Raw genomic sequence first — 72089 nt, forward strand, 5'->3', positions numbered from 1 at the left:
GTGAGGCAACAACCCGACGAGCCTCTGAAGGCTTACCTGAGCAGGTTCGCGAATGTCGCTGCTCGGGCTAGAGACGCAGATGACAGCTCCAAGCTCATGGCGTTGAGAACTGGAATCCTCGTCGGAGGGGGACTCTAGAATGAGATACAACGGAAGGGAGTCAACTCCGTAAATGAATTCCTGAATAGGTCCCAGGGGTGGATCAACTTGGAGGAGGCTCAAGCCTAAGCTACAGGAACCAACCAGGTCCCTAAGCAGTCTGCTGGAGTGGGAACGGAGGTCGTGACAGCGACCCAGAACGTTACACAGAATAACCAGTTTGGTGGAGGCAAGAGAAAGGGGAACGGCGAGGGCAACCAGCACAGCCCAAAGAAGAATAAGTCCGTGGAAAAATTTTAGCCGGTCTACGTGACTTATACGGAGCTCACCCACTCTAGGGAGAACATCTTCCTAGCAAACTTTGCTCGCCTCCCCTGGAAGAAGCCGAAACCGTTAAAGCACCAGAAGGGGAAGCGAGACCCCTCCAAGTTTTGTCGTTTCCACAACGACGTTGGCGACAATACCGATGACTGCAGACACCTGAAGGATGAGATCAAGACTTTCATCCGAGCTGGACCTTTGGCTCAGTATGTGGGCAACAGAGTTCCCACAACCCGTCCGGCTCCGGAAGTCCTGGTCACTCAGCCCGGGTCTCGGGTAGATCAGGACGTCCCTCCTCCAGTGGTAGGGGTAGAGATCTCCACAATCTCTGGAGGTCCTCATTTGGCTGGCACGAGCAGAGGTGCCCAATAGAGGTACGTCAACGAACTTAAGGCTCATAATGGAGTCCCCGAGCAGCATCTACCAAAGCAGCAGTGATTGGAAAGGCAACCAATCATTTTTACTGAAGAAGATGCCAGCCACGTTCAGTTCCCTCATAACGACCCTCTAGTCGTAACAGTGCAGCTCACTAATCGAAGGGTTAGGAGAGTGCTGATCGATAATGGGAGCTCGGTAAACCTTTTATTCCGGTCCACGCTGGAGAAGATGGGTTTGTCTGTCGCCGAGCTGAAGGCGACCTCCATGATGCTTTATGGTTTCTCTGGAGAAGGATCAGCGACTATAGGGACGATTGAGCTGGTGATCACCTTAGGAGAAGGACCTCGGACAGTCTTAAAACTCCTTGAATTCATGGTCATCAACTGTCCCGCCACATACAATGCCATTTTGGGTCGACCTACACTTATAGCTTTTGAAGCCATCACCTCCGTCCACCACCTCGCGCTGAAATTCCCTTCTTCCACAGGGATATGCACAGTCCGTGGCGATCAGCTTGCTGCCAGGGAATGCTACAGCATTTCCATGAAGGGAAAATTGAAAGTCGGGCAGTTAACAATGGCCATCTAAGGTGGAGAAGAGGAATCTCAGGAACCTTTGCCTAATCCTGAGATTGAAAACCCTCAGAGCGCCGAAGGGGAAAATATCGTCCTAAGTGAGGATATTGACCCCCGAATAGGCGAGGATAAGTTCGAGCTCCAAGCTATTGAAGAGCTCGAGGAAGTACATACATCGATCCACAAAATCCCTCACGGATGGTTAAACTCGGAAAAAACCTCTGTGGCAAGAGGAAGGCGGAGCTGATCAAATTCCTGCAGGAGAACCTGGATGTGTTCGCATGGTCACACGAGGATATGGTGGGAATCAGTCCAAATGTCATCATGCACACCCTTCATTTGGATAAGAGTGTTCCCGCAAAGTCCCAGAAACAGAGGCGCCTGGGAACAACTCGAGCTGAAGCCCTAGAAGAAGAAGTAGCCCGGCTCAAGAAATGCGGCTTTATCTGTGAAGCCAAGTTTCCGATTTGGGTCGCCAATCCTGTGCTGGTCCCAAAGCCCAACGGGAAATGGCGGACCTGCATCTACTTCTCCGATCTGAATAAAGCCTGCCCCAAAGATTGTTTTCCCTTGCCAAGGATCGACCAATTGGTGGACGCCACAGCGGGGCACGAGCTCATGTCCTTTATGGACGCATACTCAGGCTATAATCAGATCGCCATGAATCCGGCAGACCAGGAGCACACTAGCTTCATGACCCCAACTAACGTCTATTGTTACAAGGTCATGCCGTTTGGACTGAAGAACGGCGGTGCTACATACCAGAGATTGGTGAATAGGATGTTCGCCAACCAGATCGGGAAGAACATGGAAGTATACGTGGACGACATGCTGGTCAAGTCGAAGACTGCCGATAACCATGTTTCCGACCTGGAGGAATGCTTCAAGATACTAAGGGAGTACGACATGAGGCTTAACCCACAGAAGTGCACTTTTGGGGTCGCGTTTGCAAAATTCCTGGGTTTCATTGTCAACACTAGAGGAATCGAGGCAAACCCCGATAAGATCAAGTCACTGCTCGAGCTTCCCTCACCTAGATTGCGAAAGGACGTCCAAGGTCTGACAGGAAGGGTGGCAGCCCTTAATCGATTTATTTCTAAATCCACCGACAAGTGCCTGCCATTCTACAACCTGCTCCGGGGAAATAAGAAGTTCGAATGGTCAGAGGAGTGTGAAAGTGCCTTCCTTGACCTAAAAGAACATGTGGCCGAGCCGCTCGTATTGTCCAAACCAACGGCAGGGGAACCCCTTTTCCTTTACCTAGCTATCACAAAAGATGCAGGTAGTGCCGTATTGGTCCGAGAAGAAGACCAGGTTCAAAAACCAATCTATTACATCAGCAAGAGACTTCTCAGGGCCGAGTCCCGATACCTGTTGATGGAAAAGATGGCATTCTTTCTTATCACGGCCTCCCGAAAGCTCAGGCCGTATTTCCAATCCCACTCAATACACATCATAACTGATCAACCTTTAAGGCGGGTTTTGCAAAAACCTGAAGCATCGAGACGCCTGTTGAAGTGGGCTATCGAGCTCAGTCAGTTCGAGATTTTGTACACCCCACGAACTGCAATAAAAAGCCAGGCCCTGGCCGATTTTGTGGCAGAATGCACAGGATTCAGAGAAGATTCTGTGGAAGATTCACCCCAGGTCCCCTCGGCCCAGACGTCTTGGAAGATCTTCGTGGATGGCTCATCCAATGAGAACGGTTACAGGGCTGGAATCATTTTGATATCCCCAGAAGGGCATAGATTCCACTCGGCACTGAGATTCAGATTCAAGGCATCCAACAATGAGGCTGAATACGAAGCTTTGCTGGCCGGGCTAAGGATAGCCCATGAGCTAAAGGGCAGCTCTGTTCAATGCTTCAGCGATTCCCAGCTCATGGTAAACCAGGTGCTAGGTGAATATCAGGCACGAGGGACCAAGATGGCTACTTACCTGGCCAAGGTGAAAGTTGAGTTGTCAGCATTCGAACGGGGCTCAATCGAGCAGATACCTCGAGAGTAGAACGCTAACACAGACGCCCTCGCCAAGCTCGCTTCCTCCGGGGAGACGGAGGCTTTGTGGTTAGTACCGGTAGAGTTCTTGGAGAAACCAAGTATAGAAGAGGTCGGGGCGGAGGTCGAGATGATCGACGCCAGACTGACCTGAATGACCCCCATCCTCGAGTATCTCACTGAAGGAAAGTTACCCGAGGGGCGTAATGGCGCACGGCGGGTACTGTACCAGGCTCCAAGGTATACGATGGTAGACAGGGTGCTATACCGGCGTGGGCACTCCCTACCCCTCCTACAATGTGTTCTGCCAAGTGAAGCAAAGACCATCTTGCAGGAAGTGCACGAGGGTTTTTGCGGGGACCACACTGGGGGGCAAAGCTTGGCCCTGAAGATCTTAAGGCAAGGATATTACTGACCCACTCTGTCAAAGGACTCAGTCTCGCACATCAAGAAATGTGACAAGTGCCAGTGATTCACCACAGTTGCCTGAGTTCCCCCAGTCGAGCTGAAGATGATCTCGTCCCCGTGGCCATTCGCGGTCTGGGGAATCGACCTGGTTGTCGCCCTCCCTACTGGAAAGGGCGGGGTCCGCTACGCTGTGGTGGCTATCGAAAACTTCACAAAGTGGGCTGAGGCAGAACCTTTGGCAACAATCACTTCCAAGAAAGTCCTCGACTTCGTGGTCAAAAGCATTATCTGCCGGTTCGGGCTGCCAAAGAAAATCGTATCAGACAATGGGACTCAGTTCGACAGAGACCTCTTCACCGAATTATGTGAAAGGTACGACATTGAAAAAAGTTTCTCCTTCGTGGCCAACCCCCAGGCTAATGGGCAGGTCGAAGCTGTCAATAAGACGTTAAAGGCGAGCCTTAAAAAGAGGCTGGACGAGCCAAGGGGGTCTTGCTAGAACAGCTCCCCAAGGTACTGTGGGCATACCGGACCTCACATCGGACTCCTACAGGTCACACTCCTTTCTCCCTGGCTTTTGGGAGTGAGGCAGTCCTTCCTGTCAAGATAAAGGTATCTTCGCATAGAGTCCAGGCGTATGACCAGGACCGCAACCACGAACTACTTTGCGCATCCCTCGACCTGATTGATGAAAGACGAGAAGATTTGCAGCTCTAGCTCGCGCATTACCAGCAAAAAATCACTCGTTACTTCAACTCAAAGGTCAAAAAACACGCCTTTAGCATTGGCGACCTGGTCCTCAGAAGAGTCGTCTTAGCCGGTAAGGATCCCAAAGATGGAGTATTGGGACCGAATTGGAAAGGGCCATATCAAATAATCGAGGTCATAAAGGAAGAAACCTACAAGTTAGCTCGGCTTAATGGAGAAGCGGTCCCACGAACTTGGAATGCCATCCATTTGAAGAAATATTATCAGTAACACCCTTGTAAGGCTTATTCAGAAAGGCCATTTTTTGTTTATCAAGCAATCAAAATTAAATATTATTTCATTATTGTGTATATCTGCGAAGGTAATCTCAAGTAACCACGAAATACCCTTTCCTAATTACTTGGGGGGGCATATGGTGCTTGGATATAACCAGGTCGCCTTAAAGGCTTAGAAGTTGATTCAAATCGATTGATCGGTGTTTTTCTTAAAAAACACGAGATATTGATAAAGGATTAATGCGAACTAAGTCCTATCCTGGATATAACCAGGTCCTAAAAACTTAGAAGTTGATTCAAATTGTTTGATCGGTGTTTTTCTTAAAAAGCACAAGATATTAATCAAGAATTAACACGAACTAAGTTTTCAAATTAACGTCCTAGATATAACCAGGTCCTAAAAACTTAGAAGTTGATTCAAATTGGTTGATCGGTGTTTTTCTTAAAAAGCACAAGATATTAATCAAGAATTAACACGAACTAAGTTTTCAAATTAACGTCCTGGATATAACCAGGTCCTAAAAACTTAGAAGTTGATTCAAATTGATTGGTCGGTGTTTTTCTTAAAAAGCACGAGATATTAATCAAGAATTAAACGCAAACTAAGTTTTCAAAGCAATGTCCGGGATGCAACCATGACTTATCTTAGAAGTTGGCTCAAAACTGATTATGTTTTTTCCTAAAAAAGCATAGAATATCAATCGCAGCACCAACAAAAACTAAGACCATTGCCAAAACGCATAAAGGTAAAATGATGCAAATCAATTAAAAGAAAAAAGTTGGTAAAACCAATTGTCTTGGGGTTATAAAATCTCATACAAAGTTACAAAAAGTATATATACTAAGGATAAAAGGAAAAGAAGTCCTAGGCCCAGCCAGGCTGCTCCGATGAGGTCACCACCTCGTCCTCCTACTCGGCGGCTGCGGAGTTATCCCCGGTTTTGGAGGGCGCCTCGTGCTAAAGGCGAGCTTTGAATTTCTCCAAGAAGCTCTCCATGCATCCGCCCCCATGAAGGAGAAGTCACGATCTGGGTTATAGACCCAGCAATGGTACAGCATAGCCTCCATGGAGGAGCTGGAGGCTGCCCTCTCCGTCGCCAGGGCGGCTTTGGCCTCCTCGGCCTCGGATTTTGCGGCGTCCAGTGCGGCTCGAGCAGCCCTGGCCTCCTCGAGCTTAGTCCTCGCAGCAGCTAGCGCGACCTTGGTAGCCTTGGCCTCCTGCAGCCTAGGCCGGGATGAGTCTGGCTCGGCCTGCACGGTTGCCAGGGCATCCTTAGCCTCCTGCGCCTCTTTCTTGGCAGTCTCAAGGGCAGCCAGGATAGTCTGGAGTTCCCCCCTCATGTCATCGAGCCTGGCCCGAGATCGGGATATGCTCCGGTGGAGAGCCAGGGCACCCTGCAAAAAGCTTAAAAGATGATAAGGAAACTGCCTTAGATAAAAAATAATAAACATATGATGCATAACGAGCAGGGAATACCAAAGGCGAGGTCAACTTACCGTAAGAGCCATCCCCAGCAAAGACTCCATCACATTCTCCAGGCTCCTTGTCTCGATTGCCCTCAGGTCCCTCTCGGTGGCATTGTAGTAATGGTCCACGGTGTAGCTCGCCGTCTCGTAGACCGTTCCCCGAAAGACGTCAGGGATCTTCTCTAGAGCCCGGGGGTTATGGCCGCCAAGGTCCTAGGGGCACCTCCATATCCCGAGCTGGGTCGGGAACTTGCGGGGGAGGAGGAGGCATCTGTTGGGGTTTTATGCCCTAATTAAAACCCAAATTCTTTGTAATCTCATTTTATTATCAATAAAAGAATAGAAATCATTTTTTGACTTGGTCAATCACTTTGCTCACATGTTTTATTTTCATGATTATTTATTTAATATAAACTTCTATTAAATCCCGAGCATATAGCTAATCTTATTTATAGTGACGTAATCACAGTGGAATATAAATATGATTATATGTTCAAAAATAAGTTAGTCCTAAGATTAGTCAGTGCACCGGATTTACACTGACTTGCCAATCTACGATATGATCTACTTACACATTACAGTGTTATGTTCTTTCCAGAACATTAGCAAAGTAGATAAGATCGGATGTATTTGTTACATCGGACAAGACCGATATTGACATTTGATAAGATAAGTAAACATACCGTTATTATCTATTCTAGTCATATCATATAGTTGACCATAGGTCAATTCAATCTCAATTCTGAGTAGTTAGTATTCTAATTGATTGTATTATTTGAGTTCTTTGACTTGTTCGTTACCAGCTTACCCTACGGACTAGCCCATACTTACATCTTGGGAACTCGGTAGTATAATTGAGTGGGAGTGTTAATCATAGATATGAACATCTATAGCTTCTGATGAAGAAGTGAAACGATGGTTTCCTTTTAGTTTGGTTCAAGGTGTTAAATGATAGAGATCTCATTTCAGTAATTAAATTAGTTTACTGAAATATCATTTACAAGGAACTAAGTGTTTTAAGGATAAAATACAATGAGGGGTAAAACGGTATTTTAGTCCTATCTCATTGTAGACCGTCTATAGAGGATTGAGTGACAATTATGGTTGTAACAATGGATAATTAATAGCGTATCTATATTTGTTATAGAGCGTTCTATGAATTCAAGAGTGCAATTCCAAGTCTATAGTGGAGTCACGAGGAATTAATAAGTTAGTAAATTTATTTGTTAGATTTATGATAACTTATTGGAGCTTGATTTCATAGGCCCATGGTCCCCATTGTACCTTGAATAAAATCATCTAGATAGTCTCAATTAATTGATTTAATCATCAATTAGAATTATCAAAGTTGACCAGGTCAATTTTGGATAGTTTCACAGAGTTGTGTAATTTTGAGAAGAAAAGAGAAATTATGGCAGATTTATTAATTAAGATAAATTGGTATCTAAATTAATAAATAAATTTAAATCAAGGTTCAAATTATAAATAATTAATTTGATAAAGGATTTAAATAATTATTTAATTAATTAAATCAATAGAAAATAATACAGGCCTTGATTTTAAGTCCAATGGGCTTATAATCAAATGGGAAATTTCACGGGCCTATAGCCCATGATAATTTCGACCTAGGGCTTCAAAATGGCTGTTATTTTATTGATTTTTTAATTAAATTAAATGGCCTAATTGAGTCTATAAAAGGAGTGCTTATAGAGAAGTCAAAACAAGGGTTTTTGATAAGTCAGATTTTCTGATAGTTTTATATTCTCTCTAAACACAAGTCCTTTTCTAAGCCACTTTCTTATTTTCTCTTCTTCTCTCTATATCTATCTCATGTGTTGAGAATTGCCCACACTAGTCTAGGTGGTTCTAAGGATACATTGGAAGATCGTGAAGAAAATAGAAGATCGGTTCAGTTTCTTGATAATACTCTGCGACAGAGAGGATACAAGAGTTAGAGAAACTGAAGGAAGGACTCTTAATTCCGCTGCGTATACTGTAAGTATTATATTATTTGTTTCTCTTTGAATTCAATTTTAGAAACATGTTTTAGGCTATCTCGTATTAATTTGTTTAATATTAGATATACATGAAAATAAATAAAGATCTTGTATAAGTTTTTCCAACAACTGGCCTCAGAGCCTTTGGTAATCTTTATTTTCATGCATGAACATGTTTAAAATTGGATTATATGATATGTTTGAATAATTGGATGGTTTTTCATGTTTTTATGAACATATTGATTTTATGTGAATTTTAGCAATTTTTAGGTTATTTTGTTGTATTTTCTATGCTCTTAATTTTTATATATGCTTTATTTTGTGTAAAACATGGTAAAAATTAATTAGAAAATGGTTTTGGTTTGAAAAATTGCTTAGAAAAATTTTTGGAAAATTTTTGGCCTGGCTGCCCATGCGCGCGTGCACGCCCGCGCGCACGCCCCCGCGCGCGCACACCAGCCACCATCGATGAACAGTACCCCGTGAACAGTGCCACGGGTACTATTCATCCATTTTTAATTTTTTTTTTGAAAAATAAATAAAATTAAAATTGTGAAAATTTATTATGTATAATCAAAACTAAAAAATATCTTTTTTGTTTTATCATTTAATTTTTTTAAAATAAAGATATTTTTGTTAGTTGATTTTAATAATTAGATATTTTCTACAAAGAATCAAATTCAAATTTAAAATTAGACTAACAACTTAATTTTAAATCTTTTAATATATTAAAATATTAGAATTATGATATCAGATATTTAAGATATTTTTATTTAAATTCTTGATATTTTTATTAAATCTTTAATTGAAAATATAAATATCTTTTTATTCTATAGTTTTTAATATTTAAATTATTTAAAATTTAATATATTGTTAGTTAGATATTTTTATGGATATTTGAATTTGTTTAACTATTTGAAATATTTTAGGCTTGTTATAACTATTTGTATTTTATTTTTTTAAATGGTTAAAATATTAGATAATGGTTGTAACAACACAAGATATTTTTGGAAAATAGTTTAGATATTGATTTTAAAATTTAAAATTGGTTAAATTTTGAAAAATATCATGTTTTTCAGCCAATTAATAAAATATTTTTTTAAATGGGATTTAAATTAACTTTGGTTAATTGTTGATAAATCCTATTTAAATTAAATTAATATTTTTTTTTTCAAATTAACCTAAAACCAAGTTGATTGTTGATAAATGAAATTTAAATTAACTATTGTTAATTGTTGATAAATTTCATTTAAATTGACTTATTTTTTGTAAAAATTTAATTAATTTGAATTTTTTTTTATAAATTCTAGATAATTAATTGTGGTATTTTTGCAAATGAAATAAATTGTGGTATTTTTGCATAAATTCATAGAATTGCTCATATAGTAACATGATTAGGCCCATCCAATTATAACATGTCTGTTTGCACTATATGTGGTATTTTTGCAATTGGGCTTAGATGCATATAGTGGCCCATATGTTTGTTAGATATATGGTATTTTGCCAAATAAAATATTCATAAAATGATAGGTTTTATTTGGGCCCATTAGAAAATGTAAAGTTTAAATTCCTCTCTTGTGGGTGATTCCACTTGTGAAGGCCCATTTGCTTTGCATGACTATAGTGGGCCTAATCAATTAATAACAATTAATAAAACGAAGGTTTAAATTCCTGTCTTTTGGACCTTGTATGGAAGATAGGGGGCCTTTGTAGTGGGAACGACATACTGGACCCAGCCCTCCTCCATACAAGCCCAATTGTTAAGGCCCATTTACCTGAGTTGGACTTAATTGTATAGGTTCATTATATTAGTTAAACCTAAATATTGATTAGCAACAAATTAATTCTAAATTAATTGAATTTGTTTCAATGTGACACTTTAGAATTAATAAGAAATTATAGGACTTTGGTTTTAAAAATTTTAATCTGTTTAATTTTTTTTTGAAAACCATAGTCATTAATTTTCTAAAAATAAATAATAAAAATACTATTTTTAATTTTATAATGAGCTTATTTTAAGAATTTTATTCGATCTCCACCGTTGGTTTAACATAGTCAATAGCTTAATGGGGCCTCGAGGCGCTTTGATTCGTCCCCCTACGGAAGGTGTTCATTAGTTATTTTGACAAGGTTAGATTTCGAAAAATAGATAATTATAGGTCAAATTCTACTAGACTCACCCCTACGGTGACTACTAGGACTAAATCTATGATTATTGAAACCGTGGGTCTAGCTCATAAAATAAGAAATTTTGTTTTCTTATTTTGATCGAATAGTAGGTTGTTAATAATGGTGTCCATTATTAAATGAGTTTACAACTCTATTTAACTAGTGGTATTTTTGACTCTCGCCAACCGGGACAAGGATATCATAGATTAGTTAAAAACCTAAAGAAATAGAGATATGATTGTTTTTGGTATTTTTTCTCATATCTTCATATTTTTGGTATATGTTGTGCTATTTCTTGAAATTTGTGTGATTAGAAGTTTTATTGAGCAAATGTGATTGATTTCTACTTTATTGATAATTTGTAGTTTTAAGTTAAGTAGTGTCTACTCCCATCCTTTCTCAACTTTCGATGGAGAAACTCACCGGAGAAAACTTCCATAATTGGAAGCAAAATATGAACATAAAGTTGATTGGTGACAACTCCGAGTTCGTCATGATTGAGGAATCCCTAGAACGGGCATCGTCTCCGCACGTTCTTGATAGCATCGTAAATGCTTGGATAACACCGTCTCCACACGAACGTGATGGAACCGTGAATTCTCGGATGGCACCGTGTCTGCACGTTCGTGATCAACTCAACTATGGTCTGACGCAACTCATGAACGAGCTTCAGATTATTGAACCTATCATGGGTGGACCTAGTAAAGGAGGTGAAAATAAGACCACTGATGTTGCTGCTCATCTAGCTAAGGCTGAAGCTAACCAAGCTTCGTCTTCAAAAGCTGGAAACAAGAGGAAAGGTGGACAAATAAACAACCCCAAGCCTGCAAAGGCTGCAAAGACGAGTGCACAACCACGTGCACAGACGCCTAAGGGGAAGAACATGAAAAACAAGAAAGGTAAAGATAAATGTTTTCACTACAAAGAGAAGGGGCATTGGAAACGAGATTGCCCCAAGTTTCTAGCAGCTAAAAACAAAGGTAATGATTATAGTTCATTTATATTGGAAACATGTGTTTTAGAGAATGATAACTCCGTTTGGATTATTGATTCTGGATCTACTAACCATGTTTGTAACTCTTTACAGCTTCTTGAATCGTGGGAGAAAGTGAACGAAGGCGGCTTAAAGCTTAGAGTTGGGAACGGAGCGTTCATTGCGGTCCAAGCTAGAGGAAGAGCTCGTCTGAAGTTCGGAAATAAATTTTTAATTTTAAAAGATGTATTTTTTATTCCGGATTTTAGTAGAAATTTAATTTCAGTTTCCATGTTGCAATTAGAAGGATTTGTTATGACTTTCACAAGTTTTAATATATCTATTTCTTTCAATGGATCACAATTGTGTATTGCATGTTTGGAAAACGGGATTTATATTCTGTGACCTAATGAACCCCTCGCTCTTAACAATGATTTATTCAAAGTAGCTAAACCTAGGACCAATAAACGTCAAAAGACCGATAACAATAATATGACGTATTTATGGCACTTGAGACTAGGTCACATTAGCTATGATAGGATTCAAAGACTTACAAAGGACGGACCTTTGAGGGAACTCACCTTAGGTGAATTACCTGTCTGTGAATCTTGTCTAGAAGGCAAACTGACCAAGCGTCCATTCTCTGCAAAGGGTGATAGGGCCAAAGAACCATTTGGTCTTGTGCATTCAGATGTTTGTGGACCTTTGAATATACAAGCCAGGGGTGGTTTTGAGTATTTCGTCACTTTCATTGATGATTACTCTAGATACTCATGTCTTTACCTAATGCATAGGAAATCAGAAACATTTTCAAAGTTTCAAGAATTCCTAGCAATGGCTCAGAACCAATTAGGTAAAAGGTTAAAGATCTTGCGATCTGATAGGGGTGGAGAATATTTGGATATGCAGTTCCAAGATCATTTAACTGAACTTGGGATTTTATCACAACTTACTGCCCTAGGTACTCCGCAAAAAAAATGGTGTAGCGGAACGCCGAAACAGAACTTTATTGGAAATGGTTAGATGCATGCTTAGTTACTAAACTCTACCAACTTCGTTCTGGGGATATGCAATTGAAACCGCAAATGACATTCTCAATGTCGTGCCGTCAAAATCAATCCCCAAAATACCTTTAGAACGCTGGAATGGTCGTGAACCTAGTTTATGCCATTATAGAATCTGGGGGTGTCCCGCTCACGTCCTGAGGAAAAAGGAGGGAAAGCTAGAACCGCGAACTGAAGTTTGCATGTTTGTTGGCTATCCTAAAGGTACTCGGGGTGGACTTTTCTACAGTCATTCAGAAAAGAAAGTGTTTACTTCTACAAATGCTACTTTTCTGGAAAATGACTATGTCGAGAACTTTAAACCTCGCAGCAAAGTAGTTTTTAGAGGAGATGGTTAAAGAATTGACTCCAACCAATGTTCCATCGTCATCAACGCGTGTTGATGATGAAATTCCCACTCTTCATGTACAATCGACGCAAGTCGATTTTGATAACTCTACAAAATAGAGTTATTTTACCACTTTTTTGTGTGTTAATTGTTGCTTAGTTCTTGAGTTTTTAATTGATTTATTAAGTTTTTAAGTAATTTTGAATTTATTATGTTTATTTTAATTTTATAGATTTTTGTGTATTTTTATTGTTATATTATTGTAAAATGTTATAGTTTAAATTATTTAAAATTATTATTATTAAGTTAGTGGTAAAAAATGTTGTATTATTGAACTTAAATGTAAAATATAAATTAAGTTATAATTAATATTTTTCAAAGAATTAAATTGATTTATTTTATAGTTGAAAATATTGTATTATGATTTATTTTATATTTATTTTGTAGGGAATGTATGCACTTCAAAAGAAAGAAAAATAAAGAGAAAAGTGGCATTTTCAAATGAAAGAAAGGAACAAAATGATATTATTAAAATACCACATCTCCAAGCTGCTGCCCATCAAAGACCAGCCCATATGGGCCTCTTGCTCACCATCCGTACCTCCCATCTCCTCCTAGGCGTTACCATCATGCCTCAGCATTCATCAACTTGCCACCTCGCCAACCACTCCACTCTTCAACATATATCATCATGCCATCCCATTTACTCCCAGCCGTACGGACAAGCATCACCATTCAGCCAGCTCCAAGCAGTCCCAGGCCCACGGTTCAGCTCTTCAACACAAAGCAGCCCCAAGCCTCTTCAGGCCCAACACCAATTTGCACCCCATTCAGCAGGCCCATCTGCCTTTTGACCAGCCCAAAGAAAAAAAACTAGTATTTTTCTGAATTAGTCAAAATCACCAAATAGTCAAAAATAACATTTTTCTTCCCAATGTCTTTCTTCTTTCACTCAAATATCAATTCACTCTTCCTTATTTTTCTTACCTAAATAAACATTCCTAATTTATTTTTTTACCCTAGCTTTTCACTAATCTTTTACCCAACCAAACATTTCATCTTTCCAATACTCTTACACTTACTCTATTTATCCTACCACTTCCCAACACAATTAAATTAATCAATTTATTTATTTTAATTTGATTAATTTAATTTCCATATTTTGCCTATAAATAGAGTATTGTAAGACCATTTGGGGAGCTCTTCTTCTTCATATTTTTCAACCTCTTCTACACATTTTTCTCTTCTTTTCACTAGTTTCTCTCTACCATTTTCATCTTTTGAAGAGCATGTCAAGTATGTTATTTTGTAATTTTTATCTAGTTATGAGCTTCTAATCTTTTTCAAAGGTTATTAAGATGATGATGAAGCAAAATGTAACTAGATAGTATTTTTTATTGTATGTTGATTTCCCATTTGTGTAACATTGTTTATGGATTTTTCTATCAATGATATGCATTTTTCATCTATTATTGAGTGTTAAAGCATATTACACTTAGTTCTTCATTATGCAAAAAAAATATGATATTCTTTGATTAAATGTTTTTCATTAAATTGTTCACATCTAATTCTTAGAGCATAAGTATCATATTTTGCCTAAACATAATCTCTTTGATTTTTTGTAGTTTCATTAGGTTGTAACACAACTAATGCTTAGAAATTATATCTTATATAAGTGAAGAAAAATCCTACCTTTTTGAAAGAGTAACTTGTGCTTGAATAGAAAATATATTTTGAAAAAATATATAGTGTGATTTATTTCAACTATATTAAAACTTGGGAATCAATATACTTATAAATACTATTGAATTTGCATTTTGTGGATTCTAACATCTTAATAATCTTATTTTTTATATATCATTTGAAAACAATTTTTCTATTTAATCTTAAATATTTTTATTACTTGTCTTTTATTTTTTTTTAAAACAAAATCTCATCAAATATTTGGAACTATGTTAGAATATTATTGCTTTGTTTGAAATAGTTTCTTTTGATGTTAGTCAACTCCCATGGGTTCGACCTCGTACTTACATGAACATTATATTCCGAAACGATTCGTGCACTTGCGAGTTTAATTATTAAAACACCCTCTTTTGGGATCAACAGATTTAAATGAAGAAAGTACCACTGTTCCTGAGCAAACAGTCACGGAGCCTCGTCGTAGTGGGAGGGTTTCTAGAAACCCAGTTCGCTATGGTTTGGATGGTGAAACCAATATGGTTGTTGGTGACACTAGTGATGATGATCCATTATCTTTCAAACAGGCAATGGCTAGCCCTGAAAAGGAACTATGGCTTGAAGCCATGAAACAGGAAATGGAGTCTATGTACTCAAATTCCGTCTGGGATCTTGTGGAAGCACCTAGTGACTTTAGGGCCATTGGGTGCAAGTGGATCTACAAGAAGAAACGAGGTGTTGATGGAAATATCGAGACTTATAAAGCTCGATTAGTGGCAAAGGGTTATACCCAAAGAGAAGGCGTGGACTATGAGGAAACTTTTAGTCCGGTAGCCATGCTCAAATCCATTCGCATCCTCCTATCCATAGCAGCCGCTCTTGACTATGAGATTTGGCAAATGGATGTCAAGACAGCTTTTCTTAATGGAAAGCTTGACGAGGTCATCTATATGGATCAGCCAGAAGGATTTAAAGTATCTGGACAAGAAGGAAAAGTTTGTAAGTTAAATAGGTCCATCTATGGACTTAAGCAAGCTTCTCGTTCCTGGAATCTTAGGTTTGATGAAATAATCAAAACCTATGGCTTTGAACAAAATATTGATGAGCCCTGTGTTTACCAACTGAAGGCAAATCAAATAGTGGTATTCTTGGTTCTTTATGTAGATGATATCTTACTCATTGGAAACAATGTTAAGAAATTATCAGATGTGAAGAATTGGTTGAGCACTCAATTCCAGATGAAGGATTTGGGTGAAGCAAGTTATGTTCTAGGTATCCAGATCATCAGGGATAGAAAGAACAGACTCTTAGCTCTATCTCAAGCAGCTTACATAGATAAAGTGCTTGAACGTTTCTCAATGACAAATTCCAAGAAAGGGCGTCTAACGTCCCGCCATGGAATTCATCTTTCAAAGAAGCAGTCTCCCCAGACTCCTGAAGAGGAAGATGCAATGAGAAAAGTTCCTTACGCATCTGCAGTTGGAAGTCTGATGTATGCCATGTTGTGTACTAGACCAGATATCTGCTATGCAGTGGGAGTAGTGAGCAGGTATCAGTCAAACCCAGGACCGGAACATTGGATAGCAGTTAAGCATATCCTGAAGTATTTGAGACGGACTAGGGATTATATGTTAGTCTACAAGGGTGGTGTTCTGAACCCTGTAGGCTACACCGATTCAGATTTTCAGACTGATGTCGATGACAGGAAGTCTACTTCTGGAATGGTGTTTACTCTTGGGGGTGGAGCTGTGATTTGGAGAAGCGTAAAGCAGTCTGCAATCTCAGATTCCACCATGGAGGCTGAGTACATAGCCGCGTCAGAAGCAGTTAAGGAAATAGTCTGGCTAAAGAAGTTCTATTCGGATCTTGGTGTTATTCCAGAAATGGATAAACCGCTTGTGTTGTTTTGTGACAATACAGGAGCGATAGCCAACTCAAAAGAACCTCGAAGTCACAAGAGGAGTAAGCATATAGAAATGAAGTATCACATTATTCGAGAATATGTGGCTAGGGGAGATGTGAAGGTTATGAAGATTGCAACTGAAGACAATCTTGCGGATCCGTTTACAAAGACACTACCAGAAGCTACATTTGATAAGCATATCAAGGAGATGGGATTAGTAGAATTAAGGCATTAGTTTCAATTAGTGCAAGTGGGAGTTTGTTGGGGTTTTATGCCCTAATTAAAACCCAAATTCTTTGTAATCTCATTTTATTATCAATAAAAGAATAGAAATCATTTTTTGACTTGGTCAATCACTTTGCTCACATGTTTTATTTTCATGATTATTTATTTAATATAAACTTCTATTAAATCCCGAGCATATAGCTAATCTTATTTATAGTGACGTAATCACAGTGGAATATAAATATGATTATATGTTCAAAAATAAGTTAGTCCTAAGATTAGTCAGTGCACCGGATTTACACTGACTTGCCAATCTATGATATGATCTACTTACACATTACAGTGTTATGTTCTTTCCAGAACATTAGCAAAGTAGATAAGATCGGATGTATTTGTTACATCGGACAGGACCGATATTGACATTTGATAAGATAAGTAAACATACCGTTATTATCTATTCTAGTCATATCATATAGTTGACCATAGGTCAATTCAATCTCAATTCTGAGTGGTTAGTATTCTAATTGATTGTATTATTTGAGTTCTTTGACTTGTTCGTTACCAGCTTACCCTACGGACTAGCCCATACTTACATCTTGGGAACTCGGTAGTATAATTGAGTGGGAGTGTTAATCATAGATATGAACATCTATAGCTTCTGATGAAGAAGTGAAACGATGGTTTCCTTTTAGTTTGGTTCAATGTGTTAAATGATAGAGATCTCATTTCAGTAATTAAATTAGTTTACTGAAATATCATTTACAAGGAACTAAGTGTTTTAAGGATAAAATACAATGAGGGGTAAAACGGTATTTTAGTCCTATCTCATTGTAGACCGTCTATAGAGGATTGAGTGACAATTATGGTTGTAACAATGGATAATTAATAGCGTATCTATATTTGTTATAGAGCGTTCTATGAATTCAAGAGTGCAATTCCAAGTCTATAGTGGAGTCACGAGGAATTAATAAGTTAGTAAATTTATTTGTTAGATTTATGATAACTTATTGGAGCTTGATTTCATAGGCCCATGGTCCCCATTGTACCTTGGATAAAATCATCTAGATAGTCTCAATTAATTGATTTAATCATCAATTAGAATTATCAAAGTTGACCAGGTCAATTTTGGATAGTTTCACAGAGTTGTGTAATTTTGAGAAGAAAAGTGAAATTATGGCAGATTTATTAATTAAGATAAATTGGTATCTAAATTAATAAATAAATTTAAATCAAGGTTCAAATTATAAATAATTAATTTGATAAAGGATTTAAATAATTATTTAATTAATTAAATCAATAGAAAATAATACAGGCCTTGATTTTAAGTCCAATGGGCTTATAATCAAATGGGAAATTTCACGGACCTATAGCCCATGATAATTTCGACCTAGGGCTTCAAAATGGCTGTTATTTTATTGATTTTTTAATTAAATTAAATGGCCTAATTGAGTCTATAAAAGGAGTGCTTATAGAGAAGTCAAAACAAGGGTTTTTGATAAGTCAGATTTTCTGATAGTTTTATATTATCTCTAAACACAAGTCCTTTTCTAAGCCACTTTCTTATTTTCTCTTCTTCTCTCTATATCTATCTCATGTGTTGAGAATTGCCCACACTAGTCTAGGTGGTTCTAAGGATACATTGGAAGATCGTGAAGAAAATAGAAGATCGGTTCAGTTTCTTGATAATACTCTGCGACAGAGAGGATACAAGAGTTAGAGAAACTGAAGGAAGGACTCTTAATTCCGCTGCGTATACTGTAAGTATTATATTATTTGTTTCTCTTTGAATTCAATTTTAGAAACATATTTTAGGCTATCTCGTATTAATTTGTTTAATATTAGATATACATGAAAATAAATAAAGATCCTGTATAAGTTTTTCCAACAGCATCATCATAGCAGTAGAAGGTGGAGGCAGTTTCCCCGGAGCTGTCGGAGCCTGGAAGAGGTTTTGGGTCCGAATCTAGCTCGGAACTAGACTCTCCTGCATATTGCCTAAGGCCCAGAGCTACTATACCCTCCCGAAGGGAAGGCCACAACCAAATATTGGTCCCATACTCCTCGAAAAAGACCGACCTAAAAGCTATAGTGTTATCTATGACTACAGTGCCCCTAGGGCGACTACTTTCGTAATCCAGCACGAGCTGGTCGACGCACTGGAGTAAGGTTATATCGCGGTCTGGGTCATTTCGATGACGTTGAACGGGCTAGTTGGGTTTGAACCTAGCTAACCGAGGATCTGCGGTGGCCCTATCTAAGTCCCTAAACATATAAGGATTACCTTGCCCAGAGGAACCGGCGGCTGCTCCAGACTGAACCCTCTCCTCGTCTGTTTCTTGGGCGACCTCCAGCTCCCGCTTCCGCCTCACGAGGGGCACCTCATCCTCCTCGTCCTCTCCTTCCCCCACAGCCTCCTCCTCGGGGATGGATGCTATCTCGCGGGCTGGAGGGAGGCCTCGAGGTCTCCTCAAGGCCAAAGTCTGGCCGGGAGAGATCAGCTTGCACGCCAGCATCATCTCGTTTGACACGAGCTGGCGATAGTCCTTTTCGCTGGGGGACAGCCCCGCCAAGGTCTCGTATTGACCCCCGAGGGTCACAGACTTGGTCGTCCTCACGAAAATGGCTGCATGATTGTTTCTAAGTCAGGAAAAAATGAGGGGAACTATTCAATGGTCAACTCACGGGCTAAGAGTAAAAGATACTTATGAGGACGGTTGAAGTAATGAAGTTCGCAGTTGTGAAACCCCTTGGACATAAAGAACTGGTCTTTGAAGTCGTTGGGGTGGCTGGGCAGCTCGATGACCGCAGCCGTGTTTGAGAAACGGGTTAAGTAGTAGAACCCGTCGCCTCGCCCCCGCTACTCCGGGCTGGCCTTGAGGCAGAAAAAATATAAGATATCCGCCGGGGTGGGGACCTCCCATTCCTGCTTCAGGAATAAATATTTCAACCCCGCTAACAAATGGTAGGAGTTAGGGGGGAGCTGAAAAGGAGCCAACTTCACGTAGTTGAGGAAGTCAGCAAAATATTGGTCCAGCGAGAGGAAGGCCCCAGCCTTGAAGTGCTCGTCGCTCCAGGCCGCGTATTCTTCGTCGAGCGGCATGTAGCTCTGCTCACCTTCTAGGGGAGGTCGGGCGATCAGGGCGCCCCTCCCAATCTCGATATTGTGGGAAAGGAATATTTTATTCACTTTCCCCTGTTCGGTGATCTTCGAGACGATCCTCTCGGCCTCAAAGAAGGTGTCGGGCGCCACCTCGAGCTCCTGCTCCACGGCTGACCCGAAAACGGGGATTGGAGAGTCTGTCACGACCTTCTTTCCTTTGGATTGTTGAGAAGACGAGCTGCCAGTGGTCTTCTTAGGGGCGTTCTTCCTAGGTCCCATCGGGTCGCCTAGCGAACAAAAGAAGAAAATTTTAGAAAAGGCGACCTAAGCATAAGAAAGAATCTGGAGCGAAGTGTTTCCTTTGCACGGGCTGAGGTAATCTCAGCCCGTGGAGAGTGAGACCACGCGGTTCTATGAACACGCGCCTGTGCTCCCAATGGATCCCCGATTACTCAGAATTCGTGTGTTAGGAGGGTCAGGATAAAAGTTTGCCTTGGAAGGAAAGTTTCAGTAGGCAAACAGTGCAAAAACCGCCTGTGAAGCGTGTCCCATAAGCTACCCGGTTTTGCACCCAAAAGGCTGGATATTTCAAACAGGCATACCAAAAATCCTACCCAGAAAATTTTCCCGGAAAGCGTACCCTATGAGCCATGCTCCTAAAGGGTTTTTTTCTACGATCGATGCCTTAAAATAAAAACCTGCGCCTATCATACCCACAAAAAACCAGCAGAATGTTGCATGCGGCTACAGGAACAGTTTACTTAAGCTACAGTGAAGAGGAAATTTAAAGCATGCATGAGCAGAAAACTTACAGAGTGTTTTGCTGTGGGGGGAATGAAGGGGTCGTCTGGGTTGGAGCCTCGTCGGAATAGCTGGTGCCAAAGCCTCCAAGGAGCTCTTGCACCTGAACTTCTGGAACGCTGGGAACAGTAACCGGGAGAAAAAGAGGGTTTTTTGAGAATGAGAAGGAAGAAGAAGATGGGAAATTTAGAAAATTTTCAAATAAATGGGTGGCCCATGCGTAAGGTGGCCACCCTTTTTATATACGTAGGAGGCCAAGTGAGGAGGGACGTTGGATTGCCCAGATGTGGGATACGAGGCTCTCTACTCGAAAGGCAAAGCGACGGTCGAGTATAGGCTAGGCCATTTAATGCGGTTCTCGGAAGACGTACCGTCACCAACCACGATGCTCCATGTATTCGGCGCCTACGTAATGGGCGGAATGTGGAGAGTCCATGAGGAAGCCTAAAAGCCGCCACTGTGGCCCCAGATGACGTCATGTTCCACGAGTAGAGGCTTGGGGGGAAAATGTACGCCCTAATTTTCCATGGGCTATTAGCGAGCTGAGATATGGCATAATTATATCTCAGCTACATGAATAATAGATGGCCGGAGCTGCTGTTATCAGGTCCTACCTCTTTAGCTCGAGGTAGCCAAGAGTTTATTAAGATTACTAAGGAGACGAGTCGGGGGTATGAAGACCGCGGGTTAAGAAAGCATCCAGCTCGAGGTGCGAGCTTGAGTTGGAGGCTGTGGCTCTTTATAAAGTCAACCACGCAATGTAAACGTGCATATATCAGACATCACGTGTCTGATATATCCCTGAATTCTCGGACACGCAGCATAAACGTGCATGTTCAGGCACCCACGACTGGGTTGGGCCGTGTGGCCCATTATCCCCCTTACCTATTGATTAGATCGCACTTCATTTGTCAGGTTTTAGGAATTAATCATGAATGTCACAAAAGTGACATGATGGGTCAGAAGGTCACGGGATGACCCCCTTGCCAACCCCCAGGTGTCCTCTCCTATAAATATGGAGACCCTGGGAGTTGCAAAGGGTTAGATTCTATTGTGTAACGAAATACCCTGTAAAGAATACCAGAAATATAGCAATAATATTGGTTGGTGGAGTAGAAGGATTTTAACCTTTGAACCACCTAAAAACGTATTCGTATCATCAGTTCATTTTAAGATCATTCATCTATTTCGGTTCATTACTTAGCACTAATCTCATTCACTTATTTTCTTAATTACCTGTTGGCGAAGAACCGCGTCAACAAATTGTAATATTCAAAGTTGTGTGTTTAGGCATATCCCCAACATAAATTATGATTATTTAATTATAACATATTTCAATTCTCACTTATCAGATCTCGAATGAAAGTCATAAATTATATAAATGGTGATCAAGCACTCATGAGCATTAAATACAAATAAAATAATTTAGAATAGAGATAAAGAAGAAAATTATAAAATCCTCATAGAAAATAATGGAAATTTAAGCGACTACATTAAAAACCCTAGACAAAAGATTTAGTTCATATTCATAAATTAAACCATTAATGATATATTGAATTCCATAAGAGAAATATAGAAGAAATAATATAAGATATGAGATTAAGTTTAGTTTTTCTTCTCTGGTTCTCCTTTGCCTCAATGAGTCTCTAGGGTTTCAAAAATTGACCTAAAATGTTCTAATAAGATGTATTTATAATGCCCCCAACCTTTGGGTGATAAAATACCAAAAATACCCATCAGTAACATGATTTTTCTCCCTAGTCATCGTTAGGCGCGACCGTGGTGGATGAAACCTTCACCTCGTAAAACTTTGCAGCAACTAGCAATATTATTTTAACCATAACTCTTTCAATATAACTCGAAATTTGATGATTCAAGAAACTATGGAAAGCTAAGAGAAAAATCTACAACTTTTTATTTCTATGTCTTTTTTCCATAAAGTGAAGAAGTCATGGTCAAAATTTGGCTTTCAAACTTGCATTACAGATTACCACTTGTGTTCTTAATGCCTTTAATAACCTTTAGCTTGCAATAAAAGTAAAATCCCTTAATGGCATTCCATAAGTGATTTGGAAGAGAAGCATTTGTCGGGGCTAATTCTAAAACTTAAATTTATAAGGGGCAGTAGCCAGATCAAGAGACCAATCGGGTTATTAAGAAGCTGGTTAAAACTGTAAAACAGAACTTCAGTGTATTGATAAAGTCTTTTGAATATCTCTCAAAGCAGTCATCCATTTCTAAGAAGGAGGAACAACATGAATGGGGAAATAGATAAGTTTGTTCGGGAGATTGAGAGGGAGAATGAGATAGAAAGATAAAGATAGGCAGAGAAATAAATATGAATCAATACATATATGTCCCTTTATCCACGTGGGATATTTGATGCCCCTTTCTATGAGTTAGACATCAAATATATATATATATATATATATATATATATAAATATAGGATACAAATACTTAATGAAATAAATATATTCTTTTCTTGATGAATAAGATAGCTCAGACATTTTATCTTAGTGATAGGTCATACTTATTTCTCAGCGGTCCACTTTTGTTATTTTGTTCTCCAAGATTTAAGTATAGACTTTCGTCTATCTTGCTATCTTGTTATTCCAAGATGGAGTGTTTGACTTCCTTCTATCTTGTTCTTCCGAGATGGAATGTGGTTTCCTGTCTTGCTCTTCCAAGATGGAGTATTTGACTTCCATCTATCTTGCTATCTTGTTGGCTTCCTATTTTGCTATCTTGCTTTTCCAAGATGGAGGGTTGGCTTTCTATTTTGCTATCCTATTCTTCCAAGATGAAGTGTTGGCTTCAGTCTGCTCAGCCATGCCTCCTAGAGGTATTCGCGGTGCGGATGGTGCGATTTTTTGCCAATTTATCAAACCGCATCACATATGCAGTTTGAGTAATTTTTCAAACCGCACTCATACTACATAGACCTCAAATCACACCACTCCACAATTTTCCAAACTACACCCACACCACATAGACCCCAAATCACAACACAAAAATACAGTACAGTATAAGTGGTTTACATCTTTCTCCAAATAATTTAACAATTTTCAACTTGAAATCTTATAAACATACTCATTCAAAAATAGGAGATTATCATAAATAATATATACATTCATGGTCAACAAAATAAAAATCAATCCATAAATTATTCATAATTTATCCAATAGCTTATCAAACATCCCAACAACCAACATCTAACTCGAAAGTCAGCAAGTGTTACCATAAATATATACATAATTATATGTATAACTCACAACTCAAAAAACAATACATCATCAATAATGTAAGCTAAACATTTTAATGCAAAATTTACAAATATATATATAATGAGGGGAATTCTCCAATAGGGGTTTCATTTTAAGCTCTACCAGTAGGACTCTCAGTGTTCTCAACCCAGGAACAGTTTTCGGCGCGACTTTTTTTTTATGACCGTGTATATTGTAGCTATTTAGAGCATCTTGCAAATTTTCTGAAAATTCCGAATAGTTTACAGTACCGAAAATTAGGTTCAAACATATTGTTGCACGCGTGACTAATTTTTTTTATGCGCGTGGAAAACAACATGTTTGAACCTAGTTTTCGATACTGTAAACTATTCAGAATTTTCTGAAAGTTTGCAAGATGTTTTAAATATCTACAATATACACGGTCATAAAAAAAAGTCACGCCGAAAACTGTTTACGGGTCGAGAAACACTAAAAGTCCTACCGGTAGCGCTTAAAGTGAAGCCCCTATAAAAAAAATTGTACTATATATATATAGTAACAATAAAGTATAAACTAAGATATATATAATTTTGTGAGAATTAAATTGATATTTTTCTAATAGTGCGGTGCAATATAAATCACATTTGTGAAATTTCAAACCACACACCACATGGTTTAGAAAAAAAAAATACAATCTGCAACTGTACCTAAACCATGTATTTTGGTACTATGCGATTTGATGAACACCCTTCAAATTGCCTCCTAGTTGGTTTTTTTTTTTGTTGCCGAGGTACATCTAGATTTGATTTATAGGTAGTTACAATTTATCCTTCGGGTTGAAGCTCATAAAATGACCCAAATGGAGATAAATGTTTGAATTTATGCTATTTACCTATCAAACCTTTAGATTTCTACTATACTTTTCTTATTTTACCTTTTCTTTTTTATCCCAACAACATTCTTATTCTTTTCTTCCTTAGATTCAATGTTGATCCAATTTTTTATTTACTCATGTGATATGGCGGTTTGTTCCGTTTTATTTTCCCATTGAAGCCAAACCTAAATTTGTGCTTGAGAGATAAATGTCCATACACTCTCACCAAGTTTTCCCATTTTTATTTTGGTAAACTTTTGAACGAGAATTATTACGAATATAAATAATTCTCATCCATCTTAGATAAACATACCATAGATTCCATATGCATGTATTGTTCCAGCATTGCCACCCTAAATTAAATCAAATTAATATTTTAATTTCATTTTTATATATTTTTAAATGGTAAAATGTTTGTTAGAAATGTGATAATATGTTCGGAATAAAAACAGTACCGTTCAAATTTAGTTTTAGCTCAAATATTGTACTACTTATTGATTTAATTAGCTCAAAGCTGCCTCATCATTCTCTCTCTCCTCTATAAAAAAACCATCATTGTTTTTTTTAGTTTTTTTATTATTCTTTGGCATCATTATTTATTATAACATATCTGAATAACTACCATTCTAAAGCTTTTTATTTTTTATAATTTAATTGGAAACATTCTCAAAATAATCACTACTTAGGAAAAAAAATAGAAATAATAATGAAAGGCGATCTAAGTGGTTGGTTTCCTGTCACTAATTTACAATCCAAAATCCACAGTATTTATTACTTATTTATTTGCCCCAGAAAACCAAACAGTGCCTTTTTATTTTTTTTTGCATAATAAAAATATATGGTGAAGGCGAAGCTAGCTACCTGCTTATCTCTCCTTATTTTCTGAACAAAATGGTCCCACCAAAACCATTATTAACCCTTTCAAAAAATAAAATATAACAAAATACCATTATTAACCCATCTTTCCTATTTTCCATCCCCAGGGGACCCAACTTACTCTAAAAAGATCTCCATTTTTTATTTTCCAATTTTAATAAAAAGTTCCTGAATTTTTTTTTTCCCTTCAAGATCAAAAGTACCTTCTTTTATTTTTTTATTTTTAAAAATTATGCTCCAAAAAAAAAAGTTGACTTTTCCCATTAAGAATACTCACATGTGACTTGCCCTTTTCACTATTTCCTCATTAAACCATTATAGATAATTATATCATTATTATTGTTTAGAAAAACAAAAACTTAACTATTGCATTAAACTGCCTTACATATGCATTAGATTTTCCTATTGAAAAACACTATCATTCTTCCACCATAATCAATAACCACAAAACCTTTTTTCCTCACGTGCTTAAAAGTACGGAATCACGTGCCCCATTTCTTTCAGTGTTTTACTATTTTACCATTTTTGTTTTACCCAAAAAAAAATGCCAGCTAGCTAAGACTGAGGAGGCTGCACTGGTGCACACGGGTCGGATTTTCGGGTTTCGGGCTCATCGGGTTCGGGTTTTGCGGGTTTCGGGTTAAGAAAAATGGTACCGAAACCGATCCGAAATTTTCGGGTTTTTTCGGGTTCGGGTTCGGGTTCACTCGGGTTCGGGTGTAATTTCGGGTTTTCTGGGCCATTTGTGATTTTGGGCCGAAAATCACAGATTTGCAAAAATGCCATTTTTTTACACTTTTTTTTCAAAAATACCATTTTTTTTCAAATATACCATTTTTTTTAGATTTCAGGTTTGATTTTGGGTTGGGCTGAGCCTATTGGGTTTTGGGCCGAAAAGCTAAAATTTGCAAAAATACCATTTTTTACACTTTTTTTCAAAAATACCATTTTTTCGGATTTCGGGTTTGAACCCGAACCCGAGGCTAACAAATTTTCAAACCCGAACCCGACCCGACTTTTGTCGGGTTCGGGTCGGATTTCACCCGATTTTGACGGGTTTTCCCAAAAAATGGGTTTTCGGGCTGCGGGTCGGGCGGGTTTGCGGGTTTTTCGGATTTTTCGGGTCAAATGTTCACCCCTACACTGTACTCCATTTTGTTGCCATTTCAGTGGGCGGTGCTTTCCACGCGCCGAGTAGGGAGTTGGGTCAATCAAACAATAATGTCGCTCTCTCTCTCGTGTTAAGTGAGAAAAAACAGTTTCATACTTCGTAACATGTCTGAGACTCTAAGGAGGATCATCTTATAATGTGTTTAGACACAACGCTCTCTCACAAAGACACATCTTCGCACGTGCCACTCTTTCTCTTTTCTCTCTTCTTGTCTTAGTTTCTGTTTTTTCTTCTACTACTACTATACATAGCATTACTACTACTGCTGTTCTTCTCTGTTCCCTGCTTCCCTCTCTTCAGGCCCTGTTAGAGAGAGAAAGAGTGGGAAACTTTCAGAGAGAAAAAATTGCTTAGAGAGAGAGAGGGGGGAGTTGGGCTTTTGTTGTTCTACTCATTGGTCTTGATGAAAGGGGAAGCAAAGATGGTGTTTAAGTCCAAAATGAAATGGGTTGGTCTGGTTGGGCTTGTTCTCTCTGCTATTTCTCTCTTTGTTCACATCTTATTGGCTAGATTTACAGATGGGGGTATTTCAGAGTACCAGTCCACTATCACAATCTTCTCTAGACGATCCATTGGTGAAGATTTTTCCAAAACTGTGAGTTTTGACCATTCCACTCCATGAAAGATCTCTTTTTTTTTTCTTCATCTTTAAATTCTCATGTTTTTATTCATATGCTTGACTTTTTGTCCTTTCCCTCTGCTTTGGAAGCTTCCAAGGCTTTTTTGTTTCTGGGTTTTCGTTACCATGTTGATATATTATGTGGTCAAGATTTGTTTTTGCTCCAACAATGGAAAAATGTGGCGTTTTAGCCATCTGGGTTTTGAAAATATCGAATTTTAGTACTTTTTTTGGTTCGATCTTAAGAAATTATATGTGACTACTGTTGAATTCAGTACGTGGATCATACTATTTCAATAGACTCAAGTGTGTACTTTTCTTCTTGTCCCTATAGAGCATTTATTAATATCTTTTTTCTTTTGATTTCTAATGTGTGTGGTGCAGAGTCGATTGTATAAAAGGCTATGGGGACCAGTGAGGCGTCTTGAATCTTTGCACCCTGATGCTAATCCCAGAAGATACTATGCTGGTTAGATCTCACGTGTTTCTTATTGGTGACATTTGAAATAAAATTCAATTAATGATTTTTTGGAAGCTTGTGTTTGAAAATTCTTGGTTACATTATTGGTACACTCTAAAACTAATGCTAGTTAAAAAGTTTGAAGTTAAAAACTTGTTCAATGGGTTAAACTGGGGCAATAAAGATTCTAAATTTTGGACCTTTCATTTTGGGGATCTATGTATATACAATACTAACCTCTCTTATCTAAGTTTACTGGAAAGTTAGCAGTATATGGGACTTTAATTTTAAAATGACTGAATTTGGAGGTCTGCAACTTTTTTTCTCTATTGAACCTTAGAATGTTTTGGTTTTGTTAGAATGTAAAGGAAAAACCAGTGTAGGCCCACCTCCATTTAGTTTAAGCTTCAAGGATTAATGATGATTTAACATGGTATCAACTGTTTGCAATCTTATTCCATATGCTTTATTGTATAGTATACATGTTTACTTTTAAGTTACTTTTCTTAATGCAGTTTTTTTTATTTTTTTATTTTGGTATGTATAACAGATCCATCTTCACGTACAAATAGATTTATCTTTGTCAGGATACAAGGGGGTTTCCACGAGATCAGGAATGCGGTAAGAACGTCATGTTTAAATTGAATATGATTTGTATGGTCAGTGGTCACTGCTGCTTTTATGGTTTATTAATAGTTCCATACCTTTTTTGCTTCTAACAGATATCTGATGTGGTAGTCGTTGCTCGATTTCTTAACGTGACCTTAGTAATTCCTGAGATTCTATCGGCCACAAGTAGTAAAGGAATCAGGTTGCTATTTTTTGGACAATCAAATACAAAATTAAGTTTATTTTAGTGATGTTCTTCATCAATTTATCATATCCTATGTTTTATGAAGTTCTCAGTTCAAGAGTTTTGCATACCTCTACAATGAGGACCAATTCATGGCTGCATTAGCAAAAGACGTTGTAGTTGTTAAGACACTTCCTAAACATCTTAAAGGAGAAAGGAGAAAAAAGAAAATTCCAGTTTTCAAAGTGCCTTTTGCTGCTTCACCATATTATTATCAGCACCATGTTCTTCCTATGCTAAAGAAGCACCTAGTGGTTGAACTCGTTGTGTCTGAAGGTGGATGTTTGCAGGTAATGACAACTATCTTGCTGTCTATATTGGTTGGTTTCTCCCTGATAGAGATGATTCGTTTTCTTTTTCTATTTCTTTTTTAATATGAGGATGAGACATCGACCAAATTGAGCTGCATTAAAAAATAATTCTCAAATAAAACATTCAAAAACTTTTTCGGTTTTCAATGACCAAAGAAAAATGTTCATTGACAACTTCTAAGGCTTCAAAATAGAGGTCTTGCTGCGCATCCTACTTTCGTATAATCTTGTAGAGTTGCATTTCAATCTTATACTTTTGTACACATGTTAGTTTTTTTGTTTTTTGCATATCATAATGGCTAATATTATTCGTAAGTAGTTTCTTTTAATAGTGTTTTATATTTTTCCTGGATCTGCTGCAGGCTATCCTTCCACCCGAACTTGAAGAATATCAGAGGCTGAGATGCAGGGTTGCTTTTCATGCCCTTCAATTTCGGCAGGAAGTCCAGGAACTTGCAACTAAAATATTAAACAGGCATTTGACTATTCACCATAAACTCTCCTATTTTGTTGAATTCATAAATTTCACTTATTCTTATTATTTATTTACTTAGGTTGCGGGCTCCTGGACTGCCATTTATTGCATTTGATCCCGGGATGACTAGAGATGCTTTAGCATATTATGGCTGTGCTGAACTTTTCCAGGTATTTACTTCAGAACCAGAGTGGTGTTTGATGTACTCCTTAGTACTTTTCTGTAGCTGATTTCGTTCTCATGTGTTGAAATGCTTTATTAGGACGTACACACTGAGCTCATTCAGCACAGAAGAGCTTGGATGCGTAAACGTGGAATTGTTAAAGGCAATCTTAGAGTGAATTCAGCTAACAAACGTCTTAACGGTTCTTGCCCGCTAATGCCAGAAGAGGTAAGCATAGGTGACATCAAGATTTTAGTTTTATATTTGCGAGGAAAACTTGAAATAAAAGTGGTTGCATCTGTTGCCTGTCTAATTCTATACTTCTTTAGCTTATGCCTTCTAACATAATACTATTAAACGATGACATTTATGATCACAACAATGTAGTTTGTTTAGTTTACTTTATCAACAATATTTTCCCTGGAGTATCAACTAGTCCATCAACTTGGCTTTCTTATCTAGATTTGATGCCATTAAAGAAGCAATTTCTTAATAGAGAACTTTTCTTGAATGGATACAGGTTGGTATTCTTCTCCGTGCATACGGATACTCGTGGGACACTATCATATACGTTTCTGGGGGAGAAATCTTTGGGGGACAAAGGACATTAATACCTTTTCGTGGAATGTTTGAGAATGTTGTGGATAGGACTTCTCTCAGTACCCCTTGGGAAATCAGTAGGATTTATGGCCGGGAGGCCAACCTTGAAGATGGTTTTCATAAGTCTCCCCCTTCCGTGGAAGAAGAGATGAAAGTTGAAGCTTGGAAAACTGCAGGCCCACGTCCTCGACCACTTCCACCACCTCCAGCACGACCAAAATCCTATAACGTTGAAGGTTGGTGGGGTTGGGTGGCTGAGAGCGACAATGAGCCTGACAGTACGGTTATAGAATTAAGGACCAATGCTCATAAATTACTATGGGAAGCCATTGATTATGTTATATGTGTTGAAGCTGATGTATTCATCCCAGGATTCGATCGTGATGGTAAGGGCCATCCCAATTTTGCAAGCTTAGTGATGGGTCACCGGCTTTATCAATCAGCTGCATCAAAAACATACCGACCAGACAGGTAGTGTGTGCTTGAAAACATACATGGATGTTCTTGAACTAATTTAGTTTTGTATTATTTGAAGCTCAGAGATAACCCACATTGCTCTTTTAAATGCTATGATACATTTTGATCTTGAACTCTTGTAACATCATCACTATCTTATGTTTGTTAAGCTCATGGTTGATTTTGCAGAAAAAAAGTTGCTAAGCTTTTAGATGAAATTCGGGAGCATCTGTATCATGCAAATCATACTTGGTTGACCTCAGTGCGCAAGCATTTGCGAAAAACACTGGTTGATGGATTACTAGAAGCATCAAGATCATCAAAGTCAAAATCTTTCATATCTCATCCAGTCCCCGAGTGTTCTTGCTTGAGGCATGATTCTGCTGAAAAAACTACTCAAGCTTCAAGTCCTACCTCTGCCTCACAGGCCCTGGCTGCACTCGGTGTTGTTCATAGATGCCCTGTTTGGATGGACAGCGAATCGACATTGCATTCAAGAGAGAAGGAAAATGAAGAGGATTTCGACGAAGATGATTCCATATCATCTGGACTGTTTTTTGACCAGGACAGCGAAAACCAAGAAGGTGGTGGAGCTGGAGAGTTAAGCAACAAAGAAGAAGCTCAACTCGAGGATCAAGAAGAGGAGGGTGGAGAAAGATGACAGGTATGCTATATGAGTTCTATGATCATTCTTTGATTTTCCAAGATAGGATCAACTCACTCAGCTCGACCGCCTACAAGATAGTCTTACTCTAGCTATTGCAAGACAAAGTGGAAAGCTGAGTTTTCCATCTGTGTTCCGAAAACACAGTGACTCGAAACACATGCCCTTTTGCTAGGCAGCTCTATTATCATAGAAAGAAAGAAAAAACACTAGTCCATTGTAAGTAATTCAATTCAATTCCCCACCATAACCTATTTGATGTTAACTTCTTTTTGGCCCCCGAGAAAGCCTTAGATTAAGTTCCTTGTTGCCTATAATATTATCAATAGGTTTATATAAACTTTGTCAAGCAAGTGTCATACAATAATGTTCATGCTTGACACCCATGATTAAAAATAATTTGTCAGGCCAATGGTTTGGTTTGTTCATCAGAATTATGGTTCCACTCTTCATGGAAATAAATTGTCATTCTGGTTAGTAAATTCACGGCCTTCTTTGAAGGACAGTTTTGCCATTTGGTTCCTCAATTCACGTTTAATAAACTTGTTTTGTTTTGACTCATAAGCAAGCAGTTGAGTTTGACAGGCTCTCTCATTGTTTATTTTATTTATTTATTTATTTTGTCATAATAGACTGAATCACTGAGCTTCGTGATTTAAGAAAAAAAAAGTGATAACTATTATTTTGTACTACATGTGTTGTTGGTAGTAATGTGGCTCAAAATACCGCTGTGTGACTTTACTATCCTGACGGGTAAGTATTTACTAGTTCTAGTTATTGTCTAATAGTTTTTTTTAACAATTGAAAATAGGAAATTTGAGTGGCTTTCTTAAACACTATGTACCAAATAATTATCTAATAATTGAAACTATAACAAAAATGTATATATATATGTGAAAGTAATTATTTCTATTATTTTTAAGATAAGTTTTGATTTAAGATATTAAAATAAATGGAAATTACACTAAATATGTGATTTTTTTTAGACTTTGAAAAAGATAGTTTTTTTTCTTAAGTTTTTTATGGTATATTTTTTTTGTTTACATTTTTATGGGAGTTTTTTTTCTATATATTTGTAATATTTTATTTGTATACCATATTTTATTTTTTATAAAGTTTTAGTAGCTAGTTTTAAATATGTTTTGAGATTATTTTTACAATCTTAATCTATTTGTATTATTTTTTATTATTCATATTTTATAAAACATTATTTTTTTAAGAAAAAAAAACTAAGATCTTCATCACCATGCTTTTTATTTCCATCTTTTCTTCTTCTCCTCTATTTTTGCATTTATCATTTACCACTGTTAAAACAATTTTGATTTTTTTTTTGTAGTAGTAATCGTATGTCACTGTCAATTTTTTTTTTTAGTGATGTGTGGTAATTGGTTACAACTATAAAAATCAATTTTAAGTTTTAAGTGGTATTGTGGTAATTAGTTACAACTATAAAAATAATTTTGAATTTTTTTAATAATGTACCATTATCAAAATACCGACTGGATTGTATTTTTGTTGTTTACATTTCTTATGAGAGTTTTTTCCCATATATTTGTAATATTTTATTTGTATACTATATTTTATTTTTTTTTATAAAGTTTTAGTAGCTAGTTTTAATATATTTTAAGGTTATTTTTATAATTTTAATCTATTTGTATTATTTTTTTATCATTCATATTTTATAACGCATTTTTTTACATTATTTTTTGAATAAAAAAAATACAGAGACTTTAACGTCCTGGATAGTCAAGTCTGTTACACTGTGTGTTTATAAAGGTGCAAGACTCGCTAATCAAGTCATTTAGTTGGAAACGTGTTACACTAACTAAAGTAGAACTAGGTTAAAAGATTTCGGTCTCAAAAGTTTCATTTCTTATAATCAAACATTTTTACATGGGATCCCACAAGTAGTATAGTTAAAAGACAGTTTACAAAACCTCAGGATTATAATACAGTTACTAGCCACTCTAAGGCAAAACAGACAATTAAGCTTTTCTTGTCCTGTATCACTCCTCGCCCATGGCGACCGATCAACTGTTTATGTACATTCAGCCCCGAAGCTTTCCATCTCAGGACTGGTCCAGCTTGCCCTTGCCTTTACCTGTACCACATAGCACCCGTGAGCCAAGGCCCGGCAAGAAAACACAATAACAGAGCATAATCATCAAACCAACAACCAGATAACTCATACAGTATAAACATGTACTCAACAGTCTAAGCATTCATGTTATTCAAGTATTCAGCATATCAAGCATATCATTTCATTTCAATAATCAATTCACATATGATAACCAGGGTTAACGCCCTTAGGCTGCACCCTCTATTTATCCCACTAACTCCGACCCGCTTAAATCGAGCTCAGTGAATATTAAGTTGTCCTCAGCTACCAGTGGCCGAGCCGTGCCCTATGCACAAGTATTATTTACGGCACCCTTAGGTCGTTTATCACATGTCTCATGACATAATACCATCTATGACATCATACAGAAATAGAGAGCTCTTAGTCCCATCACAAATACATAACCGGGTGCAGTTTTCTTACCTTTAGATTTCGCTAGCTTTGTTCAATTCGATCCTCAAGCACGATCCCGCCTGAGCCCTAGCGTACACCTAGTCACAGTCACAAGTTAAAACCAACTTCAAATCTCAATTCCGAAACCTAGCCTCGGGACTAATCCCGAGCTCTCGGGAAGCCCTAATTCCACCAAACAGGGTGGTGGAACCGAACCCCGAGCCCCCGGGAAAAAACCCTAAGAAATAACTCAAAAACCCCTTTCTGGGAACAGGGTAGCGCTACAGCGCCCTAAGGAGAGCGCTATAGCGCTACAAGCAGAGCTAAAAAACTCTGGAACTTCAGGGCCTAGCGCTGTAGCGCCCAGTGACTAGCGCTACAGCGCTAGTCACAGCACAGCCCAGCACAAATTTTTCTCCTTCGAATTTTCTCAAGCCAAACCTTTCCAAAACTCAACCAAACCTCAACCAAACTTCAAAACAAGCCTCCCAACATCCTCAACTCATCCCACAAGTCCCAACCACAAGAAATTCAACCACATGCACCCCAAAAAACAAAAATTCACCATGGCTGAACCTAGAGCTTAAAACTCAACAGAAATCAACTGAAATCACAGAGCTTAAACCAGAGTTTCTTACCTTTGATGGATGAGCTCAACCTAGGTTATCTTCCACACTTGCTTAGCCTTCACCTTCTCAAAGCTTCAGCCTCAATTCTCTAGAATTCCCACCAAAACTCAGCTCAAAATCCATATTAATACTAAGAACCAAAAACTGAGTTACAACCTCAAGACCTTACCTCAAATGATGAGTAACCTCTGCCAATTCCTCAAGAAAAATCAAGGATCCGAGCCTCAATCTCCTGTCCAAAATCTCTCTGAGTTTTAGCTCCAAGAGACTTCAAGAACTAGTGATGAGAAGCCTAAACCGAGAGAGAGAAACGAGTCTCCCACTTTTCCTTCTTTCATTTTTCCTACTACTTTTCTTTTCAGCTTCCTTTGGTTCCTAAACTTTCCACTAAGTGTATAAAGGCAGACTAGTGCTTATCCCTAGTTTTTAAACAAAATGACCCATTTTCCCTCCCATAATTCCTAAGCCTTTAAATCAACCTAGGGGCATTTTGGTATTTTGCTTCCAATCCTCGCTAACTCCTCGAATGTCTCTAATACTTTCCGCTTACTTCCCGACGCCTAAATAATCACCAATTATATTCCTCAATATCAAAATAGACTCCAATATATTCTCTAAATTCCCAGAAATACCCTAGGCTCGACCCGAGCCGGGTATAAATTCCCGCCGTGACTTTTTTCGTTGAACCGCTCACTAAGATCGCCTCGAGTCACAGATTACAAATATATCCACATAATAATGTAGTCTCAACAATTTATTACAATTATTTACATTTATGCCATCAACGGACTAAAATTATGAATATGCCATTCTAACCTAGTCAGGGCCTACATGCATACTAATACACATAGTCATGCATCACAGATATTCAAATAATCATATAACATGCTTTTTAATTATTAAATCACATATAATCCAGTTATGCCCACCCGACACACTAATCAAGGCCCTTAAGCCTTATTAGTAAATTTGGGTCGTTACAACTATCCCCTCCTAATGAGAATTTCGTCCTCGAAATTTACCTGAATAATTCGAGACACTGATCCCGCATCGCAGACTCAAGCTCCTAGGTCACCTCCTTGACCCTACTATTCCTCCACAACACTTTAACAAGAGGAATCGTCTTATTCCGTAGTACTTTGTCCTTCCGATCCAAGATCTGGACCGGTTGCTCCTCATAGGCTAAATCTGTTTGTAATTCCAAGTCTTCATACCTTAACACATGTGTCACATCTGAGATGTACTTCCAGAGCATAGAAACATGAAATACGTCATGAACTCCCGACAACGATGGTGGCAAGGCTAATCTGTAAGCCACCTGACCGATCCTTTCCAGAATCTCAAAAGGTCTGATTAACCTAGGGCTTAGCTTGCCCTTCTTACCGAACCTCCTCACCCCTCGCAATGGTGAAACTCGGAGAAATACGTGGTCCCCAACCTGGAACTCCACGTCCCTATGCCTGGGATCAGTGTAGCTTTTCTGTCTGCTCTGTGAGGCGAGCATCCTAGCTCGGATCTTCTCTATAGCTTCACTTGTCCTCTGAACCACATCTGGCCCTAAATACTTCCTCTCACCCATCTCATCCCAATGAATGGGTGATCTACACTTCCTTCCATCTAACATCGCGTAGGGAGCCACTCCAATCGTTGATTGGTAACTATTGTTATATGAAAATTGAATCAACGGGAGATACTTACTCCATGATCCCTCAAAGTCGATCACACACGCTCTGAGCATATCCTCCAACACCTGAATCGTCCTCTCAGACTATCCATCAATCTGAGGATGAAAGGTTGTGCTGAACTTCAATTGAGTCCCCATAGTCTTCTGCAAAATACCCCAAAACTTGGAGGTAAAGATAAGATCCTGGTCTGACACTATAGACTTAGGAACCCCATGGAGACGTACGATCTCCCTCACATACAACTCTGCATACTGATCCACAGTATATGTCGACCTCACTGGAAGAAAATGGGCTGACTTGGTGTATCTATCCACTATCAACCACACCGAGTCATGAAGCCCTACTGTTTTGGGTAAACCTCCCACAAAATCCATCGTAATATCCTCCCATTTCCACTCGAGAATACCCAAAGGATGAAGCAACCCTGCCGGTCGCTGATGCTCAGCTTTCACCTGCTGACAGGTTAAACATCTGGCTACGTACTCCACCAAATCCTTCTTCATCCCGGGCCACCAATATAATGTCCGTAGATCCTAGTACATCTTCGTGGTACCCGGATGAAGTGAGTACGATGTCATATGTGACTCATCCAATATCTCTCGTCTGATCCCCTCATCATTCGGAACACAAATCCGTCCTTGATATCGAAGCAAACCAATCTCAGAAATAGAATAGTCCTTAGCTACTCTTGCTAAGACATTTTCTCTAACCTCTTGTAACTGAGCGTCTACCAATTGCCCTTCTCTAATCCGCTCTAGCAGGGTCAACTGCAAGAGTAATATTGGCCCTACTGGCCTACTACCAATTCTATCCCCGCTCTGACCATTTCAGCAGCTAACTCTCTCGAGCTCCGGGTGGAACTATATAACTGACTTGGGCCTCTCCGACTCAATGCATCCGCCACTACATTGGCTTTCCCCGAATGGTCAAGAATATCACAATCGTAGTCTTTCACCAACTCTAGCCAACATCTTTGTCTCATGTTCAGGTCCTTCTGTGTAAAGAAATACTTCAAACTCTTGTGGTCAGTGTATACCTCACACTTCTCCCCATACAGATAATGTCGCCAAATCTTCAGTGCAAATATCACTGCTGCTAGCTCTAAATCATGGGTAGGATACCGTTGCTCATACTCCTTCAGCTGTCGTGAGGCATAAGCTATGACCTTCTCATTATGCATCAACACACAACCTAAACCCAATCTCGATGCATCGCAGTAGACAACAAACTTCCCTTCCCCCGAAGGAAGATTTAACACAGGCGTAGTAATAAGTTGTCGCTTTATTTCTTGGAAATTGTCCTCACACTTGTCTAACCAGATAAATTTCAAATTCTTCTGTGTCAATTTTGTCATTGGTGCCACTATCTTCGAGAAGCCTTCCACAAATCATCTATAATAACCCACTAGACCAAGAAAACTACGCACCTCCGAGGCGTTCCCTAGCCTCGGCCAATCCCTAACTGCCTCTACCTTAGATGGGTCCACCTTAATCACATCTGCACCCACAATATGTCCAAGGAATGTCACTTCTGGTAACCAAAGTTCACATTTCTTAAACTTGGCGTACAACTGATGCTCCCTCAATCTCTACAGAACCCGTCGACGATGAAGCTCGTGCTCTGCATCTGAACTGGAGTACACTAAGATGTCGTCGATGAAGACAATAACGAATTGATCCAGAAATTCTTTGAACACCCTGTTCATTAAGTCCATAAAGGCTGCTGGGGCATTGGTCAAACCAAACGACATGACCAAAAACTCATAGTGCCTGTACCTCGTTCGGAAGGCCGTCTTCAGTATGTCCTCGTCCTTGATCCTCAGCTGGTGATAACCAGATCGAAGATCAATTTTCGAGAACACCGTCTTATCCTGCAACTGATCGAACAAGTCGTCAATCCTTGGTAGGGGATACTTATTCTTGATAGTTAACTTGTTCAATTCCCGGTAGTCTATACACATTCTCAAAGTCCCGTCCTTTTTTCACAAACAAAACTGGAGCACCCCATGGTGAGTAACTAGGCCTAATGAACCCCAAATCCAGAAGCTCCTGCAACTATATCTTCAATTCTTTTAGCCGGTGCCATCCTATACGGTGCCCTCGACACTGGCTCTGTTCCTGGCGCTAACTCAATGACAAATTGAATCTCCCTACGCGGCAGCAACCCAGGTAAGTCCTCAGGAAACACATCCAAGAACTTGCAAACCAATTTGGTCTCCTCCGGTCTTGTTGGCGAAACCCTAGTGATATCCACCACACTAGCCAGAAAACCTATACACCCTCCCTGTAATAGGTCCCTAGCTCTCAACGCTGAAATCCTGGGTATACGGGGTCCATGCATCGCTCCCACAAAGACAAAGGGATCCTCTCCCTCCGGCTCAAAGGTCACCATCTTCTTCCTGCAGTCAATAGTAGATCCATATCTAACCAACCAATCCATACCTAAGATCATATCAAAGTCTTCCATACTGAACTCAATCAAGTCTACTGACAACTCTCTACCATCAACTATCACTGGCAGTGCTCTAATCCACCTCCTAGATACTACCAGTTCCCCTGTAGGCAAAATAGTCCCAAACCCTGAAGTGCAATACTCACTAGGTCTACACAGTCTATCAACCACCTTACTAGAAACAAACGAATGTGTAGCACCAGAGTCTATCAATACAGTAAAAGGAGAGCCAACGCTAGAAAGATGACTTGTCACTACCGCGGGACTAGCCTCGGCCTCCCCTGCGTCAGGGTGAACACTCGAGCTGGAGTCAAGCTGTCCACTTTCCCCGCATCTCCCTTCTTCACTGTCGGGCAGTCTTTCCTGAGGTGTCCCTCCGCCCCACACACGTAACAGGCCTTAGCCCGGCACTCGTCCGGATGGCGTCTTCTGCACCTCGTGCACTCAGGATAAGTCCTCCATGAATCATCGCCTCCCTGGCGGCCACCCTGAGTACTCCGACCTCTCCTATCAGGACCAGGAGCGGTCGATGCATCAGGGGTCTTCCTCTTTAAATCACTGGGGCCTCCGCCCCTACCAAAACCAGAATATGGAGGCACCGCCCTGCGGCCCTCCCGTCTTGCTGCACTATCCCTCCATATCTTATTCTCCGCCTCCTCAGCAGTAAGAGCCTTCTCTACAGCCTGGGCATAAGTTGTCCCTCCAGGAACTGTTGTAATCCTCACATCTCGGGCTATCATAGCATTAAGCCCTCTAATAAATCTATCATGCCTAGCTGCATCAGTAGGCACAAGATCTGGTGCGAACTTCACAAGTCTGTCAAATTTCAGGGCATATTCTGTAATTGTCATACTGCCCTGTACTAGCCCCATGAACTCATTTACTTTCGCTGCCCTGATAGCAACATTATAGTACTTCTGACTGAATAAGTCCTTGAATCCTTCCCAAGTCAAAGTAGTAACATCTCTGGTCTGTCATGCCACTTCCCACCAGATTCGGGCATCCTCTCTCAGCATATATGTGGCACAGGCCACTTTGTCTTGTCCCTGTACCCTCATAAAATCCAAGATGATAGTAATCATAGTCATCCACTGTTCAGCCTTCAATGGATCAGGTCCTCCCTCAAAGATCGAGGGCTACTGTTTCCTGAACCGCTAGTACAACGACTCCCATTTGTTCCCAACCTTTACTGGCTGTACAACTGGTACTACTGCAGGTGGCACAATAGGGCCAACACTCTCTGATGGAGCCTGCTGTCGTAGAATTTGAATATGTTCATCCTGGCTCTGTAGCTGTGCTTGCATCTCCGCCATAAGCTGCTGCCAGTTCTCAGGGACTGGCGGAGGGGTTTGGCCCTGGTCATCATCCCTAGTCTCAGACTCGGTGCTGGCTAGTCGTGTAGATTTTCTTGGACGCATAATTATCCAAGTCAATCTGCAATCAACGACTCGGCAGTCAGACTATGATGACAGGGTAATAATCATTCCATGATCCACCATTAGAACCCCAAACATTCACAAACAATCAAAATATAATAGTTCATCCAATTATCCAAATATTTTCATTCACATGCATAGAAATGCTGATAAGCATGCCTCAATATCATCATGCAATAGTCAAGGGCCAGGCCCTATGAGTATCTCATGTTTCCTATTAATCAAACAGATATCAACAGTCATATTCCATTCTATTCATTTAAGCATATAATCATGTATACACAATTACCAAACCCTGAGTCGAGCTTGTCTTTCGCGGCGAATGTACATGTCTAGCCAGTCTTCAGGAACCCTTAAACCTAGGACGCTCTGATACTGTAACACCCCAACTCCAGGGACCGTTACGGTGTGCCTTGTAAACAGTGCTAAACTTGCTAATCGAGTCATTTGGCCAAAATCGTGAACTAAGTATGATTAGCGGTTTAGGGATTAAATTTTTTGGATAAGATGTAACATTTCACTAGAATGTTTAATATATACATTAGGATCCCAAAAATATAATTTCAGAGTCTATTACAGAAAACTATTTACAACATGTCGTTCTATGCGGCAAAACAGGGTTTAACCCTAGTTCCACTTTAAACCTCGGTCGTGGAGGACGAGCAGGTGCATATGTACACGTCATCACCTAAGCTCTCCAACTCAAGGATGGTCCAGCTTTCTCTTGTCTTACCTGCACCACAAAGCACCTGTGAGCCGAAACCCAGCAAGAAAACACAATATAACATGATGTAATATCAACAATGATCATAATAATCATCCAGGACTCTTAGTCCCAAAATAAGTAGGTGACAGTAGCAAAAGTCACAAAAGTGGGTACAACCCCTTTTTGCCATGTGACGATAGGGTCACCAGGGCTTAACTGATAGGTTATCCTTTCATAAGTTCAATCACGATAGGTGTATGGTGAATGGTCACCAACATAACCTTCCTCATAACCATAGAGTCATAACCTGGAGACAACACTCTTTTGTTATGTGACGGTAGGGTCACCAGAGCTCGACAAATGGGTGAGCATCTCACTAGCTTCAACAGGATAGGTGCTTGGTGATTGGTCACCAACATAACCTTCCTCCTGACTCTAAAGTCGTAACTATGGAACAGCGTTCCCTAGCCATGTGACAGACAGTCACCGGGGTCATATGCCCTGGCTCTGAACATCTGGTCTTAGACCAGGCAAGCGCTTATAGGTTCATCGAATTTAGGGTCGGTCCAGCATTAATGTCATAGAGCCATTCAATGCAAGTTCATCGACTTTAGGGTCGGTCCAGCATTAATGCCATAGATCCATTCAATGCAAGTTCATCGACTTTAGGGTCGGTCCAGCATTAATGCCATAGAGCCATTCAATGCTGATATCGATTAGATCTAATCTTCATTTGGCCCGACGTTCATGACGCTATGCCATTTCTAACTCTTAGGTCAGTGTCCCTGACTAGTCAGTGCCATACACAAGTAAGCCATGGCACCAAACATATATCACATGTTCAATATCCATAAACAAGGTATTCAGCATGCTCACTAAACAAGTACTAGTACAATTAGGATCATGCATAATCACAGAGATTCAAGCTCTGAACGATATCATACCCAGTAGGCAAAGCATGTCCTAATCACATGTTTCTCATGCATCAATGATAGCCATGCATGTCACGTTTAATAATCAACCAACATGCATCAATAATAGCCATGCATGTCACATATACACAGGGTGCAGTTCTCTTACCTCAGAGTCGAGCTAGAATGACTAAAAGAACGACCCTTGAGAACGATCAACTTTTAGTCCTTTAGCGGTCACCTAGTCATAACCAAATATAGGATACCATCAATAAAAATGATCAACATAGGTTCCCAAACCAATATCTAGCCTCTGGATCATCAATCCACACTTAACCGGGTAGTAGGATCGACCCCGAGGCCTATGGCTAGCATCTCCAAGTCAAAAACTCACTTTTGGCCAAAAATGCCTTGATGGGCCGCGGCTCACCATAGCCATGCCGCAACTCACCCTCAGACAGAAGCATAATTCTTCCCAGAAACACACTCAGGCCGCGGCACATTACGCAAACCAGCAAGCCGCCAGCTTGCTTCCCCTGCGTTTCTCCTCGAAACTAAACCTTCAAACCAGTCCCAAACCTCAACCTAACACCCAATTCAACCACTAAACATTATCAACAACTCACACACATCAAAACCCAAGTTAAACATCAACTAAACTTCCATTAATTCAAACTATTTACCAAGAAATCACAAGCTGAAAGTTTAAAGCCAAAAAAGAGTATACCATGAAACTAATGGCTGGAACTTACCTCAAACTTGATTTTGAATCCCCTTTAATGGCTGAATCAAGTTCCTAAGCTCCCATCTTTGATCCCCTAGCTTAACTCCTCAATTTGGGCTCTCAAAATTCAAAGAAAAGCAAAGGGGAAAACATGTACGAGAGAGAAGAAGAAGATGAGGATGGGGCTCTGTTTTTGGTTATGTTTTCCACAGCCTACTAACCCTCATATAAGTCCAAGCTAAATGACCTAAATGCCCCTAGGTCATTTAAGGTTCCTAAAGCCACCCCAAGGGCAAAACCGTCCTTTCCCGCCTATCTCGTTAATTATAATTAACGCTCTCCAATTCCCGCTATTCTCAATAATCTCAAATACCAATAAATCATATCCCATTACCCTTTTGTTCCCGGTAATGTTCTAGTCATCAAAATGACCCCGAGACTCACCCCGAGCTCCGAACTTAAACCCGTTATGACTAGACCGAACACTTACATCTCATGATCGTCTCATGCCGAATAGCTCGAACCAATCCACCTTATAATGTGGCTATATTAATTAATCACAACCATGCACCCAAAATACACAATTACGCCCGCAGCGGCCAAATTACCAAAATACCCTTATAATCATAAAAACACCTATATGCATGCATTTACCATCATATAATAATATAATTCATATGAACATGCATATGATCATTAAATAGTATCATAATTCAATTATGGCCCTCCCGGCCTCCTAATCAAGGGTCTAACCCTTATTAGGAAATTCGAGGCATTACAGATACCAAGTTGTAACGCTCTTGATAGCCAAGACCGTTACACTGTGTGTTTATAAAGGTGCAAGACTCGCTAATCAAGTCATTTAGTTGGAAACGTGTTAAAGTGGAACTAGGGTTAAAAGATTTCGGTCTCAAAAGTTTCATTTCTTATAATCAAACATTTTTACATGGGATCCCACAAGTAGTAAAGTTAAAAGACAGTTTACATAACCTCAGGATTAGAATACAGTTACTAGCCACTCTAAGGCAAAACAGACAATTAAGCTTTTCTTGTCCTGTATCACTCCTCGGCCATGGCGACCGATCAGCTGTTTATGTACATTCAGCCCCGAAGCTCTCCATCTCAGGATTGATCCAACTTGCCCTTGCCTTTACCTGTACCACATAGTACCCGTGAGCCAAGGCCCAGCAAGAAAACACAATAACAGAGCATAATCATCAAACTAACAACCAGATAACTCATACAGTATAAACATGTACTCAACAGTCTAAGCATTCATGTTATTCAAGTATTCAGCATATCAAGCATATCATTTCATTTCAATAATCAATTCACATATGATAACCAGGGTTAACGCCCTTAGGCCGGACCCTCTATTTATCCCACTGACTCCGGCCCGCTTAAACCGAGCTCAGTGAATATTAAGTTGTCATCAGCTACCAGTGGTCGAGCCGCGCCCTATGCGCAAGTATTATTTACGACACCCTTAGGCCTTTTATCACATGTCCCATGGCATAATACCATCTATGACATCATACAGATATAGGAAGCTCTTAGTCCCATCACAAATACATAACCGGGTGCAGTTTTCTTACCTTTAGATTTTGCTAGCTTTGTTCAATTCGATCCTCAAGCATGACCCCGTCTGAGCCCTAGCGTACACCTAGTCACGGTCACAAGTCAAAACCAACTTCAAATCTCAATTCCAAAACCTAGTCTCAGGATGCCCTAATTCCACCAAACGGGGTGGTGGAACCAAACCCCGAGCCCTCGGACAAAAACCCTAAGAAATAACTCAAAAACCCCTCTCTGGGAACAGGGTCGCGCTACAGCGCCCTAAGGAGAGCGCTATAGCGCTACAAGCAGAGCTAAAAAACTCTGAAACTTCAGGGCCTAGCGCTGTAGCACCCAGTGACTAGCGCTACAACGCTAGTCACAGCACAGCCCAGCACAGATTTTTCTCCTTCGAATTTTCCCAAGCCAAACATTTCCAAAACCCAACCAAACTTCAAAACAAGCCTCCCAACATCCTCAACTCATCCCACAAGTCCCAACCACAAGAAATTCAACCACATGCACCCCAAAACACAAAATTCACCATGGCTGAACCTAGAGCTCAAAACTCAACACAAATTAACTGAAATCACAGAGTTTAAACCAGAGTTTCTTACCTTTGATGGATGAGCTCAACCTAGGTTATCTTCCACATTTGCTTAGGCTTCACCTCCTCAAAGCTTCAGCCTCAATTCTCTAGAATTCCCACCAAAACTCAGCTCAAAATCCATATTAATACTAAGAACCAGAAACTGAGTTACAACCTCAAGACCTTACCTCAAATGATGAGTAACCTCTGCCAATTCCTCAAGACAAAGCAAGGATCCTAGCCTCAAGCTCCTGCCCAAACTTTCTCTGAGTTTTAGCTCCAAGAGACCTCAAGAATTGGTGATGAGAAGCCTAAATCGAGAGAGAGAAAATAGTCTCCCACTTTTCCTTCTTTCCTTTTTCCTTCGACTTTTCTTTTCAGCTTCCTTTGGTTCCTAAACTTTCCACTAAGTGTATAAAGGCAGAGTAGTGCTTATCCCTGGTTTTTAAACAAAATGACCCATTTGCCCTCCCATAATTCCTAAGCCTTTAAATCAACCTGGGGGCTTCCAATCCCCGCTAACTCCTCGAATGTCTCTAATATTTTCCGCTTACTTCCCGACGCCTAACTAATCACCAATTATATTCCTCAATATCAAAATAGACTCCAATATATTCTCTAAATTCCCAGAAATACCCCAAGCTCGACCCGAGCTGGGTATAAATTCCCGCCGTGACTTTTTTCGCTGAACTGCTCACTAGGATTGAACTGCTCACTAGGATTGCCTCGAGTCACAGATTACAAATATATCCACATAATAATGTGGTCTCAACAATTTATTACAATTATTTACATTTATGCCCTCAACGGGCTAAAATTACGAATATGCCTTTCTAACCTAGTCAGGGCCTACATGCACACTAATAAACATAGTCATGCATCACAGATATTCAAATAATCATATAACATGCTTTTTAATCATTAAATCACATATAATCCAGTTATGCCCTCCCGGCACACTAATCAAGGCCCTTACGCCTTATTCGTAAATTTGGGTCGTTACAGAGACCTTCATCACCATGTTTTTTATTTCCATTTTTTCTACTTTTCTTCCATGTTTTATCTTCTTCAATCAACATTTTCTCTGCAGTAACCAATTACCACTATCAAAACAATTTTGATTTTTTTTTTGTGTTAGTAATCGTATGCCACTGTCAATTTTTTTTAGTGATGTGTGGTAATTGGTTACAACTATAAAAATCAGTTTTATTTTTTAAGTGGTGTTGTAGTAACTGGTTACAACTATAAAAATAATTTTGAATTTCTTAGTAATGTACCACTATCAAAATACCAACTGGATTGTAATTGGTTACTTAGTGAGATTTGAAAAAAATGATGTGAGAAAAATAAACTAAATTGATCGTGAAGGTAACTGATGACAGTTAGATCTGAAAAAAAAAGAATTAGTTGCGATGGTAAACAGTTACTTAGCCAGACCTGGAAACAAATATGATCAAAACAAAAAATCTAAACTTATCATAATCATAACCCCTAAACTTGATTTTGGTCAAAGTTTTTTCAACTATAATCACAAATATTTCCACAAACTAACCATTCATAACAAATCACAATTATTCTACTTAATAATTGTGTTGTCATATTCAATTTTTTCTTTATCAAAATTGGGTTTAGAGTTATATTTAAACCATTTTACAAAATACATAGTCCAAAAAGTAATTTTTCTAAACACATGGTCCAAGAAAATATAAACTATTTTCTTAATAAATGAATAATTTATATATATTTTTAATATTTTTACTGTATTTGTTTTTTTAATACGTTGTCGGATTTTAAAAATATGATTTTCAAGTTATTTTAATTTTTAAAAAAATATAATTTTCCTCTCATCTATCACATATCTCTTCTATATAAAAAGTGTGCAGATAACAGAAATTATTGATTTTAACAGTTTGTTTTGTTTTGTTAACTTTAATGAAATGTTCTAAATATTTCACGGAATATACTTTTAAAACTAATTAAAAATAAATATGTATTAATTATATTCATATAAATTCAAATTCAAATTTAATTTCAAATTCAAATGTTATAAAATATCAATATTATTATAATATATAATGCAATACTATATATTTAATAATTATATTAATATAAAGTTAAATGTTATAAAATATTATTATGATAATAATATATAGTGCGAATTTTTTTACTAATTATATTAATATGAATTCAAATATTATAACATATTATTATAATAATATTTAATACAATACTAGATATTTAATACCTATATTAATATACATTTAAATATTATAAAATATCATTATAATAATAATATATAATACATAATCTTAATTTTTATTAAAAAACTTATCATTTATATTTAAAATGGTTATCATATTATATATATATATAATCATAAACAATGTTTTTGTTTAATTTTTCATGGTTATGTTATTCTTTTATATATAATATTGTTTATTTATTTAAAATTTATATGACAATGATACAAATTTATTAAATATAATTAATGGATTCTATAAATAAAACTAAGAAAACTTGCATTGCACGTTGCTTGTAATATATATAAAAAATTGAAATATATATAAAAGAAATAAAAATGTAACAAATGTTTTATTTTTTTTATAATAATATAATGTTAAATTAAATAAAAGTGACAAAATGAGTTTGTCACATTTTGTAGCATAGTTTGAGAGTTAAAAATAAGTGGGACAAATGTGCGTATCCAAATTTGTAACATACTTTTGGGAATTACACATCTTACAAAAGTAGTAACCATTTGTAACTTCCAAAATGATCACCTATTAATGTGTAAAATGAGAGTTACACATTTCTAAATTTGAATTTCATGAGCTATTATGTTGAATAGTTGTTGGATATATGTTTTTAACTCATAAATATGTAAATGGAGGTTACAAAACATGTCAGAAAGATTTGAGACGAAATGCACAAAACTATGACTCTCAATTCCACAAAAGATTTGAGCTAGTCATTGTGTGTCGCGACGCCCAAGTGTGCTGCCAGCCAGTCAAACAATTTCATGCATTTTGAATGTTGCAAACCTTTTGGTAACTCTCAATTCCTCTTTTTAATTCCATAAACACCCAATTTAACATTGGTAACAACCAAGGGGTTGGTTGAGTTTGAAATTTAAATACTTTCTCAAAACTCTATAAATAGAAGCTTAGTGCTCACATGTAAGATATACCATTTCTATCCACTAGAGCACTTGGCTAGAAATTGACCAAAATGATTGATAATTCCATAGAGGTATTTCCATTTTGAGAGTTTCCTTAGTGCTTAGAAAATACAGGAAAATAAGGTTTTGGACAAAGGTCTTAAACCTTGTTCATGTTGGTGATCCCCACTACTATACACTTAATGTTCTGTGAGTGTAATACTGTTCTTATTTTATTATCTGTTCTTCTTTTCTTCTTAGTTATTATTTCCTTTTTTCTAGTCTCTATATTTACTATTATTATTTTATTTTGAGTTGTATCCTTTTTTTCTTTCTTTTCTATATATCATCTTTTCTTCTTATTTACTTGTATCTTTTGCAATATGGTTGTAATTTTATTTAATCAATCACCTTATTCCTTGTATTCACTTGTCTAGAGTTGTATTTTGGTTTTCATCATTTCCATTGAATTATATATTTCTCTAACAACAAACACATATATATCTCTTTATAAAATAATAATGTAATATACATGCTGGAAAACAAAACTACCATTTTCTAGTTATGAATAGGCAATTGGACCAATGGGTTGGGGATGTTTATTTACTTTTTCCAATATGTTATTATATGTTGTTCCAGTTTTATTGTTTTTGATGTTGAAACTAATTTTCTTTATCCATTAGTGTAACGTCCCAAATATGCTAATAAGGCTTAGCGCCTTGATTAACGTGCTAGGAGGGTAAAAATTGATTTAATTATGTTATTATGTGGATTAAATGATTATGTGATTAGGAATGCATGTTTAGGTGTATTAAATATGCATGTGGACCCATTTTGGTTAGTAGGGCATATTTGTAATTTTTCCCCGTTGAGGGCATAAATGTAAATTATATGTGTATTGTGCTTGAGACCACAAGATTATGGAGATTTATTTGTGATGTGTGATCCGAGACGGTCCTAGGGAGCGGAATAGCGAAATAGTCACAACGGGGTCGAATACCCGGCTCAGGGTGAGCCTAGGGGTATTTTGGGGATATAGTACGTGTTTGGGATTGTCGGGTAACGGGTAGTAATTCAGCGATTGTTTGAGTATGTCGGGATTAAATGAGGAATTATAGGAATACTCGAGGAATTAGCGGGATAAGGTAAATGAAGGGATTGCCCTTGGTGGCATTAAATGACTAAGGATTTACTTAGGGGCGTTTTGGTCTTTTTTAGTGGATAGACTTGAGTGAGATACTAGAACTAATCAGAAAGAAAACACACTCCCTTAAGTTTATCTCTCTCTCTCTCTCACTCAAAGACTAAGGAGAATTCTTGCTGAAATTCAATGGAGAAGGATTGGAATTTAAGGGAAATTGAAGCCTGAAGTAGTTGAGATTTAGCTCAGGGTTTGATCATCAATTGAGGTAAGGTTATTTTTGTGTTTCTCTTGGTAGCTACTGCTGATTTTACTGAGTTTTCTATTGTGGTTTAGAGGTTTTATGGGGTTGAACTTTAGGATATCATTTCTAAGTTTTGATGAGTATGTGGGATGAGTTTTGGGGTATCTATGCGAGTTATGCTGCTTTGATACGAATTGTAGACTGAATTATGGGTCTAGGCTCTGATTTGGATGAATTTTAGAGAGAATGGCTCGTAGAAATGTACGGGAATTTTTGGGTTTTAGGCTTGAATCGCAGCCCTGTTCTTCAGGCGTCGCAGCTCGTGTGTGCGAAGAGGCCTGGGAAGCCTCTAATTTTGCCCAGGCATCGCGACGCAGGCAGGGCGCACCGCGGCCCGTGTTCCCCAAATGAGAGAGCCAAAGCTCTCTGACTTGCAGCGAGTCGTGAAGGAAAATGGCCAATATTGGGTTTTAAGCTCGGGAACCCAAATGCTTGGACTCGGGAAGGATTCTACCACCCGGTTTAATAGAATTCGAGGTTCCGAAGGCTAGTATTTTAATCCGAAGTTCTTATTTGGTTAGGGAGTGATGGATGTCTATTTACTGATGCGTTGTAACTAGGTTTTACGTCAAGGCTCGGATTTAGGGGATCATGCTCGAGATCGCATTAATCAATCAGCTTGGGACACATGTAAGAAAACTGTTTGTACCCGTAGAGTAGGGCATGGCCCTATTATTTGTGTTTAATGTGTGTGTGTGTGTGTGTGAATACCTGTAAATGTTATGCTATGTTGTGCATGATTATAAATGAATGACGAAGGCCGGGATCGGCATTAAGCATGCTGAATGCAGGCCACTAGGGCGAGACCCTCTAAGGGTGTTGTATTCACCCGCCGATGATGACCGTGAACCCAGTGCCTGGTAAAGCACCTGGGTCGGCATAGGCCGCTATGTGTTTAATTTGCTATTTGTTTAAGTTGTTTACTACTAGATTGAATTGTGACATGTTATGTGTTGAGTTTTCTTGCTAGGACTCGGCTTACGGGTGCTTTATGGTGCAGGTAAGGGCAAGGGAAATGTCGACCAACCATGAGTTGGAGGGCGTGGAGCAGCGTGTACATGTTCGGCCTACCCAGCTGTCACAGCCGGGGTTTTGTTTAGGGATATTTTGTAAATGGTTGGTTTTGTCGCCTAAGTCGACTGTACTTTAACTTTTGAGTTGTAACACATTTTTGAAACAATATTTTAGGATCCAAATGTATAACTTTTACGACTTTAATGAATGCCCAAATATTTTATAATTAACGTTTGCCAAAGGAGTTTTTATTTTGATTTAATCACACTTCTCAACATAAAACCTCGATTAGCGACCTAATGGCACATTTATAAATCACATGGTAACGACTCTAAGGTAGTAGGATGTTACAATTAGTGTTGCTGCAAAAAAATAAAAGATGAACGAAATTACTGAATTAATTACTGGGCTGAGTCACAAATTAAGCCACTTTCTTTAAGACGTTCCGCGGCACTGCCCAAATTGTGCAATCAAACTATCAGTCATGTCGTTCCCATGATAAAAATCCCAGGTTCACCTCTGTCTCAGATCTCCTTTGCACTGTAGAAGACCAAAAAAATACAAACACCCTAATAATACTACTACTCGAAATACATAATTAAAATATTGTTTTTGTTTTTTTGAAAATTGATAGATGTATTTCTCATGTTGATACCGTCTCATTATAAAGAAAAAATGGACAGTGAAAAACGGTAAGGGAATTAATGGAGAACGTGGGAGAAGAGTTGGAGTTGTGCATAATAAAATGGTGGAAGAAAAGTCTCATTTATAGATTCTTTAAACACATTTTATTGGACTAAATTTAATTAATTAAATAAAAATATTTATTGTGACGTCCCGTGTTTTGAACACACGTTAGTAGCCAATTCGAACCGGTGAAGAATTATGTGGAATATTATTTTGATAAATGATATTATTTTAATTTGTGATAATTCGTGAATTTTTATAGCCGTTGTGATGATCTGGTAAATGTTCTATTTTTATGTAAAGAAAGATTTGTCTTGGACCAAGGGTAAACCCTAATGGGAAAAAAATCTCGGATTATATAAAATAGGAAATATTATGACATAAAAATATTATTTTTTTGGCAACTGGGAGTTTATTGTTGAGCCAATAAATTTTAAGAGAATCGGTTGAGGTTTGAATTCCAATCAACCAGGCTTAAGAATGAAAATTTCTTCCTCGGGCCTTTAAGGGCATTTTGGTCAATATGTGATAAATTAACAAAATTATTGGATATTGTGATAAATTTTATTTTGGTATCAAATTAATGTATTTAATTATGCTTAGAGATTTAAAAATTATAGGTTAAAATTAAGGGAAACTTAGAGCACAAAATTTCCAAAGGGCCCTTGGGTTCCTTATATGTGAGGTAAATTAAGTAAGGAATGTAACGCCCTACTACCCAGGGATCATTACGGTGTGCATTTTAAACAGTGCTATACTCGCTAATCGAGCCATTTAGCCATAATCGTGTAACTAAGTATGATTAACGATTTATGATTAAAATTTTTGGTTAAGATACAACGTTTCACTAAAACGTTTACTATATACATTGGGATCAAAAAATATAATTTAAAGGTCAATTACAAGAAAATATTTACAATCAGCCGACCTAAGCGGCAAAATAGGGTTAAACCCTAGTTCCTCTTTAAACCCTCGGTCGAGGCGGTTAAGCAGCCGCATATGTACACATCACCACCTAAGCTATCAAACTCAAGGACGGTCCAGCTTTCTTTTGCGTTTACCTGCACCACATAGCACCCATAAGCCGAAGCTTAGCAAGAAAACTCAATATGCTCATGAACAGTAATAACATGTTACTAAATCATAATGTGCATGCCTAGCAAAAATAGCCCTATTCATGCATGCAAATAAGTCCAAATAATGGTTGTGGGCTCTGCCCTTTGTATAGCTGACTTATGGCCCTACCCTTTGTGTAGATGACTTGTGGGCCCTGCCCTTTGTATAGATGACTTATTGGGCCTGCCCTTTGTATTGATGACTATCAAGTCATAATGGAAATAGATGGCCAATGTGTCCATCTAAAATAAGTGACAATTAAGTCACGCACTAGGGGTTCGTACCCTAATTAGATGAGTGAATAACACTTTATGATTTTGGTAATCATACTGGGGCTTGTAGCCCAAATCAGATGAGTGATTAACACTTTGAGATTCTGGTAATCATGCTGGGGCTTGTAGCCCTAATCAAATGAGTGAGCCACACTTTGGGCTCCGCACCCTAATCAGATAAGTGACTGATGAGTGATTCACGAACTTGGGCTCAACACCCATAGCCATGTGAAGTTGCAGTCACCTGAGCCTTTTGGCCCTAGCTCTAAGTAACTAGCCTTTAGACTAGACAAGCGCTTTTAGTTTTCATCGAACTTGATGTCGGTCAAGCATTAATGTTCATGATGATTCATTCAATGCTTATGTTGATTAGATCTAAAAATTTCGGCTTATGTTGAACACATCAATGCTGTTCTTGGCTCTTAAGAAAATACCATACGACTCGTGCCGATTTTTGACTCATGGGTCAGTGCCATACACAAGTAAGCAATCAACCAGGCATATATCATATGTTAAATATCCAAATGTAGGGCATTCAATATGATTACTTAATAATCCCTAGCATAATTATGATCATGCACATTTACAGAGATTCAAGCTCTAATCAATCTCATATTCAATATTCATGTCATGCCCTAATCACATGTATCTTATGCATTACATGCATTACATACTAGGTGCAGTTTTCTTACTTTTGGTCCAAGCACAGGTTACCAATAAACGAGCCACAATCACGGTCCTGATTCCAAGCCCCTAGCGATAACCTAGTCACAACCATAAACGGTGTTTCAATGAGTTCAAGTTCCAAAACCCAAATCCCAGGACCAATCCCGCGCTCTCGGGACCTCCAATTCCACCAAACAAGGTGGTGGAATCATCCCCCGAGCCGTCGGGTCAAAACCCCAAAAAGTACCAAAAAACCACATTCTGAAGGCTGTGTAGCACTACCTTTGGGCGACAGCGCTACAAACAGACCCAACTCCCCCAAACAGGGGACCTAGCGCTACAGCGCCCAACCCAAAAATCTGGGTTCTCAACTTCGTGTTCTTTGAGTTCTTCGAGCTTCAAAGCTCCAAAGCTGACCCCAACCTATCCAAATCTCAAAATTAAAGTTCTCAAACATCCTAATCTCCCAAAACCAATAAAACCTAAGCTTCAATTCATCCAAAAACTCATCAAAACATAAAATCCAATCCAAGCTTAAAAACTTTAAAATCTTAGAACTTAAAACTTGAATTACCTCCGATTATGTCGTTTCCCAGCTAAATCATTTGGCTAATAAGCTTCTAATCTTCCCTAGAATCGCTATGCCTTAATCCTCGCTTGAATCTGAGTCCTAGAACTCAAGTTTCCTTCGAAAATACGACCGGGAGACGAAAATGGAACAAGAGGAAGAGAGAACGTTTTGAACGTGCTTTTACGATTCTAACAAGTCACTTCAAGCTTAAGTAGCCTCAAGCAAATCCTAATGCTCGGGGTCCCGAAAACGTCCCCAGGGGTAAAATAGTCAAAACTCTCTGAATTTCCCCCTGATCTCACTAACTCTGAATTTATCATCAAATATTTATTCTCATTAACCAATATCCCAGTAATGTATTAAATACCCATTGACTCACTCCGAGTCAAGTATAAATCCCGTTGTGGCTTTCCCACTAGCTTACCTCCTAGGATCGTATCGTGCTGAGTAACCCTAGCAAAACATAATAATAATGAAGCACCACACACATGCCACATATATGCCAAATATACCTGAAATGGCCAAAATATGAAAATCACCCAATTGAACAAAAATGGGTTCACATGCATATTTAATAAACCTAAACATGCATATAATCATTTACTTGCATAATAAATCAATTATGATCCTCCCGAGCTCCTAGTCAAGGTCCTAAGCCTTATTAGGAAATTTGGGTCATTACAGTATAAGAGAAATTTCCAAGGGAAGAGAGAGAGAGAGGTGGGTGACAAGACTAGGGGTAGACCCTAGGGCTCTCATGAGCTAGGACACATACCCCAAAGAGCCAAGGATAGGAAGAGTCTTACCCCATTCACAAGTTAAGAGTTTAACCATTGTTTTTCTCTCAAAACAAATTTCTCTCTACCATCCCTCTCCCAAACCCGAAACCCTCTCTATCCCTAACCTCCATTGCTGCAACAAACTCCCGTCTTAGTAAGCTACACTCATCTTCTCCATTGGAGAAGGAAGACGTTCAAGGAGAAACCCTTGTTTAGTGTAAGTATCAAATCTTTTGTGCATTTTTCTTCTCTTTCCCTTCAAACCCAAAACCCTAGGGGTTTCCTTGTGCATGCATGTAATGCATGGCATTGATCTTGTGTTCTAGGGTTCAAGAGAAGCTTTTACTAGTTGGATCCCAAAGATTGAGCACCTTTGTGATCAAATAAAACAAGGTAAGAGGTTTTTGTAAGTTTGCATGTTCTTGTCCCTCATCTAAGTTCTTCCTACCCTAATCCTTTCTTAAAAATGCGCATGGGGGACTTGAGGCTCGATTTTGAGAGTGTAGAGCACAAAGGGAATTTTTGAAGAGCTAAGGATTTCATCTCCAAGCTAGGGCTTCGAAAGGTAGACTACTATGGTTGTTTCTTTAAGTTTTGTGATGATTTTATAGATATGGTTGTATAGGGTAGTTTAATAGTTTTTGGAGCCTATTTATGCTTAAGGGTGAGATTGTGTGATATGATGAATTTCATGCATGCATGTGGCTAGGGTTTATGCTAGAAATGCTTATTGTGGTTAAGTGTGAGTAAAAATGCATGCTGCCAAAATTCATGGTCTGGCTTCCAAGGGTCAGATCACACCCTATTGCCTCTTTTTGTGAAAATAATTTGTGTATTTCTTTGAGAGTACTTGATGTTAGGCCTTGAAAAATCACAAAAATGTATTTTTAAGCCCAAGTAATGCAGTTTTTAGCATTTTGATGCAAATCCGGAAACTTTCTGGGCAGCATGCACTGCCTAGATTTCTTTATCTTTTGAATGGGTTTTACTAATCTAAAAGCTATGAAATTTGGTAGAATATTATTTGATACATGTGTAAGGGTCCCTGTAAAATTTTAGAGGAAAATATATTACAGTTTAAGAGAATTTTTTTTTCAAAGTTTCCCTAAAATCTGGAAAAAAAAAGTTCTGGGCAGCACGCACTGCACAGATTGCTTAAATTATTTGAATGGGTTTTACTATCCCAAAAATTATGAAATTTTGAAAGGAGTTTAATAAGATATGTTTCAAGACCCTTGTAAAATTTAAGAGAAAATTGTGTCACGGTTTAAGAGAAACAAATTTTCTAAGTTTGCCCTAAAATCTGAAAAAGTAGTAATTTCGGACCATAACGAAAATTAATTTTTTGGGAGGTTAGTTCTCCTATCCTAAAACAAGTTTTGACGCGAGATTTTCACCTAGTTCCCATCCTTATGACAGAGAATAAGTGGACGAAATTTTAAGGGCTTTGGCTAAAACTCGACATATGGCAAAACCTTAAAAATGTACTTTTATCACTTTAAATAAAAAAGTAAAAGTAAAATTTTGAAAATTTGAAAATGGTTCTTTTTATAAAAGTAATTAAGGATTTGGATGTATAACCAAACTAAAATCAGTTTGAGATAAATAAAATATGATTTTTACCATTTTAATAAATTAAGGGCCCAATTGCCCTTCTTTTCAAAAATACCACAAAAGAGGTTTTAGATTATCATTAAACTTGGTAAAAATGGAAGTTTAGGCTAAAAATGATCTTTATAAACAAAGGGTGACTTTTCAATAATAATAATATTTAAAGATTCTAAAAGGAGTATTTTGGTTATTATGAAAGGAAATGGTGAATTTCATAAATTGACGAAAATTACAGTATTTTTCTAAAGATGTGATTTTGTTAACTCCTTTTTTCCTAAAACCAGAATACCAAATGATCAAATAAGATAATTCCTTCTTGAAGAAATATTAAAATACACGACATGGAGAGCATGTCACTGTGAGACCGATTTTCCTACTATAACTTAAAGACTGAAAAGTAAACCCAACCTTATACACTATGAAGTGTATAAGAGGCTACAATATAGAGTCTCTCAGAGTTTATTGCATGCAACTATTGTAAAATATTAGCTATAAGTATAGGCCATAGTTTAATCCGAGTACACTGTATTAGTTACAGTATTCGCCAAAGGGAAAACAATTAGCGATATTAAGGATTCAATTGGAAACTAAGGACTCCAAGTAAGTTAGCATTTCCCTTTCTTGGCTATAACATGAATATACTAGTGTGTGCTTGTAGTAGTAAATTACACTAGTTTTGTTTGGGTCATTAAGACCAAGGTATGCTTGATAACTACCTTTGTAATGCTTATGCATTCTGCGATTTAATGGTAAGTGGGTTTGGGTTGGAGCCAAAACCTTGGTGCAACACCGTTTGGGTTGGAGCTAAAACCTTGGTGTAACTCCATCCGGGTTGGAGCCAAGACATGGTAAAATTTATAGTCTGGGTCGGAGCCAGGACATGGTAAAAATTATAGTCTGGGTCGGAGCCAGGACATGGTAAAAATAAAGTCCGAGTCGGAGCCAGGACGTGATAAAAATATAGTTCGGGTTGGAGCCAGGACATGGTAAAAATATATAATTCAGGTTTGAGCCAGGACAATGGTAATATAATCCAGGTTTGAGTGTTGCGAAAATTATAGCAATTAAAATACGCAAGTATACGTAGCCGCACAAGTAATATAATGTAAAGTGAGATCGTCTCCACAGGGATTTTAAACTAAATTATTGTAAATTCAACTAAGAACAATTTAAAAAAATATAAGAACAAAATTAAGGGAATGATTGGGATATGAATCTGAAATTTAGTGTGTATATGCAATTTCAATTAAAATAAAATAAAATAAACAGGAGAAATTAGTTTAAGAGAAAATCTATTTGAACAAGTAGATCTGGGTGGTTAATCCCCCTATAATTTCTTTCCAGTTGTTAAAGCAAAGATTCAGCAATGGTTCAGCAATCGAGCCCAGAGTTAACAGATTTCACAAATGCCCCGTAAGCTTTTTCCAAAACCCACTGATAAACGTTTACAACTCAACTCAACACATTCATGTATTAAATCAGGTTGTACACAGTCATTTAAACACCAAATCTCATGTTACACAAGGCAGCAAAACATCCCTATTTTACCACTAAGATTTACCTAAAAACAAGGTAATTCTCTTGCGTCAATTAAGTGGGTTCAACTAGCCTAATTCCTTCCAAAATTAGATCTAGCTAATTAATTGTTACTCATGGCCAGTAAACAACAATCAGTTAACATTAACAACACTTAATTAAACAATGGCACAATTACTACATCCATGCATCAAAACATTACTTCATTATATAGGATTCATAACCACCCAAATCCTTAGAAGATTAGTTCATGTCTGAAATTAGAGGTACAAAACCAGCAGCAATTAAAGTATCCATGAAGTTTGTTCACAACTTAAATAGAGAGAAAATACAATACAAAATGAAGAAGGGAGAAGAAAAAGTTAGAAGGAATTGTTGTGCTCAATCCCCCTAGTTGTCAGCTCGTGGTCCTCTTCCTCCTCTGTATTCTCTCTGTTTTCTTGCTTTTCTTTCTCTGTACTTCTGTTTTCTCTCAAAATGGTGCTAAGAAATCTGCTGTCTTCCAAGAATGGGGTCTTCCTTCTATTTTGGCCGCCTCCTCTTTTTAGGGTACTTTCTTTTACCCTAATAGGAAAGTCATTTCCTACTTTGTCCTTCACACACCACCTCACCCAGCTGACTTAATCCATTAAAATAATTGCCACATAGGCGCTGATGCAATTCATTAAGTCCAGCTGGCTTCTCTCCCCGTCATCTGCCTTTTTCCCTTGGAATGCTATGTGGTTAGCTTACAGCATCAAGATAGCAGCACGCCCAGTTCAGATCTCGTTTCCTTTGTTCTCCCAAAATTTCCCTTCTATATTTTTCAGTTTCCTTTCCTGATGAACACAGAACACCAAATTACATAAAACACTTAATAATAATACATTAACATGACTGACTTCTAACATAGACTCACTACCTAGAAGATAAGGATAAAAACTAACAAATTCACATTAAACATGGTTTCATTACTCTTTTTAACTCAAAAAGCAAGTTCAAAGATTATAAAAATAACTCTAAATCCTAGAGTTATCAACACCCCAAACTTGACCTATTGCTCGTCCTCGAGTAATGATGAAAACAGAAATAAAAAAAAAACACACACACACAACTAGAACATAAAAACAGACACAACTTGCACATGAGAGAGAGATCTAAATAATCCAATATGGCTTAGTGAAAATAATTGCTCTCAGAAACGTGGAATGGAATGAAATGATGTAGTGTTTATGCCCTGACTTTATATGCTGCATTTCTCATTTTCAGTGCTAAGGATATCATTAATACCTCCCTAAAGTCACCTAGCCAATAGTATGTACAAAAGCTTCCCACCTACACCTTGAATTCCTCTAACAATTGCCCCTTGATCCTCACAATTAACCATTGCTCCCATAAGTTGGATTAGCACACTCCTCTCCACTAATGTAGTCTAGTCTTATCCCCTCGATCAAAAGGACTTTAATTGGCTTGTAATGTAAGGCTTAGGTTAAGGTATGGTAAATGATGCATTTTTACTAGCTCATAACCTAACCACCTCACTTGTCAAGAACCGAGCCTTCTTATTATATTTGTTTTGTTTTATTTTTTATAGATCTCAAGCTCACACCCTCAAAATGTTTGTACACTCACAAAGACTCCTTGATCTAATTTAATTCTCTTGCTATTATTGCTGGGATTTTCTACTGTGTAACCTTTTTTTTTTTCATCAAAACAGAAATAGTAAAATAAACTGTATAAAAATAAACTATATAACTGTAGCAAGAGAATTGTGTTGCTTTATATTCTTTAGTCTTGTGAGCTAATTCCCCCACCCCAAAATTGCATCCCAACATTGTCCCCAATGTGGCTGATATATAACTCTCGGAATAGCTCACCACATGGCTACACTCACCTCACTCACCCCAAACTTAGTGCAAAGAATTGATTCTTGACAAGTTACAGCAGCTAGGTTGGAAGGTGTGGGAATGGGAAATCATAATGTAGGTACGGGTAGCATTAAGGACAGGGAGTAACAAGAAAAATAGGCAAATTGGCTCAAAGTAGGGGTTACTAAGGGGAATGATTAGATACGGGAGGCTAGAAAGGCTCAAACGTCCAAAAATGGCCTAGATCATGTCTAAGGGATAAGACCAGCTAGGATTTCGCCTCAAGGGGCGCACTAATCCAATTCTAGAAGCGTAAAAATTCACAAAACAGCAGCTATTCGAAAAATTCAAAACATGGTGGGAGAACAAAAGTACAAAACTATTGGCTAAGGTCTAAAAGGAAGCATGAAGGATATCCTAGCACTTAAACAAGCATAATGAACACATAAAATCCAGGCAACACACAAATGGATGGAAATGGAAAAGAAAAAAAAATTCATCATCGAGCAGTACACTAAGCCATATTAAAGCATCATATCTCTCATGTACACAGTCAACAATCACAAAAACAGATAAGACAATGAAAACGAAACAGACACTGGAAAACTAGACAGATAACTAATAACAAATAGGCACAGAACAGTATATACAGTCAACACAGTACAGAAACAACGAAATAAAATATGGGAAAGGAAACCCCCTGTTACTCGGAGTCCTCATCAGGGACTGCCGCATTGGGAGCAGAGGAGGTAGACCACGGATTCAGGATCTGCTGGGGAAACGGCGGGAACTGGGGTACCAAGCGGGGCATGACTTTCTTCAGAGAGCGCTCCATGACGGCATCGCGCTGCTGCTCATACGCCCATAGAGTATGCAGACAGTCACACATCTGCTCCTGGCGCAAATGCATTTGTTGCTACATTTGCTCAAATTGAGTTAACCGCTCCATGAGGGGATCGATGCTGGAGGCGGACGAGGAGGCGGCATACGTCTTGGGGGCACGGGCTGGTCCGAAACTAATTGGCCCTTTAGGATGAAGGAGTCCCTCCTCAGGCCACACGGGTACGCCTGCATCTTGGCAGATTGCGGTGACGGTGGAGGGCAGGAATAACTTGCCATGTCCGCGATGGGCACATTCGAATATTTCTTGCGCTAAGACCGTTCCAACATCAACGGGCATGCCTTTTTTCAGACAAAACAGCATCCACGCGCGATCTCGGTTCACTGTGGATTCGTGGGAGGTTGGGCACAATGATGTTTGGACAAAACTATATAAACACTTCAACTCATGCTCTAGATCGGTGCGGCAGAATCGCAGGTTCCCATGAATATCCAGATCCCAATCCGAGTCTGGTTTTGCTAAGTCAGGCATGATGTCCTGAAGTAAATCGTCATCGACATGGCCACGGGCTGAAGTGAAAGTGCACTTGACATTATCCAGCATGAAGATATTATTGATAACTGCAGCTGAGAACGGGACCTCCACTTCGCGGACAATAATCTCCGTGGGCCATTCATTATCTAAAAAGTTTGCGTAAAACTCCTTGACAAGCTCCATTACGGCTGGTGCTGGCTGGAGGCACAAAGCCTCCCAGTGTCGGTCACGTATGATGTCGGCTACCCAATCAGGCAGCTCGTGGAGCTTGGTGCTCTCATCCATTAGCCCCCTCTCCATGTATAAATCTCGATGCGCAATAGACGTGCGATATTTAACCTTGGCGGCCTCAGAGACGAACTTCGGGACTTCTGAGAAGGGCTTTCTCGAAGCTTTATAGGCACACTTTTTGACTCTCGGCATTATGAGGAGACGGAGAGTGCTAATTGGATGACAGCAAGAGTGAGACAGCACAGAGCAGTAGAGTAAACACTGGTAACCAATAATCCACTGGATGATTCCCCAAAATACACACGAATAGAGAAAACCAAAACCCCAACAATAGCAACAACAGCCACAAGTGTATATCTGAATAAAGGACTAGTACCCCAAATGGTTGCACTGAGCCGAGAGTGCCTTGGCGGAGTAGAGGCAGGCACGGTCTGGGTTTTTTGCCGAGTTTCTTGGGCTGGAGAGAAGTGGTGCTCGACTGGGACACACGGAGCAGGCGTGCTGGAGGCTTGGGTCTCGTCTGACCACTATTGAAGCAGGGACTCTCAGAATCACTTGGAATGCCACCTGGGGTCGGTGGTGGGTGAAAGGCCTTGGGTTTTCGTGAGGTGGAGAGGCGGAGAGTTTCGGGGCTGGGTCCGCCTGGTTTGCCGAAAGCTGCTGTGGGTGGTTTGTCGGGTTGTGGGGGATGTATGGTCGGTGGCTGTTGGGATGGGTCCGATGGGTTCTGCGGTGTGGTGAGATGGAAGGATGGGAGGTGGTTCGCGGAGGCTGGTGGCTTGACGAGGGTGGGTCGTGAGTGGCGGCTGAGGGATTTCTGGGGTTTGTGGTGAGGGTATACTAACTTAATATATATATATATAAGCAATATACTGAGATATATATATATATAATAAACGTAATATACTAATATATATATATATAATAAAAGTAAAATACTAATATATATATAATAAAAGTAAAAGTAAAATATATATATACAGTAGATATATAATATATATTATACTGATATATTGAATTTCTCTCTCTGTTTTTTATTTTTATTTTTTTTGTAGATATATATATATATATATGAAGTAGATGTGATGTTGACTTTTGAAAGTGTGGGCTCTGGGTAATTCGGCTTAGGTGAGGATCGTGAGAATGGAAATATGGAGGTGATTGGGAAGAAGCTAATAAGCTTGGGGTTAGGTATATCTATTTCAGCTCTTGTCCTTTTCTTCATAAAAGGCCTCAAAATTGATCAGAAGAAAAATGCTCCCAGTTGATATAGCAATGCTATAGCATAACATTTTTCCTCCTGCGACCCTGCTAAATGCTGAAGCAATGATATAGCAATCCACCATTCCAGAAAAATAATGCCTCTGCCCAGACTCCTTTGCTCAGCCTATTCCCAGTTTTACCAACCCCTAGCTGACCTTTTTCTTTATTTTCTTTTTTTTTTTCTCTGGGTTTCCTTTATTTTTATTTATTTATTATTTTTTTTAATATTTTTTTTTCAATACACGGCAACCCCAAACTTTGCTTTTCAAGCGTCCTTTAGGCTGATAGAGGTCTTCTCTCGGTCGACCTCTCCACCCCAATAGTGCTTCAACCGCTGCCCGTTGACCTTGAATTCCCTTCCAGACTGTTATTCTCTAACTGTGACAGTTCCGAAGGGATATACTTCGACCACAGTGAATGGACCCGACCAACGGGATTTTAGCTTGCCAGGAAACAGTCTTAACCTGGAATTAAACAACAAGACCTTCTGGTTCTTCTCAAATACCCGCTCCTTAATTCTTTGATCATGCCACCTCTTTGTTTTCTCTTTATACAGCTTGGCGTTTTCGTAGGCAAACAACAGCAGCTCTTCTAGCTCGTTCAACTGCAGTTTTCTGGCTTCACCAGCAGCTAAGAGGTCCAAGTTCAAGCTCTTCAATGCCCAAAACGCCTTATGTTCTAACTCCACAGGAAGATGACACGCCTTCCCGAAGACTAAACGATAAGGTGACATGCCTAGAGGAGTCTTAAAAGTTGTCCTGTACGCCCAAAGTGCATCATCTAGCTGCTGTGACCAGTCCTTGCGGCTTGGGTTCACCACCTTTTCTAGGATCCCTTTTATCTCTCTATTCGAAATTTCTGCCTGCCCGTTGGTCTGGGGGTGATAGGCTGTGGCTATCTTGTGTTTGACGCTGTATTTGGCTAGCAAGGCAGCCGATATTTTGTTTACAAAGTGGGTTCCCTCATCACTGATCAAAGCCCTTGGAGTCCCAAACCTTGTAAACACATGCTTATGCAGAAACTTCATCACTGCCTTAGCATCATTTGTGGGGCTAGCCACTGCCTCTACCCATTTTGACACGTAGTCAACAGCCACTAGAATGTATAAGTTCCCAAAGGACTGTGGAATGGCCCCATGAAATTGATTCCCCAGACGTCAAATAATTCCACCTCCAAAATACAGTTCAACGGCATCTCATTCCTTGCTGAAATGTTGCCTACACGTTGGCAACGGTCACACTTCTGAGCAAACTCATGGGCGTCTTTAAAAATGGATGGCCAATAATAACCGGACTGGAAAACTTTAGCTGCAGTGCGCTGTCCCCCGAAATGGCCACCTTAAGGGGCTGAATGACAATGCTCTAAGATGCTGGCAACTTCAGTTTCAGGCACGCACCTCCTCATTACTCGGTCAAGACATTGCTTATAAAGGTATGGTTCATCCCAAAAATAAAATCTGGTGTCATGAAGAAACTTTTTCAGTTGCTGTTTGTTGAAGTCAGGTGGCTGTACTCCACTTACTAAATAATTCACAACATCGGCGTACCATGGGACACTTTCCTGGTCTAAAACCAGCAGCTGCTCATCTGAGAAAGAATCATGAATTTGTGGTGTTTCCTCACTGGTAATGCTGCTGTTAATGCTGGTTTCCAGCCGCGACAAGTGATCCGCCACTTGGTTTTCAGTACCCTTTCTGTCGCGTATTTCAAGATCAAATTCTTGCAGCAATAAGACCCATCGAATGAGCCTTGGTTTGGACTCCTTCTTGGCTATTAAATATTTTATTGCTGAATGGTCGGTGTAGACTATAACCTTTGTGCCCACTAAGTAAGATCTGAATTTTTCAAAAGCAAAAACAACGGCCAGCAACTCTTTCTCTGTGGTGGAGTAATTAATTTGGGCATCAATCAATGTTTTACTAGCATAATAGATAGAGTGAAAAATCTTTCCTCTTCGCTGCCCAAGGACTGATCCAATAGCGAAATCGCTCACGTCGCACATAAGCTCAAAAGGTAAAGACCAATCAGGCGCTACAATTACTGGAGCAGTTATTAGAGTTATTTTTAACTTCAAAAATGCTTCCTGACACTCAGCAGTGAAATCAAAGGGACGGTTTTGTTCCAGCAACGTACACAAAGGCTTAGACACCTTGGAGAAGTCCTTAATAAAACGCATATAGAAACCAACGTGTCCCAGAAAACTCCTTATCCCTTTTACTGTAGTTGGGGCTGGTAACTTCTCAATCACTTCCAGCTTTGCTTTATCGACTTCAATCCCTTTTTTAGATACTTTGTGACCCAACACGATACCTTCCTGCACCATAAAATGGCACTTTTCCCAATTTAGGACTAAATGGGTTTCTTCACACCTTGCCAAAACCTTCTCCAAATTAGATAAACAGCTCGCAAAAGAATCGCCATAGACTGAAAAATCGTCCATAAAAATCTCCAAAATATTCTCTGCCATATCCGAAAAGATTGCCATCATGCACCTTTGAAAGGTGGCTGGTGCGTTACATAAACCGAATGGCATCCGTCTAAAAGCGAACGTCCCGTAGGGGCATGTGAATGTGGTTTTCTCTTGATCTTCTGGGGCTATAGAAATCTGATTATAGCCGGAATAACCATCAAGAAAACAGAAAAATTCCTTCTCAGCCAGGCGGTCCAACATTTGATCAATGAACGGCAAGGGGAAGTGATCCTTCCTTGTGGCTTTGTTTAGCTTCCTGTAATCCATGCATACCCTCCATCCAGTCACTGTGCGAGTAGGAATCAATTCATTGTTATCATTTGTCACCACTGTAACTCTTCCTTTTTTAGGAACGCACTGTACTGGGCTGACCCACGAACTATTGGAAATTGGATAAATGATACCATAGTCTAGCCACTTGATCACTTCTTTTCAGACTACATCTTTCATCACTGGATTTAACCTCCTTTGATGCTCCACAGAGTTGCTACAGCCAGATTCCAACAAGATTTTATGCATGCACAAAGCTGGGCTAATTCCTTGTATATCGGCCATAGTCCAGCCAATAGCCTTCTTATGTCGTCTTAATAACTCCAGCAAAGACCCCTCAGCATCAGCCTCTAAACAGGAAGAAATAATTACTGGAAGTGTGTCATTGTCCCCCAAATAAGCATATTTTAGGTGGTTGGGCAGCGGCTTTAATTCTAATTGAGGTGGTTCTTGAATGGACGGTTTTGGCGGCTTAAAATGTCCTTCAGGCAGATTTAATGCTTCAAAATATTTACTGAATTTTCTGGCTGGTTTACATGAGTCTACCCAAGTAACTTGAGGTTCTTCTTCACTGCTAGAGTCTTCAGAATCTTCAAAAATCTGAACTCCCAACTCAGCCATATCAACTTCCTTACTAAACTTCTCAGCCACAAGCGTCTCAATCACATCTACACTAGAACATTCTTCGATTTCATCAGGAAATTTCATAGCCTTGAATACACTGAATGTAACTTGCTGATCATTTACCCTCATAGTGAGTTCACCATTCTGTACATCAATTAATGTTCGCCCCGTAGCAAGAAACGGCCGCCCCAAAATAATTGGTACTTCTCTATCAGCTTCATAATCCAGAATAATAAAGTCGGCTGGGAATATAAATTTGTCTACCTGCACTAAAACATCCTCAATTTTCCCTTCTAGATGGGCCATAGATCTATCTACTAGCTGCAATGTCACAGTTGTAGGCCTTGCTTCACCTATGCCAAGTTTCTTAAAAATCGACATCGGCATGAGATTAATGCTCGCGCCCAAGTCACACAATGCCCTTCCAACATCTCATCCCCCAATAGAACAAGGGATTGTAAAACTACCAGGATCCTTCAATTTCGAAGGGATTTTACTCTTCAACATGGCGCTGCAACCTTCTGTAAGAGCAACAGTCTCAAACTCTCCCAGCCTTCTTTTTTTCGTCAAAATATCTTTTAAAAACTTGACATAGTTTGGCATTTGTTCCAATGCTTCCACTAAGGGAATATTGATGTGGAGCTGTTTTAAAACATCCAGAAATTTCCTGAACTGCCTATCTTGTTGTTGTTTTCGAAACCGCTGAGGAAATGGTGGGGGCGGCTTTGGTATAGACTTTACTGGAACAGATTGCTGACCCGATGTTGTATCAACTAGGCCAGTTTCAGTAGCTTCACTTGCTGGTTTTTTACTAGATTCTCCTTCTGTTTGGATTGAAGTGGGCTCCCTACTGCCCTTTGTTTTCTCCTCAGAATTTTCCAGATTTTTTCCACTTCGTAAATTAATGGCCTTGCAATGTTCCTTCCCATCCCTCCTCGAATTTTCTGTGTCACTAGGCAAAGAACCTTGAGGTCTATTTTTCAGATCATTGGCTAATTGCCCCAGCTGCATTTCAAGATTACGAAGGGATGTTGTCTGACTTTGTATCACTGCATCATTCTTTGCCATATAGTCCCTCATTAGACTCTCCAAAGAATTGGATTGAGAGCATTGAGGGTGTTGCGGTTGTGGAGCCCTTGGCTGCTGAGACAAACCTGGCGGATAAGCTTGCTTCCCTTGTGTTGGTGCGCTGCTGGAACTTGCTCCTTGACCCCCCCAAGATAGATTCGGATGCTGCCTCCAAGCTGGATTATACGAATTTGAGTATGGGCCACTATTTCGGTTAAAATTCTGGTTTCCCACATAACAAACTGCTGCTGGGTTAGAAGGGCAATTTTCAAACATGTGCCCATCTCCACAATTACACAGGATATGTCTCCACTTTGAATAGTAGCAGCTGGCTGAATGTTGTTCCCCAAACTCAAATTTTTCAGAATATTAGTCATGGAGGCCATTTGGGCTGTCAAAGCTGTTAATGCATCTACTTCAAGAACCCCCGCCACTTTTCTACTTGTTGGAGCTCTTGTATCAGACCACTGATAGTTGTTACTGGCTATCCTTTCCAGAATTTCGAAAGATTCATTATAAGACTTGGACAAAATAGCTCCATTGGCCGAGGCGTCTAATACCATTCTAGAAGCTGCATTGAGGCCATTATAGAAGGTCTCCATCTGTATACAATGCGGGATGCCGTGGTGTGGACACTTCCGCAAAAGCTGCTTAAATCGCTCCCACGCATCACTGGTATATTCATCTTCAAGCTGCTGGAAAGACAGAATTTCACTTCTGAATTTTGCATTTCTGGTGGGAGGGAAATATTTTTCGTAGAAATTTCTCAGCTAGATCATTCCAATTTGTGAGGGAATCAGGAGGCAAAGTGTTGAGCCATGATCTAGCTCGGTCTCTTAATGAGAATGGAAATAGCTTCAACCTTAATGCTTCTTCACTCACTCCTTGAAGCTTGAAAGAATCGCTCACCTCCAAAAATGAGCGAAGATGGAGATGAGGATCTTCCGTTGGCATCCCACTAAACTGCCCCACGGTTTAGAGCATTTGAAACATGACCAGTTTGAGCTCAAACTGGGGTGCTTGTATTTCGGGCCTCACAATTCCTGGATTTAGCTCATTAAACATGGGGGCAGCATATTCCCGTATTGCTCTGGCTCTGTCATCCGCCAAAACAATGGGATTAGTAACTTGCTGGCCATCCCCCTCTTCATCAACATGCTCAGCCATAATGCCTCGGCTGTTAGCCTTTTGAGCCTTCCTCCTTTTTCTGAAAGTGCGTTCGATCTCGGGGTCAATAGGAGCAAGTTCAAAGTCTTCTTGTTTGTTCATACACTAGATAGACCTGAAAGTATACAGCCAGAACAAACAGATTTAAAAACAACAGAAATAAATTGCAAATTAGTTGATAAAACATAATTTAATTTTAAATCCCCGGCAACGGCGCCAAAAACTTGTTGCGAAAATTATAGCAATTAAAATACGCAAGTATACGTAGCCGCACAAGTAATATAATGTAAAGTGAGATCGTCTCCACAGGGATTTTAAACTAAATTATTGTAAATTCAACTAAGAACAATTTAAAAAAATATAAGAACAAAATTAAGGGAATGATTGGGATATGAATCTGAAATTTAGTGTGTATATGCAATTTCAATTAAAATAAAATAAAATAAACAGGAGAAATTAGTTTAAGAGAAAATCTATTTGAACAAGTAGATCTGGGTGGTTAATCCCCCTATAATTTCTTTCCAGTTGTTAAAGCAAAGATTCAGCAATGGTTCAGCAATCGAGCCCAGAGTTAACAGATTTCACAAATGCCCCGTAAGCTTTTTCCAAAACCCACTGATAAACGTTTACAACTCAACTCAACACATTCATGTATTAAATCAGGTTGTACACAGTCATTTAAACACCAAATCTCATGTTACACAAGGCAGCAAAACATCCCTATTTTACCACTAAGATTTACCTAAAAACAAGGTAATTCTCTTGCGTCAATTAAGTGGGTTCAACTAGCCTAATTCCTTCCAAAATTAGATCTAGCTAATTAATTGTTACTCATGGCCAGTAAACAACAATCAGTTAACATTAACAACACTTAATTAAACAATGGCACAATTACTACATCCATGCATCAAAACATTACTTCATTATATAGGATTCATAACCACCCAAATCCTTAGAAGATTAGTTCATGTCTGAAATTAGAGGTACAAAACCAGCAGCAATTAAAGTATCCATGAAGTTTGTTCACAACTTAAATAGAGAGAAAATACAATACAAAATGAAGAAGGGAGAAGAAAAAGTTAGAAGGAATTGTTGTGCTCAATCCCCCTAGTTGTCAGCTCGTGGTCCTCTTCCTCCTCTGTATTCTCTCTGTTTTCTTGCTTTTCTTTCTCTGTACTTCTGTTTTCTCTCAAAATGGTGCTAAGAAATCTGTTGTCTTCCAAGAATGGGGTCTTCCTTCTATTTCGGCCGCCTCCTCTTTTTAGGGTACCTTCTTTTACCCTAATAGGAAAGTCATTTCCTACTTTGTCCTTCACACGCCACCTCACCCAGCTGACTTAATCCATTAAAATAATTGCCACATAGGCGCTGATGCAATTCATTAAGTCCAGCTGGCTTCTCTCCCCGTCATCTGCCTTTTTCCCTTGGAATGCTATGTGGTTAGCTTACAGCATCAAGATAGCAGCACGCCCAGTTCATATCTCGTTTCCTTTGTTCTCCCAAAATTTCCCTTCTATATTTTTCAGTTTCCTTTCCTGATGAACACAGAACACCAAATTACATAAAACACTTAATAATAATACATTAACATGACTGACTTCTAACATAGACTCACTACCTAGAAGATAAGGATAAAAACTAACAAATTCACATTAAACATGGTTTCATTACTCTTTTTAACTCAAAAGGCAAGTTCAAAGATTATAAAAATAACTCTAAATCCTAGAGTTATCATGGAGCTAGGACATTAATGGTGGAACCGGGTTGAGGCTCAAATCCCTTGTTGTTAATCTATTGATTTGTTATGATATGTGTTATATATCTTGAGTGTTATGGGAACTTTCTGAGTGCAGGTTATTGTGTTATATGTGAACTTGGTTGTTAGAAATAACCAAAGTGTTTATTTCAGATATGGTTATATGTCTTGAATGTCTGGGATTTTCTGAGTGCAGGTTGTTCTAATATGTATCAAAATTGGTTGTTGTGTGCAACCAAAGTGCTTGATTTTTCTGTTATGATTATTAATTGTGGAATCATATGATAGGGTTGGAACTTATCCAATACCCTAGTAACCGGTAGCCATATCTACCTTAGGTTGACCCGTTACTAGGTTTTAGTATACTTGTGTGTAAGGCTATTCTTAATAAGCGTTTTCGCTTACCTAGTTGTTTCATGGTGTACATAAGTACAAAGACAAAGTGGATCAGTGAGCGTTGGAGTCTGCTTGTGGATATGTACATGTGACCTGACCTGGGGAGATTTTTGATGGATCACCATTTTGAAAAGAAAAGGCTGGAAGTTTGTTATTTCTTTTGAGAGAATTGTTTTGTTATAACTTTGTGGAAGAGTAGTTGTATTCTGTTTGCTAAACTAAAAGTGTACGCACACGATCTTTTTAAAAGTTTTTTTATATGGATTTTTGGTGCAATGAGTTAAAAGTAAAAAGTTTAAATTTCCACATAATTTTGGTCTTGTGTGTTTTGGGGTCATTACATTTATTTTATTAAATAAATTTTCTCCAAAAACTAAAGTGCCACACCAGCTCGGTCGAACGAGTGGCAGTGGCGACGCGCACGTGTGGTGGTCAAGTGAGTCATGGCGTGTCTCCTCTCTCTCCCACAAAAGTGGGTACCCTTGGGGCACAACCCCAAAGCTAGAGTCACCATCTTATATACACATCTAAGGAAGTTTTCTAAATCCATGTGAGACTTTTACACTAAGGAGACAAAAATCACTTATTTTTTTAATAATTTACACTATAAAGTTCCAACAATCCCCACTTGAATTTTCTTAAAAATATTTCATCGATTAGTATCATTATCTATAAGATTTTGCATAAGCATAGAAGTCTTTCGACTTGAACCTTTGCATAGTGAATACAATTAGAAGATACAAGAGTAACACGTAGTCTTTAATGAACTCTATCTCTAACATCGTACCACGCACAATCTTTCCTGGGTGAAGTCAAAAGCACATGCGTTAATGGTCATGCATGTATATCTAGTATATCGAACACTCTAGAAATTTATCCAAAATTTCATAGAAAGTGGTCTCACTTCCACATTTACATATGTGAGTTTATCAAGAATACTCGTGTAGCTGGGTACTCCACTCCACTTGGAGTATAGATCTCATTAAGAGTTTCTATTAACTCAACCTTCGATTGTTCAGGAATTCATGCTTTAGAAATAGGCTTTTAGACTTCCATGAAACAGCTCCACTAGCTATGTTGGGTGAGTCTCGGGGTAATTTGGTGATTAGAACATTACCGGGAATTAAAGGATAATAGGATATGAGTTATTAGTATTTGAGGATATTGAGAATAACGGGAATTGGAGGGCATTAATTATGATTAACGAAATAGGCGGGAAAGGATGATTTTGCCCTTGGTGGCTGTTTAGGGTTTTAATTAGGCTTAGGGGCAATATGGTCGCTTCACCCTAAGGTTATATTCAGCCATTAGAAGCTTAGAAGGCTATAGAAAACATAGCACTTCTTCCTCTTCATTCGTTCATCATTTCTTCTTCTTTTCTTCTTGAATTTTGAAGCTCTTTTTGAAGAACCAAGTTAAGGAACCAAGCTTTGATGATCTAGGGTTCTGTTCTACCATTGAAGAGGGTGTGATTCTGAGATTGAGGTGAGTTTCTGGGCATTCAAACTCTGGTTCTTGCCCTATTTTCGTTTTGGTTTTTTAGCTAGATTTTCAAGTTGGATAATAGGAATTGATGGGAGTTTTTGGCTAGGGTTACTTGGGTTATGATGCCTAGGGTTTGTGTATATGGTATTTGGGAGTTTAATTGAGGTTTGGAAGCTAGTTTTTCAGGTTGGAAATGGAGGAGTCGAAGGAGGGAAAAACCAGATTTGAAAACCCTGGTTGTAGCGCTACAGCGCCCATCCATGGGCGCTACAACACTAGCTAGGGGTGTTTCACTCTGCCAAAGGTGGTGGGGCGCTAGGGGGGTAGTGCTATAGTGCTACCCTGCTTTTCCAGATTCCTGTTTTGGGCACTTTTGAGGGTTTTTGGCTCGGGGTTTCAATTCCTGAGGCTCGGGATTGAATCTACTCACTGTTTGGGTACAATTCGGGGTCCCAGGAGTGAGGTTTAGGTCAAGTCCCTTTCGTTGTTGATTTTATTAATTGGAGGTTATATTTGGTTATGACTAGGTGACCGCTAAGGAATCAAATGTGATCATTCTCAAGGGTCGTTCATTTGATATTTCTCGCTCAAACTAGAGGAAAGAAAACTGCACCCAGTATGTGATGCATGAGAAACATGTGATTAGGGCATGACATGAATGTTTAATATGAGATTGTTCAGAGCTTGAGTCTCTGTATTTGTGCATGATCATAATTATGCTAGAGACTGTTAAGTAAGCATGCTGAATGCCCTACATTTGGATATTTGACATATGATATATGTCTAGTTGCATTGCTTACTTGTGCATGGCACTGACTCATTAGTTAGAATCGACAATGGTGTCGGTATTAACTGTGAAGCTGTGACTCATTAG

At 38.8% G+C, this 72089-nt stretch overlaps 1 protein-coding gene and 1 non-coding gene across 4 annotated transcripts; both read left to right on the forward strand.

Moving 5' to 3' along the window:
* Positions 1-26737: 26737 nt before the first annotated feature.
* On the forward strand, positions 26738-50252 carry LOC133817827 (O-fucosyltransferase 27). Of its 3 annotated transcripts, none has more exons than XM_062250440.1 (11): positions 26738-27207; positions 27616-27700; positions 28242-28312; positions 28414-28502; positions 28591-28834; positions 29218-29330; positions 29410-29500; positions 29593-29721; positions 30014-30564; positions 30739-31213; positions 31621-31727. In XM_062250440.1, exons 1-10 carry the CDS (start codon positions 27016-27018, stop codon positions 31208-31210), a joined length of 2037 nt encoding a protein of 678 aa, XP_062106424.1. In that variant the 5' UTR covers positions 26738-27015; the 3' UTR covers positions 31211-31213; positions 31621-31727. The 3 variants fall into 3 exon arrangements, with proteins under 3 accessions (XP_062106424.1, XP_062106423.1, XP_062106422.1); XM_062250439.1 differs by lacking the exon at positions 31621-31727 and adding an exon at positions 50013-50252 and having other exon boundaries at positions 26739-27207; XM_062250438.1 differs by having other exon boundaries at positions 26740-27207; positions 30739-31727.
* A 16777-nt stretch (positions 50253-67029) lies between these two features.
* LOC133820131 (small nucleolar RNA R71) lies at positions 67030-67136 on the forward strand. The gene has a single exon (XR_009886564.1). It is a non-coding gene; the product is annotated as a small nucleolar RNA R71 (small nucleolar RNA).
* Positions 67137-72089: the final 4953 nt, after the last annotated feature.

Source organism: Humulus lupulus, chromosome 2 (genome assembly GCF_963169125.1).
Source record: "Humulus lupulus chromosome 2, drHumLupu1.1, whole genome shotgun sequence".
NCBI classification, from domain to species: Eukaryota; Viridiplantae; Streptophyta; class Magnoliopsida; order Rosales; family Cannabaceae; genus Humulus; species Humulus lupulus.

What these genes read in the sequence shown, in the direction of transcription:
- LOC133817827 (XM_062250440.1), top strand. Translation starts at nt 27,016, where the DNA reads ATGAAAGGGGAAGCAAAGATGGTGTTTAAGTCCAAAATGAAATGGGTT. An exon ending in CTGAAGGTGGATGTTTGCAG is followed by an intron (nt 28,835 to 29,217) that starts GTAATGACAACT and finishes GATCTGCTGCAG; the next exon opens with GCTATCCTTCCACCCGAACT. An exon ending in GCTGTGCTGAACTTTTCCAG is followed by an intron (nt 29,501 to 29,592) that starts GTATTTACTTCA and finishes ATGCTTTATTAG; the next exon opens with GACGTACACACTGAGCTCAT.